Genomic DNA, 72,089 nt, shown 5'->3' on the forward strand with positions numbered 1-72,089 from the left:
TACTTTTGTGATGTTACAAGTAACATGCATTACGTAATCAGATTACTTTTTTGATGTAATGAGTAAAGCAACGCATTACAAGTAACATGCATTACATGATCGGATTACTTTTTGATGTTACAAGTAACGCATTGCATTTCGTAATAAGATTTTTTTTTTTTTTATGTAATTGCAAATTACATTCTAATAACACAAATACATTTATTTACAGCCAGAAAAGTTACAGCAGATGAAGTATTTTCAAGAACAGTCACAGTATTAGTATGAATGTAGCTGAAATATATAGTGCTGCATGATGTCCAATTTAGGAGACAGATGATTAATCCGAATTTCCTCCCAATCTAAAATCAATACGTGGAAAATTTTGCAGTGATAATGATTTCTTAGATGTATATAACAAAATTGTTTTTTTTTGTTTTGTTTGTTTTTTTACCTGCAAAAGTCTCCTAGGATAGAAGGAATGGATGCAGATTCTGGAGCAACTTGGCATTTCTGACTGACTGTCAGCCATCTAGGTTTGGAGGAAAAAAAGAAATCTGATGTCACTTGGCAATGTATAGGATGATGCACTAGTGTCCGTTGTAGTGCTTGATGTGCAGCAGTGCCATCAAAACCCATGCATACAAGAAAGGGCTTTTTGTATAGCTGTCCACTGTAGTGACTATGCGTGAAATAATTAAAAAATAAAATGCTGATATTTATTAAATCAGGATCAGTACCTGTCCAAGTAACTATCAGTAAATATCCAAATAAGTTCAAATGAAGGAAATTAAATGTTTTATTTAATGTTCAATATTTTTTATAAAATAAAAATAATTGATTGCATTTTTTCATCCATATTGATTTTTTGTCACTTTCTGTGGCATTGTCTTGGGTTGGCATTGGCAAAGCCAAAACTGACATCAGATGTGTTTATAGAGCCCTCTTCTGACAGAAAGAGTGTATTACAACATAAAGACCAATCTATGAAATTGAAACTTCCCAAAATACTACATGTCCTATTATGCGAAATTACTATCATAAAAGTATCATGTGTTGATGTCCAAATGTATTTACAAAATATTATTTTTCTTCTTTGCATTTGTTTCCTGAGCAAAGTTTATTTAAGAGGTTTACCTCTACCTCACTTCTGCAGTTTGTGAACAATAACACAGTAGACATTACAGTTTTACAGCCATTATCAATTTTATTTTTGATTTGGAGTACAGTGATTAATAATGATGATGACAATTAGTACTTCATGTCAAATGGCTGACTTCTAAAAAGACCACAAAAATATAAAAACTAATGTTTAAATGCCTCATAACTGTTTAATGTCAGCCCAAGTTTATTCAAACATATTTGTGTTTTATATATTGCATGTAAGTGTTAATTGTGACACTATGCGTCATCTTTTAACAGTTTTATTTTGTCGTGTGACACTGTGGTTAGCTGATGAGCTGAGTAAGAGATCTTGCTACAATGGGTGTGAAGTTTTACTGCGTCCATCAAAGCGATGTGAAATTGCTTTAGCTTTTTCTCTGCTCTCAAGAAAGACCAAAATCTGAAACAAACTAAAACAAATTTATCTAAAAAAAAAAAAAAAAAAATGCTTCAAATGGCTTCAGTGCAGCATATAGGAAATGTGTTAGATTTAATATGAAAAAAAAATGTATACACTGCATTCATCAATGCAGTTAGGGTCATGTGACCTATATTACATGACCCACAGCTGGCCCCGAGGCCTACACAAATATGCGTTTCCCCCAGTGAGTCTACTAGCACAGATATTGTGCAAGGTCAGGGAGGACTTGCTTTCCTTCTTGCAGCTGGGGGTTGGAGCGAAGGCTGTCTCCCTCCACCCTGAAAGTCTATGCTGCCGCCATCTCAGCCCATCACGACTTGGTGGAGTTAATGATGAACTAATCATTTACAAAACATTAATAAATGATTAGCATGCTAACATTTAATGTATGTTTTATAAATTCTGTTACAAGTCATTTACAAGTGATTAGTAAATTATTAACTAATTATTTATAAAACATGACCATGCGTTCATAAATGATTAATAAGTGATATGTTAATTATTTGATGTATGTTTTGTAGATTCAGTTATAAGTCATTTACAATTGATTAGTTAATATACTTACTTCTTGGTGATTAGTTAAAATATACTTTTTCTTCCTCACATATATCCTGAGCTTGTTTCTTAGCAGGGGGATTCAGGAGGTTTGTGGAAACACTGCAGTTGGTGTCACATCTTTTCATCACATTGATCTCTGTAATTCACCTCAGTTTCCTAATATGTATACAAAAATTTCAGATTTTCTTCCATGGATCAAAAATAAGTTTAATTGTCCTCAATGTTACAACCTTATGAAATTGCAGTAACAACATCCTGTTTAACATTACACACAAAATCCATTGGGGCGTATTAACACAGACTATAGGGTGTAGACTAAGTGTGGGGCGCCGTTTGTAAAGCGGCTCACGCTGAAAATAACAGCAACATTTTGTCACATTTAGCTTCAAACAACGTCAAAAATGTATACCAGTTTTTTAAACAGTCACTTTTTAGCACATTTACAACAATATTTGTCAACTTAGAGATATTTTAAATAGTTAAATCTAAATATTAAATGTTACACCTAAATGTTAAATGTTAAATCTAAATGCTTAATCTAAATCTAAATGTTAAATCTAAATGTTAAATCTAAATGTTAAATCTAAATCTAAATGTTAAATCTAAATCTAAATCTAAATCTAAATCTAAATCTAAATGTTAAATCTAAATGTTAAATCTAAATCTAAATCTAAATGTTAAATCTAAATGTTAAATCTAAATCTAAATCTAAATCTAAATGTTAAATCTAAATGTTAAATCTAAATCTAAATCTAAATGTTAAATCTAAATGTTGAATCTAAATCCGGTTACCGGCATTTTGAATTTGCATATTAGTTAAATATTTAGTTTCACCCGAAACATTTAGATTCAACATTTAGATTTAGATTTAGATTCAACATTTAGATTTAACATTTAGATTTAGATTTAGATTTAATATTTAGATTTAACATTTAGATTTAGATTTAGCATTTAGATTTAACATTTAGATTTAACATTTAGATTTAGGTGTAACATTTAATATTTAGATTTAACATTTAGATTTAGATTTAGATTTAACATTTAGATTTAGATTTAATATTTAGATTTAACATTTAGATTTAACATTTAGATTTAGATTTAGATTTAGATTTAACATTTAGATTTAGATTTAGCATTTAGATTTAACATTTAACATTTAGGTGTAACATTTAATATTTAGATTTAACTATTTAAAATATCTCTAAGTTGACAATATTGTTGTAAATGTGCTAAAAAAAGTGACCGTCAAAAATTCATACCAGTTTTTTTTTTTACATTTTTTGAAGCTAAATGTGACAAAATGTTGCTGTTATTTTCAGTGTGAGCCGCTTTACAAATGGCGCCCCATAGACTAGGAGCCCATGTGATCAGGGTGCCTCTGTTCAGCGGTTTATGATTTTCTACAGTACTAGTAATTACTGGTGTTACTGGACGGAGGTTTTAAAATAACAGACAATTGTGGAGTGCACAATCGCCCATGATAGACTAATCTTAAATCTCCCCTCCCTAACATTACTTCAGTTTCAGTTGTAAACTTACACCACACCGGTCACCAATAGTGGGTTTTCTAAACACGAACAGGTATGGTTAATCTGAAAATGCACAAAGGATCAGAGCCCTCACTGTAAAAAGCCGGTCAGTGCTATCGTCCATATGACTTCATTTTAAAAACTATTTTTATTCCAATAAATTAATTTATTTTTCTTTCTTTGTTTTTTGAGTTATCAATAAGTAAAAAGTGAATATTTTCGTAACTTAATATTTTCTATAATACAATTAATTTCATTGGACTTCACCATAAATTGATTTTACAAAACTAATTTTAAAAGTTTATACCAGACGTAAAAAGACACGACCCGCCCACCTGCAGCAACGGAAGAACAAGCCCGGGCAAATCGTTCACTGTCTGTTCCAGGAGTTTATTCGACCAGGGTTTTCCACGGAGCCGGATAATTTATACTTCACGTATCACGCTTGTAAGCGTAATTGTAAGCGTGAAATTGTAAGTAACTCTTTGTATTGTTAAAAGTTAGATTTTACCCTAATTAACGTGTTTGTGTTGTGCAATCTGCAAAAGCATAACGTTACGTTAGCTCTGTTTCCTACAAACTTTTTGCTGCCTGTTGGTGCTGCACGTATGATGATATCATTACAAAAATTCAGTGGGGTTTTTACATGAGGTTTCAGATTATTTTCTAAAATAAGTTCTGCGATGAACTAAAGTTAATCATTCTTGTTTTGTTCAGCAGGATAATCTTCACTTGTATTTTAAGTGTATTTTTAAAGGGCTTTCATCAGACTTGTATTCAAAAGGCTTACTAACTTTTTTTTTTCTCTCCCCATTGACAGATGGGATGGCCCTGTAAATTGTGCAGCACTGTGGTACCAGGAAAGAGTGAAATTTTAAAGCATTATAGACTGCATCATGGGACCTTTGCACACAGCCATGCCTTGCCTTGTATTCATATAGATTGCCCATGTTCTTTTAAATCCTGGAGTTCCTTCCGCTCTCACCTCTCAAGATACCACCCAGAAGCTAAATTCACCACAAGTAAGTCTTTCATTTACCTGCCCTTTGTGTCAAAACCCTGGATTTCACAATGAAAAGGATTTTTTTGAACACACATTTGTTTTTCATCAACAAATGAGATTGTTTGTCTTAAATACTTTATTTTCTATCTCAAAGGGGGCTGCAGAGACCACTGTTCATGAGGACCTGAAAAAGAAGAATATGAGCATCTATGGCCCAATCCCAATTCTATTTTATACCCCTTCGCCTACCCCTAACCCTTCGCCTACCCCTTACCCTTGCCCCTTGAAACAGAGTGGCAAGGCGTAGGGGTGAAAATATTCCCCTAAGAAATGGGACACCACTACTACACTGTTACACGTCATTATACGTCGTTGCTAGTGCCTATGTCACAGGAGATGCACCAATGTTTATCACAAACTTCCAAGATGCCGTCGTCAGCTGTAGTCTTGCGTGAGTTACAGCTATTTTTTTGCATTTTTCTTCTGAAGTTCGCGGAAAACAACGGAGATGACGATATCTTCGACGCCTAATGCTGCGTTCATACCAAACGCGAATAGAGCGTCTGGCGCGAGTGATTTCAATGTTAAGACGCGTTTACGCGCGTCTGGAGGTCTTGCGGCGCGAATGAGGCGTTTAGCGCGGCGCGGTGGACGTCATTCGCGCGTCCACTTCGCTTCAAACTTTTGCTTTTTACACGCGTCATATTGTTAACGAACTTTAGCGTTTTTTTTTTTTTTTTTTTGCACCCGTTTATTTGAATAACATGACCGTAAATATGAACACAAGATTGAATGTGACATAAAGAAAATGATTATTGGCAGTCATGTTGCCTCTGTAGCCGGTGTATGCAGGTACATTTCTCATATCCCTTCGTTTGAAGTGTGGTCCCGAAAAATCTTCGTTTCAAGGGCTATCTGGCCCTTCCCCTTCCCCCTACCCCTCCAACCAAAAGAGAATCGAGACAACCCTACCCCTTCACGGGAACGCGCAAAACGGAGGGGTAGGGCCAAGGGGTAGGGGCAAGGGGTGAATTGGGATTGAGCCTATGTCTGCCTTGAGCCAGATGCAGTAGGAATCATCATTGAGGGAATACCAGTCCTTACCAATCTTGGAAATCTGGCCAAAGCATGCTGCTTGGGTTGACATATGCACTTAATCTCGAGTTTCCATCCAAGGTTTCCAAAACATTTGAGGTGTTTCAAAGACTTTTCGTGGGACTTGACACACTGCGCCCAAAACCAAGCCCCAAGTTCATGACTCTGAAAAACAAGCTCCTTGCCGAGGCACTCAGACATGACTGTCACTCTGTTTTCTTTGTCTGTTCAACATCATTATACATTGGACATAACGTTGAATTTTTCCGGATGTTCTAATGGTTTGTCCTTGTCATGTTTTATACTATGCTGCAGGTCATACTTTCTGGTGTGAAAAAAAGGTTTTATTTTATACACACAAAATAGCCCTGCTGTGAAGCTGCACTTTAAAGGGGTCATATAATGCCATTTTTGTACAAGCTAATATGATTCTTTAGGGTCTAAATTAAAAGTTTGTAATATACTTGAATTAAACATTCTCATTAGTATTGTAAGAAAACACTCATTTTCCCTGGTCAAAAACAGCTCTGTTTTCATCACGCCGTTTCAGTGCCTGGTTCTTTAAATGATAATGAGCTTGCTCACCACGCCCTCTGTTCTGTGCTCACACCGTTTCAAAAACAATAACACCATATCCATAACGCGTTTTTTTATTATAAACATGGGATTATGAATTATATTGAGATCGTCGTACATAGAAAACATGCCGTAATGTACCCTGAGTGTAAAAATAGCCGCATTCATCGTGAAGCGTGCAGCAAGCGATTTGCAAAGATTAATATAAAGATTAATAAAATGTTACACTCACTCACTTCTTCTGGAGGGGCGTCAGGAACACGAATAGTTGGTACAGATCCTTTTTTCAGGAGCAGCTTCTTAGTAAAACCAGCTTTATAACGTACTGACCCTCGTTTATAAAGCAGCCTGGTGAAATGATTCGCGCAAACATGAAAGCATTGACGTTGATCATGATTCGTGGGGAATTCCCTTCGAAAACAAACTCAGCCACTGCGTCTTCATCGGATCGGATTTAGGAACATCAGAATGACTGCTGTGTTCGTTATTACCATAGACTCTAAAAAAATATGGACGTAGTGTCCGTGACGTCACCCGTAGGTTTCTGAAGAGCATTTTTGAAGCCTAAAGTGGGCGGAGCCGGCCGTCGCCATCTTGGCCTTGCGTCACTCCCGGATAACAGAAAATAGGCAAACAGGCGGGGCGTGAATGGAGCTGAGGAGCCTGGCCTGGCTATCTGAAATCACCTAGCTCGACGTGATCGAGTTAGCTGATGATGTAAAGCCAATTAAACGTTCCTATTTTTGCCCTTCGAAATATTATAATAGTTAAAAGACATGGCTACAAGTGAGACTGTGTATTACTTCGAGATTGTTTGTGTGTGACAGTGATTTATGTGCATACATGTCCGTCACTCTTTCATGGTCCGTCAGCGCGGCATTGCTCAAGTTCGTAGAGAGCTTATTCAGTCCATTTTAAATTCTGATTTTGGCCGTCTCTCAAATGGGTTAAACCATAGATATATTGCCTTTGAAGTGCAAGTAAATGCGCTAGAAAATCCGCGCTCATTCATGTGCATTTATTGCATGGACGGAGAAAGCGCCGACGCCTGCATGATTTCATCTGACGGTACATAAGCATATTATAATCCATCTGTTCCGTGAGAGCAGAACGAACGAGTATTTATTGACGTTTTAAATTTGAAAACCCCAAAAAGCAACGAAATTGTCAGACATCCATTAGTGCAAGTTCACGGAGGAAAACAACTGAAATACAGCGCTGGTTGTTCTCTCGAACGATAACGACGGAATCCAAAGACGTGGGCTTTGTACCCAAGTATTAAATTGTATGAAATAATCCCGAAAAAAAGCACAAACACTGCAGAGATGGCAAGTTCAGCAGCAACATTTGCTGAGGTGAAGTGACGGCTAGTAACAGCAGACAAACGGCTAGCACTGACAGCGGCAATCCATCTGTCACTCAAGTGGCCACTGGCCACACCCTTAAATTTAAATATTAATCAACTAAATGGACGAGTTATAAAATAATTCACCACCCTCACAGTTGTTATGAAGGGCAAAATTAGCTGTATAGACCAAAGCCACATAGAGATCCAGGCTGTAAACATATTTTTTTCTGCTGTAAAGTTGGTAATTTTAACATGAGGGAGATACAGATTTGACTCACTTCTGCAGCCAGGCCAAGCGGCCAGTCAATGAATTGCAGTTTAACTCACTTCCGTGTTGGTTTCAAGAGAGAGACGGGGAGGTTGCCGCTTGGTTATTACACCCAAGAAACACCACAATCGCTTAGACGCCATTCTACTCCAGCATATCAACAAAGGCGGACTACTATGACGAAGGCTGTCACAGCTCGCTCAGGGCGGGTCTTGTGTTGAAACACGGCTGTCACTCAACAATTGCGGGAGGGGCGTTGGATATTGTGACGTCATAATATCGAACGGCTTGATTTCAGAGAGGGTCAAACATACAAGGAGATTAAAACAAAACCACTGGATGGATTTTTATCATGATAGGATGGTTGTGTACAGGCACTGCCAACAGACATTTCAGTGCAATCAACTTGTAAAAGTGCATGTACCATTATATGACCCCTTTAAAAACTGGTCAGTTAGTGGGATCAGTGAGATGTTTAACTAAAGATGTTTCAAAATATTCACACACGCTGTAAAGGTATTATGCTAAGCTGTACTTTTTAAGTTGAGGTCAGATGCTCATGCTTGTGACCTGTAATGTAAGTGTTAAAATGTTTCAATATTATGTACACACTGTACTGTAAAGGTGTTTTACTAACCAGCAGTTTATAAGCTATGGTCATGCTTTCTTTAATGCATGAATACAGATGTTATTGATTGTTACACTGTCCAGCTCATTGCTACTGTTTGGATATGGCAATGATTTAATAAATGTTGGAAATTGACATAGTAGCAACTAATTATTTGAAGCCGTTTACACTTCCAAAACAAAGAAAGGGCAAATTGGTCAAAATTAATAAATCAGAAGACATTAACTAGTATTTTTTTATTTAAAGGGATACTCCACTTTTTTCGGAAATATGTTCATTTTACAACTCCCCCAGAGTTAAACAGTTGAGTTTTACCGTTTTAGAATCCATTCAGCCGAACTCCGGGTCTGACGGTACCACTTTTAGCATAGCTTAGCATAGATCATTGATTCAGACGAGTCCAGTAGCATTTCTTTCAAAATGACCAAAGAGTTTCAATATTTTTCGTGTACTAAGATCGACGGAAAATGAAAAGTTGCGATTTTCTAAGCCTATATGGCTAGGAACTACTCTCATTCCGGCGTAATAATCAAGGAACTGTGCGGCCGTACCATGGGTGCAGCAGGCGTAGTGATATGACGCAGCGCCTGAAAATAGGTCTAATAGGTTAGATAAACTTAGTCCCGGTCACGTTGGAAGAAGTTACCGAGCTGGGGACTATTTTTAGGCGCTGCGTCATATCACTACGCCTGCTGCACCCATGGTACGGCCGCACAGTTCCTTGATTATTACGCCGGAATGAGAGTAGTTCCTAGCCATATAGGCTTAGAAAATCGCAACTTTTCATTTTCCGTCGATCTTAGTACACGGTTTAACTACAGAAGAGTCAAGTTTTAAATAGGAAAAATATTGAAACTCTTTGGTCATTTTGAAAGAAATGCTACTGGACTCGCCTGAATCAATGATCTATGCTAAGCTATGCTAAAAGTGGTACCGTCAGATCCGGAGTTCGGCTGAATGGATTCTAAAACGGTAAAACTCATCTGTTTAACTCTGGGGGAGTTGTAAAATTAGCATATTTCCGAAAAAAGTGGAGTATCCCTTTAAATGGTTAATAGAGGCACTATGCATACTCTTTTCACAGCTTTTTCGTGCCTAAAGCTTTCGCCTGACACTTGCGGTTGGAGCTCATGCGCTGAATGGCAGATCTTGCCTCAATGGGTGTGAAGTTTTACTGCTGATGTTGCTTCAGCTTTTGCTCTGCATGCTTTTTCAAGAAAGGCCACCAATTTATCTAGAAAGAAAGAAATGTTTTAAATGGCTCCAGTGCAATTAAGTGCTGCTGTATATATATATATAAATACTGTATGTTTGAGATATCATGTTTTCAGGAAGGTTAACAGGCTGAAAGGTTCTGTTATTATCTTTGTTTTTACAAAACATTTACTGCTAATAATACTATTATCCATGTGGAGACATTTCCCCGCAATGTATGGAATGCCAGGACTTGACACACACACACACACACACACACACGCGCATACACAAACAGACACACACACACACACACACACACACACACACACACACACACACACACACACACACACACACACACACACACACACACTCTGGTCCACTATCTTTGTGGGGACTCTCCAAAGACGTAATGGTTTTTATACTGTACAAACGGTATATTCTGTCTCCTTACACTTACCTGACCCCTAACCCTACCCAACACACACAACTTTCTGCATTTTTACATTTTCAAAAAAAAACTCATTCTGTATGATTGCTTGTGGACCTCAATTTAGGTCCCACAGTGAAACAAGTCCCCATGAGTCTGTGTGCATTGAGGTTTAAGTCCCCACCGGGAAAGAAAAACGTATACACTCACACACTGCACAGATAGCCTACTTCATTATTTAATGATTAACTAATCATTTACAAAACATGAATATACGTTTCATAAATGTTTAATAGTTTTTTATATGTAGTTTCTATGACAGATTTTTCAATACTTTTAACAATTCAGTAAGCACTACATCCGTCTGTGTAAGCTATTTCTTGTTGCTTTAACACAAAATGCATACAATTAACACATTTAAAATGCTTGAACTTCTTTTACAAGCTCAAACAAGACCAAAACAATGGATTTTTACTGCCAAATTTACCAATGCTTTAACACTGTATGTCAGAACAGATAACACCATGTTCTAAACCTAACCTTACAGGCTAAAGTCAAGGCAAACAGCTGTTTATATTGTGAATTGAAACACAAATATATCCCTTGTATTTTATTCTATTGTTACTGAGAAACAACTGATTGAATTATGCAAATAGATAATTAGAAGATGACTTTTTTTTTTTCTGGTGCTTTTTCTGTTCGTATTTTCTGTATTTTCACATAATAAATGGCAGCTGTATTGCATATTTTTGTTATCTTGCAGTAATGTCCTTTTGCAAATAAAGTCTTTATTGCAGCAAATCTGTCTCTGTCTTTGTTTTTTCATTACATTAACCGTACATTCTAAAGCACTCTGAGATGGGTCTTTTTTTTATTGAATTTCTGCAGCAAAAGACCTAAACCCAACAAAACAAAAATGTAGAGAGGCTTCAAAAGAAACTGCAGTGCAAAACACAATCTATGATCAATACAATATACTGTCTGTTGTATAAGGGCAGACCTGACACATATAAAATAATGCAGTTTCTGTAATTCCATCTGATGTTAGTGTTTTTATGACATTGTGCTATGATCTTCCTGTTGGACGAGAACATATGTAAGTGTTTTGAAAAATTATTTGATTTTGAGACATGTTTGCAGTGTTTTGGTAGACATATTGTTGCTAGTGTATTATTGTATTTAGAAAATTAGTGTTGGAGTTTAGTTTACAATGTGTGATTTTGAGCATGAAATGATCTGTTTTGCCAATTGTGTGTTGTAGGTGTGTTGGTGCGTCAAGAGTTTAGGAAATTTGTTAAAAGTATTGAAAAAATTGTCATAACGATTGTAAAAACCTGTAAATTATGTTACATTTTTTTGTATGTATGTAGCAATTAGAGGGTGCATAAAGTGTTGTAAATGCCTTGAATACACGTAAGAAAGATCTACGAATGATGTGTAACACATTTACAAGTGATGAATAGTTTACACTAGATTATGGGATGCAGAAAGGTTTACTCATACGGTTACACATCATCTATAACAGGTGTTGAACACTGTAGTGTGTACTGCGGTGTAAGTGCTGACTGGTGAGGGTATAGACTGCTGTCTTCTCTGAAACACATGGAGTCTTTAACCACTGCACCTGATCTGAGCAAAACATACAAAAAAAATGTAACTTGTAATTTATTAAACATTTATGAAACGCATTGTCATGTTTCGTAAATGATTAGTTAATAATTTACTAATCACTTGTAAATGACTTGTAATGGAATTTACAAAACATACATAAAATGTTAGTATATCACTTGCTAATCATTTATGAATGTTTTGTAAATGATTAGTTCATCATTAACTAACCACTTATAAATGACTTACAACTTAACGTTATTATAAAGTGGTACCAAATGGGTCATTCTCACAATGTTCATTATGAGTAATTCTCATAAAAGTTTTTTTTGTCGTGTGACACTGTGGTTAGCTGAAGAGCTGAGTAAGAGATCTTGCTACAATGTGTGTGAAGTTTTACTGCGTCCATCAAAGGGATGTGAAATTGCTTTAGCTTTTTCTCTGTACTCTATTTCAAGAAAGACCAAAACCTGAAACAAACAAAAACAAATTTATCTGTAAAAAAATTATAATAATACACTGCATTCATCAATGCAGTTTGGGTCATGTGACCTATATTAGCATTGCATACGGAAAGTCTTTCACATACTTGTAACTTGTATTTGTATATATGTATTACCTAAATAGAAAATTGTTTTAGGGTTTTACAAAAGTCGGCATTGCCTTATACAGAGATTTTGGACCTCGCATTTTTCCTCACACCAATGTCAGCACTGGTGCTTGCCAGATGAGCTTACATGATGGTAACAAGAAGTTATGGTTTTAGACATTAGACCACAAGGATTAGCAAGAATTTACTCACAGTGTTACTGACATCATAAAGTGAGAAACTGAGTCTCCACCCACTGAAAAGAACAATAAATACTCTTCTTCTTCTGCAGACACTCACAGATCGTCTTCTTCATCATGACCATCATCATCATCTCTCTGCTCCTGTTGGCCTCTCTGCTGCCACACCTGACCTTCACTGGTGAGATTGATTATATAACAGTAAATTATTATGATTTTTTAAGAATGTTTAATTTGTATGTATTGAATAAGTTGACTGACAGCTCTCTCTCTCTCAGCTCATGTGAATGTGGGTATAGTGAACGGCAATGAAGCCAAACCCCACTCCAGACCTTACATGGTTTCTCTTCAGATGGATGGGCAACATATCTGTGGTGGATTCCTCATTTCTGATGAGTTTGTCTTGACTGCGGCACATTGCCGAAACAAGTAAGACAAGTAATTTTGTCTGAGCTAAATTCATGAATTTTCTATTCAATTCACATTTATTTGTATTGCGCTTTTCACAACACATTATCGTTTCAAAGCATCTTTACAGAAAAAAATACCTGTTTCTATATTACAATTTAGAGTAATCTGTTATCAGAGGTGACTGTCGTAATCTCTTCACAGGTTTTGGGTCATCTGAAATCTAACTAAACTTTAAAACTAAAACTAAACTAAATTAAATTATTAGATGGTTTCATCATACCTTAAAAAAAAATTTCTTGAAAAAATAAAGAAACCTAAAAGCTGAAGTTAAGATTAATGTTTCCATAAACAGAACAGAAGAGCTGACAGTTGTGGTTGGTGCACATAACGTACGACAAATGAATAAAGGAGGTGTCCGCATTAACGTGAAGTCCTACTACAGACATCTGGATTACAGTGAAAAACCTTTTCGTTATGACATCATGCTTTTGAGGGTAACATACTGCATTTATACCAGTTTTTGAAAATGATACCTAATCATTTAAACACTGTTAAGTATTAACGTATAATTGTGTTTTATGATTGCAGCTAGAGAAAAAAGTCGAAAAGAACAAAAATGTTGAATGGATTTCAATACCAAAGACAGAAGAAGACATCCCAGCAGATTCTGTTTGCAGTGTTGCAGGCTGGGGAAGTTTAGTAACTAATGGCACTACAAGCTCAGTCCTCATGGAAACAAATGTGAAGATCATGGATAACAGAAAATGTAAAAATAGTTGGGGATCGACGTTCTCAGCTGCACAGATGATGTGTGTATATGGCCGTGGAGGAACCTGCCAAGTATGTAAAACATAAAAAAAAAAAAAATAATATTAGTAATTAACAAATAATAAAAAAAAAAATATATATATATATAATAATAAATAACCAAATTATTATTTCAATTTATATAACAAATAGAGAGAAAGGTGATACAGTGACATGCTGATTCTTGTTTTTTTAATAGGGGGATTCAGGAGGTCCTTTGGTTTGTGGAAACGCTGCAGTTGGCATCACATCTTTTGTATATGAATTTCTTTGCAATTCACCTGAGTATCCTAATGTGTTTACCAAGATTTCGGCCTTTCTTCAATGGATCAAAAATATAATTGAACAAAAATAATTGACTTTACAGTATAATAATAAAAAAGATGTGTAGTACTAGTGCGTAATCAAAAATGTTTCCAAATGTTTAACAGATTTTCTCCCACATCTTGTTCTAATAAAACTATCATGTGTTAACAACAATAAGTCAAATGGTCCTCAATGTTACAACCTCATGAAATTGAGTAATATCCAGTCTAAATGCATTACGCAAATAAAATATACTTTTTCTTCCTTACATCTATTTCCTGAGCTTGTTTCTCAACTGGGGGATTCAGGGCATCTTTGGTTTGTGGAAACACTGCAGTTGGTGTCGCATCTTTTCTTCACAGTGATCTCTGTAATTCACCTCAGTTTCCTAATATGTAGGCTATACAAAAATTTCAGATTTTCTTCCATGGATCAAAAATAAGTTTAATCGTTCTCAATGTTACAACCTTATGAAATTGCAGTAACAACATCCTGTTTAACTGCAGAATGCTTTACAGACAAAATCCATTATGGTGTATTAAAGCAGACTATAGGCTGTAGACTAGGAGCCCATGTGATCAGGGTGCCTCTGTCCAGCAGTTCTGTCAGGACCACTACCGTAAAATATGATTGACAATTAGCATACAGTTTGGATTGGCGGAATGGTTCCGTTCTGGGCGAGAACTCCCTGCGCATCCATGCAGCCTAGCATGGATAAGAGCAGGGAGAGCAGCAATAATCCCCCTTGGGGTAAACAGAACAGAACCAACATGAAAATTTGCAAATATATTTAATTCAAGATTTAAAGTACAACATTATTCAATAATTATTCTGATTCAAGGGGAATCAGAATGTCAAATCCTGACTGGGCGAGAGGAGGAGCTGGGGATGGAGGAGGGTAATTTGCTCCTGAGAAACGCGATAGCTGCTGATAATACTGAAGGAGCTTATATATGTATACGGTGATAGGTGTCGTATTCCTATAGGTAGATGTGGATCAGCTGAGGGTCAGCTGATGCGAGCTTGACTAACGTGACCTGCCAGAACTAACGCTATGCTTGATTTATGAAAATATTTTCTGATTAATCTTTTTCTACAGTAATTACTGGTGTTACTGGACGGAGGTTTTAAAATATCAGACAATTGAGGAGCGCAAAACGCCCATGATGGACTAATCTTATATCACCCCTCCCTACAACTTACACCACACCGGTCACCAATAGTGGGTTTTCTAAACTCGTGCTTGTCATGAACATGTATGGTTAATCTGAAAACGCACAAAGGATCAGAGCCCTGCAAATAAAGCCGTTTTACCATACCAATAAATCTGAATTTGTCAATCACTGATTGATTTGCGATGCATTTTTCAAACGGGAGAGACCACAGCAAGGGCCTCAACACATTTTTAATAATGTCACATGAAAGGCATAGAGAGACAGAGTAGTTTGCACCTCAGTGACACATTTACTTCACAGGACACGTGCTTTCCACTTCATATTTATCTACTTGTGTGTTCTAACATGTAACTATGTCTTGTTTGGTCTCATCTGACAGCTGAACCTAATAGAGATAGTAACATACAATCTAGGTATTATTGTTTAACATGCATTGAGGAGAATATGTTAATGTACTTCTCCCCCTCTTCATCACCCATTTGCCTTATCTTTTGGCTTCCTGTCAGTTGAAGATAAAGATACATAGTGTGTGAAGCTTGTTTAGTGTAGACTGCAAAAACCTATGTACATGTCTTAGTTTCAGTAAGATCAAACTAAACAGAGACGTCTTTCTTTTCATCTCATGCTATGAGAGAAAAAAACTCTTCATTGAATGGCTAGATTTACATGCTCCTTCTTTACATTCAAGACTCTGTGCACTGTCAGTGTAATGGTGGCCAGCTAGTTGTGCAGGTAAACCTCACTCCCCTGATGTCAAGCGAACTAAACAATATCAAGTGGATATCCATACCAATGAAAGAAGATAATATTGAAGCAGATACTGTTTTTAGTTTGTAACTATATATATGCATATTGTAACTATTCAACTTCACAGATGATGTGTGTATATGGCGATGGATGAAGCTGTGATGTCTAAAAAAAATTCAAATAATGAGTAATCAAATCTTAATGTGTTAGAAAAGTTTAAAAATATGACAACACAAGACTTATGTGTTGATCTGTGTTTCTTGACAGGGGGATTCAGGAGGTCCGTTGGTTTGTGGAGACACTGCAGTTGGTGTCACATCCTTCAGAGACCCCAATATCTGTATCTCACCTTAACTACCTGAAGTTTATATTAAGATTTCAGCATATCTTCCATGTATAAAGAGCATTATTGGATATGTTAATTTAATGAATTGCCGGTGAAATGGGGTGATTTTGCTTTTTTAAAGTTAAGTTAATTTACCCTCAAAACTTCTTACAATAAATATAATATACATTCAGGGCTGTACGTTAACTTTTTTTGCACATAGCACTGGTGCTACAGAGGTTGAAAGTTTTGTAGCACAGGCCAGTTGTAGCACAAGTATAAAACGTCTGTTATCATCCCTGAAAACAAACACAAGTAATGGAGTTCATCATTTAAAGAGGCACTGATGTTCCATTAAAGTGCACAAAAAATACAGACCATCACAAAAATTGTTTTTAGACACACTTTTTATTTATTTGCTAAAAATGGAAGAGTGCAGATAACACCTCTTACACCTCAACATTACACATCAAAGTAGAACAGATCTGTGGGAAGACATCACTAAATAAAAACTCTTGTTTTCAAACTAGCACTAACCTATCCCATGACACTCCTCTATGAGACTAATACTGTCAATAGTTGCATCTTTTCTTTAGTTTAGTGCAAAATGCTGTTACCCATCACAAAGGGGTTGTCTATTTGAATCTTTTCTGGAGCCTCCTTGCACCAGCTACAAAACAAGAGCTGTTGGTCAGAATCGAAAGTTAACCACGGAAAATCTTTTTTCCACACGGGGTTATATCTATAAATTTTCATTTTTGTTTCTCCCATACTTTGATTTGGTAAAATTGCTTCTGTCGATTCTTCCTCGCAGGCTCGTTTGGGGTTTTCGTGGATCACTTGAAAATAGCGCTTCATTTTCTCGTCAACTAGCAGCTGCATAGAAATAATGGCCGCGTTACTTAAGAATTGTGCGAAATGGAGTTGGACAAAATGACTCAATGCAGCCGGGACACGAGTTTTAATCGCAGTTTTAATTAAAGTAAATAGCAGTGCGCCATCAATCTCACACGCAAACAAGCACAACAATCACTTCACACTATTAAGCGGCTGTGTTATGAACATGCAAAACTGTATCGCTCGCGTGCTACAAAGGTAAATTTATTCATCGCACAGACCAATTTTTCTGTAGCACGTGCGACATGTCTGCACTGGAAAGCCATGTTGCAACTCGCCCGCCATCTCCTCCTTTGGAGGCAGAAGCATCTGAGGTCGATTTGTGCTGTTCATATTCAGTGGGTGCTCAAGAATGCAGACTCCATCCCCGGTTGGTCCAGCTGATCTGGCGTCATTTCGGAGCCGCAAAGGCAGACCTCTTTGCCTCTCCAGAAACCACCCATTGCCAGTAGTTTTACTCTCTGACCGAGGGAATACTCGGTTCAGATGCGCTGGCCCACAGCTGGCCCAGAGGCCTACACAAATATGCGTTTCCCCCAGTGAGCCTACTAGCACAGACATTGTGCAAGGTTAGGGAGGACGTGCTTTCCTTCTTGCAGCGGGGGGTTGGAGCGAAGGCTGTCTCCCTCCACCCTGAAAGTCTATGCTGCCGCCATCTCAGCCCATCACAACTTGGTTGAGTGTAAGTCAGTTGGGAAGCATGACCTGGTCATCAGGTTCCTTAGGGGGGTGAGGAGATTAAATCTACCCCGCCCTCCTTCTTTACCCTCTTGGGATTTGTCTCAGAACACTCCAGAATGCCCCATTTGAGCCTTTGCAATCAGTAGACTTGAAAATCTTGTCTCTAAAAACGTTGCTCCAGGTTGCACTGGCCTCCATTAAGAGGGTAGGGGACCTACTTCAGACCCGGATATGTGCCCAATGTTCCCACCACTCCCTTCAGGGACCAGGTGGTGAACCTGAAAGCGCTGCCCTCAGAGGAGGTAGACCCAGCCCTGGTTTTGCTCTGTCCCGTCCGCTCTCTGCGACGGTACGTTGACAGAACTCAAAGCTTCAGGACCTCAGACTAGCTCTTCTTCTGTTACGGAGGCCAGCAGATGGGAAAGGCTGTGTCCAAGCAGAGGATGGGTAGTGGGTAGTGGGTAGTGGGCTCCATCGCCCTGGCTTACCAAGCACAGGGCGTGCCTTGCCCGCTCAGGTTGCGAGCTAACTCCACTAGGAGTATTGCATCTTCCTGGGCGCTGGTGCGTGCCACCTCTTTGACAGATATCTGTAGAGCTGCGGGCTGGGCGACACCTAACATGTTCGCTAGATTCTATAGCCTACGTGTAGAGCTCCTCCTGTGTTCTCGCCTCAAACAGGTAGAGGACACTGAGTGGACCCGGCTTGTGTTAGCTTGTTGCGCTAAGACATGCGCTATTGCTCCAGAGAGTTCCTAGGGGTAAACCCTGTGAGTCCTCCGTCACCATCGGCTGCTGGACATAGCGGAGCGTCCGGCACCAGGCCTATATTCAGCTGAATCCTTGAGAACCGGGTTTAGACATAATGTGTGACCCTATTGGGATCCCATGTGTAACATTTCACGGCTGCTCCTAAATGGAAGCACGTGTCTTTCCCTTGGAGCCAAGTCCCCCAGTATTCTATACGGAACAGCTCTACGAGGTTAGTCCTATGTACATCTCCACATAAATACTTCGGGAAGAATGTGGCTTCTGCAGCGTTCTACTTTCTAATGGAAAGGGCACGCTTTCCCAGTGTTATCCAATAATCTCACTGTTTGGGTTACCACGGAACAGCAGCTGTGACGCTTTGGTAGGGATTCCCTCAGTCATAAGAATGTCGAGAGTGAAGCGACCTAAAGAGAACGTCTCGGTTACTTATGTAACCCTCATTCCCTGCAAGGTTATTTTCGTAAACGAAAACTGAAACTAAGACTAAAACTATTGGTCAAAAAACATTTTCATAAACTGAAATAAAATAAAAAAATCATAATAAATGAAAAACTAAACAAAACTAACAACAGCTACTCAAAAACTAACGGAAATAAAATAATAATTATCAAAAATAAGTAATCGTTTTCGTAATTAATAAGCTCTTTACTTTGGCGGAAAATCTGACCTATGGCTCTTTAAGGAAATGCCTGATATGGCGCTTCATGCGCGTGAAGTTACTGAGGCGATTAACCGCTGTCCTGCTGTGACGCGCACAATGAAGGATCGTAACCTAGAACACATGGCTAGTGCTAAGTGGCTGTTCATAAAGGATGCATCTGTTGCAGTGGAATAGGGAATAACACAAGGTAATAAGACGCAAGTTGGACTTCTTTTTACATGAGCGCAGCATTTTTAGAATGCCGTTACATTTGCAAGACGCGGGAGCACCAGCCAAACAAGTTCGTCAAGCACAAAAAACCTTTAATGTACTACTACTGTATGTTTGAGATGGCATGTTTTAGTAGACGCCGCTCAAACAAACCTTTCAGCTGTGCTGCCATTCTGGATTAGCCTGGGTTTTCCCATGCTGCCTTGGACACCATGGACCAGATTTTCCCCTCAAAAAGGGAACCAATCACAGAACGGGGAGGGAGCAGCAAGACGATGACGACGTCTATGCGACACACCGAAACAGTTTGTTTATATCTATGGATCCAACATGGCAGCAGATGCGAAGTTACCTTTCGATGCAGCCTTAGATAGTATTCTAAGTAGTTTAGTCGCTGAACGCCATCGTGTACACATAAATCTCTGACCCATCGTCTTCTTCCTCGTCGAATTTCTGTCGCTCTACATACATCATCTGGTATAATTGAAACGATTGGCTATGAGCTACGTACAGGCGCATTTGATAGACATTCGTAGCGCCCAATAAACTGCTCTGGGCATTCGTAAACCACGCCTCAAATACGAGAAAATGAACATGTGGTTCCCAGACCACGTCTCAATGAGACGAGGTCTGACGTTAGCCAGGCTAGTTCTGGATTGCAAAAGAAAAAGAGGCAAAACACTTTTACACACAAATGTGATGTTTAACTTGATTTAATTGGAACAACAAAAGTCAGCAGCCAAGAAGTTGGGTAATAAAGTGAGATTAAGTACATAAATTACATTTATGATATTTAACATAACTGAGTTTGCTTTTCACTGTTTTTATTCATTTTGAGGAATACTGAATCTGTTTTTGTTCAAGTGAGAGGAGTAAATGCATGCTCACATTTAGTCTAGAACTACAATTACCATCATGTTAACACACAGCGCACACAAAGCCTCTAAACCTTACTCAAGATTTCTCCATGTCTCTGAGTAACAGAGAAATGCAAAAAGTGTTGCAACCATCCCCGGTGTCCCCCAATTACCATCATGTTCACACACAGCGCACACAACGCCTCTAAACCTTTAATACTCAAGATTTCTCTCAACATGGGGATAAGAGAGATGTTGGTCAATAAATGGGAAACGGAGTAGCATTACTTGTTTGGAAAAAGTAATGTGTTGCTCATTTAAAAGTATTGCATAACTTTACTAGTTACATGAAAAAAAAAAAAAAAGACTCAGATGTACTTGCAATGCATTGCCCCCAAAACTATAAAAACAAATCAAACCTTTCAAATGACCTTTGCAGCTGGTGGGGAAAAGTCACACTCACAATGTTCATTATGAGTAATTCTTGCTGATAAGGGCCCCGTTTACACGATGGGAAAACGCAGATATTTCCCTGCGTTTTGGCCTGTCATTTACACGAAAACGACGTTTTTATCCCAGAAAACTATTATTTCTAAAAACTCCGGCCAAGTGGAGATTTCTGAAAACGCCGGTTATGTGTTGCCGTGTCAACTGGGAGAAACAGGGTTTTAGGTTCTCAAACGTCACATTATGCACCAGAAAATGCTTACGTCATGTACGCGCCCTATGTTTAGAGTTTGTTTTGCTACCATTTAATCATGGATGCTGTTAAGGTGGTACTCATTTTTACTTCTGTGCAAACGCTTTTGGCCTGTTTGCATTTGCTTCGATGTCTGTCCACACAAACGAACCTCGCGCCATGTCTGTCGTTTTGAAAGGAACTGGAAGTCGCTTGTTGTTGTCAATTTTGAGGATTCTGATTGGCTTGCATGGCTTTATCCTTCTCCCTACACTGCCGCCCATAGGTTTGGCATAGTTATGATGTTGCTCGACGGCGTATTTATGCGGGTTGTGTGCACGATGTTATTTGACGGAGGGGGAGAAATATTCGTTTCTCTAAATACCCGGCTATGTATAAATGTGGCCAAGATCTGCTACCTCTTTTTGTTCCTTATTAGTTTAACATGATAGTACATTCTGATAAAAAGCTGTTTCATTTTTACTCCAAAAATTGTTTTAATGTCATCAAAATGAGTAAAAAATTTTTTTATTATTATTAATGTATTTTTTAAATGTATTATTTTAGTTGCATGCACTATAATTGTCAGGTTTTCTGAGATTTTCTGTTGGTTTTCATGGACTTTATGTTAGTTTCATCGTCACGGTCTTCATTTGAGTTCTGTCATCATCGTCATTAGTTCAGTTCATTCACCTGTGTGTTGTTAATTAGTCTATCATCTTGATTTCCATCACCTGTTATTAGTCATTATCTTCTGTGCATTTAAGTTCCTGTCTTTCACCAGTCTATTGTTGGTCAATGTTTGAGCGTCAGCTCACTGTGTCGTTCCTGTTCTTTGTATTTTGCCTTTTGAATATTAAACCTTTGGATTTATTAGCATCCACCTGTTTGCCTCCATCATCCACCCTGACTGTTACAGATTGACTGACCCATAAAGTATGGAGGAGGACGCTATGGATGCATTTCTGTTTAATCAGAATGGGAGTTCATTGGAGGAATTTGTTGGAGTTTACCTGCATCTGCATCAGGATGTTTACTGGGAGGAGGAGAATTTGAAGCAACGGTTCTGGAGAGGACTTGAAGATCCACTCGCCCAGATACTGCTGCTCAAAGACTTAAATCTACCTTTTATAGAGTTTATGGACAGAGCTCTTTGGGTTTGTGGTTCCTCCCTCACTGTAACACCAGAGGGCTCTGAGCTGGACGGGACCAGCGGCGAAAGAACCTTTGAGCTGGACGGAACCAGCGGCGAAGAGGGCTTTGAGCTGGGCGGAACCAGCGGCGACGGGAGCTCTGAGCTGGACGGGATAAAAGAAAACAGTAGTTCTGCGGGCATAATGCAATCAGTCTCAGCGGGCATGACGTTCTCAGTCTCAGGTTCGGCGGGCATGACGCATACTGCTTTAGGCTCAGCAGATCTGGTGTGAAGTGCGGGCTCTCCGTCCAGCTCAAAGCCCTCTTCGCCGCTGGTTCCGTCCAGCTCAAAGCTTCCTTCGCCGCTGGTCCCGTCCAGCTCAGAGCCCTCTTCATCGCTGGTCCCGACCAGCTCAGAGCTTCCTTCGCCGCTGGTCCCGTCCAGCTCAACGTCCTCTTCATCGCTGGTCCTGTCCAGCTCAAAGCCCTCTTCGCCGCTGGTTCCGTCCAGCTCAGACCTTCCTTCGCCGCTGGTCCCGTCCAGCTCAAAGCCCTCTTCATTGCTGGTCCTGTCCAGCTCAACGCCCTCTTCACCGCTGGTCCTGTCCAGCCCAGAGCAGCCCTCACCGCTGGACCCGTCCAGCACAGAGCCCTCACCGCTGGTCCCGTCCAGCTCAACGTCCTCTTCATCGCTGGTCCTGTCCAGCTCAAAGCCCTCTTCGCCGCTGGTTCCGTCCAGCTCAGAGCTTCCTTCGCCGCTGGTCCCGTCCAGCTCAAAGCCCTCTTCATTGCTGGTCCTGTCCAGCTCAACGCCCTCTTCACCGCTGGACCCGTCCAGCACAGAGCCCTCACCGCTGGTCCCGTCCAGCACAGAGCCCTCTCCGCTCGTCCCATCTGCCCAGCCGGAGACTGTTCGCGTCCCGTTTGCCCAGCCAGAGACTGTTCATGTCCCGGTCCCAGAGCCTGTTCCAGAGCCTGTCCCAGAGGCTTGTCTTGATGCCGTCACTCTCCCCAAGAATTTTTTTGGGGGGGGCCATATGTCCTCGCCGTGGCCACCCAAGGGCCCACGGCCACCAGAAAAGTCCTCTCCGCCGTGGCCGCCCGAAGGGTCCTCACCGCCATGGTCACCTGAAGGGTCCTCTCCGCCAAGGCCACCTCCTCAGCCTGCTCAGCCATGGCCGCCCGAAGGGTCCTCACCGCCATGGCCACCCGAAGGGTCCTCTCCGCCACGGTCACCTCCTCAGCCTGCTCCGCCATGGCCGCCCGAAGGGTTGTCTTCTCCATGGCCGCCGGAAGGGTCCGCTCCGCCATGGTCACCTCCTCAGCCTGCTCCGCCTTGGTCACCTGGGCCATCCTGGAGTCCGTGGTCCGTCATCCCGATATTCCTCCAGTTCTGGACTTCAGGATGACCACCCCCGGAGGGGGGGGTTATGTCAGGTTTTCTGAGATTTTCTGTTGGTTTTCATGGACTTTATGTTAGTTTCATCGTCACGGTCTGTTCTGTCATCGTCATTAGTTCAGTTCATTCACCTGTGTGTTGTTAATTAGTCTATCATCTTGATTTCCATCACCTGTTATTAGTCATTATCTTCTGTGTATTTAAGTTCCTGTCTTTCACCAGTCTATTGTCAGTCAATGTTTGAGCATCAGCTCACTGTGTCGTTCCTGTTCTTTGTATTTTGCCTTTTGAATATTAAACCTTTGTATTTATTAGCATCCACCTGTTTGCCTCCATCCACCCTGAGCGTTACAATACGTTTTTTTTTTTTTTTTTTTATCTACATTTTCTCTAAGAATTTCAGTAATTCATTAAAGATCTGACACAAGAGATACTGCACCAGAGAAGTAAATTAGAAGTAAGTAAATTAAGGTCTTTTCTTTTTTCTTTTTAACTAGTCAAAATGAACCAGTTATTAATTATTCACTTAGTCATGTCTACAGCTCACTTGAATTTGTTCTAGATCATTAGATATGACTTTGTGGTGCTCTGGAAACCGATCTGATAAAGAGTTCCTAGAAAATTGTTCCATTATGTGTGCAAATGTAAAAAAGAACTTCCCAAAATACTACCCGTGCTAAATAGTATGCAAACTTTGATAAGAGTATCATGTGTTAACAATTCAAATAGTCTTCAATGTTACAACCTCATGAAATTGCAGTAACATCCTGTCTAAATGCATTACACACACAAAATACAATTTTTCTTCCTCACATTTGTGTCCTGAGCTCCCGTAAAGATAATCAAGAGGTTTACTCCTACCGAACTTCTGCAGTTTGTGAACAATAACACTGTAGACATTACAGTTTTATAGTCATTATCAATTTTATTTTTGATTTGGAGTACAGTGATTAATAATGATGATGACAATTAGTACTTCATGTCAAATGGCTGACGGCCCCATGGTCTACTTCTAAAAAGACCACAAAAATATAAAACCTATGTTTAAATGCCTCATAACTGTTTAATGTCGGCCCAAGTATATTCAAACATATTTGTGTTTTATATATTGCATGTAAGTGTTAATTGTGACATTATGCATCTTTTAACAGTTTTTTTTTTTGTCGTCTGACACTGTGGTTGGAGCTGAAGAGCTGAGTAAGAGATCTTGCTACAATGGGTGTGAAGTTTTACTGCGTCCATACAAAAGATGTGAAATTGCTTTAGCTTTTTCTCTGCTCTCAAGAAAGACCAAAACCTGAAACAAACTAAAACAAATGTATCAAAAAAATAAATAAATACACGGCATTCATCAATGCAGTTTGGGTCATGTGACCTATATTAGCATTGCATACGGAAAGTCTTTCACATACTTGTAACTTGTATTTGTATATATGTATTACCTAAATAGAAAATTGTTTTAGGGTTTTACAAAAGTGGGCATTGTCTTATCCAGAGATTTTGGACCTCGCATTTTTCCTCACACCAATGTCAGCACTGGTGCTTGCCAGATGAGGTGCTTACACGATGGTAACAAGAAGTTATGGTTTTAGACATTAGACCACAAGGATTAGCAAGAATTTACTCACAGTGTTACTGACATCATAAAGTGAGAAACTGAGTCTCCACCCACTGAAAAAAAACAAAACCCGTTTTAATACTCTGCTTCTTCTGGAGACACTCACAGATCGTCTTCTTCATCATGACCATCATCATCATCTCTCTGCTCCTGCTGGCCTCTCTGCTGCCACACCTGACCTTCACTGGTGAGATTGATTATATAACAGTAAATTATTATGATTTTTTAAGAATGTTTAATTTGTATGTATTGAATAAGTTGACTGACAGCACTCTCTCTCTCAGCTCATGTGAATGTGGGTATAGTGAACGGCAATGAAGCCAAACCCCACTCCAGACCTTACATGGTTTCTATTCAGAAGAACCATCAACATATCTGTGGTGGATTCCTCATTTCTGATGAGCTTGTCTTGACTGCGGCACATTGCCGAAACAAGTAAGACAAGAAATTTTGTCTGAGCTAAATTCATGAATTTTCTATTCAATTCACATTTATTTGTATTGTGCTTTTCACAACACATTATAGTTTCAAAGCATCTTTACAGAAACAAATACCTGTTTCTATATTACAATTTAGAGTAATCTGTTATCAGAGGTGACTGTCGTAATCTCTTCACAGTTTTGGGTAATCTGAAATCTAACAAAACTTTAAAACTAAAACTAAACTAAATGAAATTGAAAATTGTTTCATCATACCTTAAAAAAAAAAAATTCTGAAAGAATAAAGAAACCTAAAAGCTGAAGTTAAGATGAATGTTTTCATAAACAGAAAAGAAGAGCTGACAGTTGTGGTTGGTGCACATGACCTACGACAAATGAATGTCCGCATTAACGTGAAGTCCTACTACAGACATCTGGATTACAGTGAAAAACCTTTTCGGAATGACATCATGCTTTTGAGGGTAACATACTGCATTTATACCAGTTGTTCAAAATGATAGCTAATCATTTAAACACTGTCTATTAACATATAATTGTGTTTTTATGATTGCAGCTAGAGAAAAAAGTCGAAAAGAACAAAAATGTTGAATGGATTTCAATACCAAAGACAGGAGGAGACATCGCTGCAGATTCTGTTTGCAGTGTTGCAGGCTGGGGACGTTTAGCAACTAATGGCCGTGTAAGCTCAGTCCTCATGGAAACAAATGTGAAGATCATGGATAACAAAAAATGTGAAGATAGTTGGGGAACGACGTTCTTAGCTGCACAGATGATGTGTGTATATGGCGATGGAGGAAGCTGTGATGTATGTAAATTTTTTTAAATAATAATAATATAAGTAATTAGCAAATAAAATAAATATATATATATACAATAATACATAAACAAATTATTATTTCAATTTATATAACACTTTACAATGCATTCTCAATGTGCTGAAGAGAGAAAGGTGATAACTGATATAGTGACGTGCTGATCCTTGTTTTTTTAACAGGGGGATTCAGGAGGTCCTTTGGTTTGTGGAAACACTGCAGTTGGTGTCACATCTTTCGGTGACCCAGATCTCTGTAATTCATCTAAACTACCTGAAGTTTATATGAAGATTTCTGCATTTCTTCAATGGATCAAAAATATAATTAAACAAAAATAATTGACTTTACAGTATAATAAAAAAAAAAAAGATGTGTAGTACTAGTGTGTAATCCAAACAGATTTTCTCCCACATCTTGTTCTAATAAAACTATCATGTGTTAACAACAATAAGTCAAATGGTCCTCAATGTTACAACCTCTAAAGTCTAAATGCATTACACAAATAAAATATACTTTTTCTTCCTCACATATATCCTGAGCTTGTTTCTTAGCTGGGGAATTCAGGAGGTTTGTGAAAACACTGCAGTTGGTGTCACATCTTTTCATCACATTAATCTCTGTAATTCACCTCAGTTTCCTAATATGTATACAAAAATTTCAGATTTTCTTCCATGGATCAAAAATAAGTTTAATCGTCCTCAATGTTACAACCTTATGAAATTGCAGTAACAACATCCTGTTTAACTGCAGAATGCATTACACACAAAATCCATTGGGGCGTATTAATGCAGACTATAGGCTGTAGACTAGGAGCCCATGTGATCAGGGTGCCTCTGTCCAGCAGTTATGAAAATATTTTCTGATTAATCTTTTTCTACAGTAATTACTGGTGTTACTGGACGAAGGTTTTAAAATAACAGACAATTGACGAGCGCACAATCGCCCATGATGGACTAATCTTATATCACCCCTCCCTACAACTTACACCACACCGGTCACCAATAGTGGGTTTTCTAAACTGGCGCTTGACACGGACAGGTACGGTTAATCTGAAAATGCACAAAGGATCAGAGCCCTGCAAATAAAGCCGTTTTACCATACCAATAAAGCTAATCTGAATTTGTCAATCGCTGATTGATTTGCGATGCATTTTTCAAACGGGAGAGACCACAGCAAGGGCCTCAACACATTTTTAATAATGTCACATGAAAGGCACAGAGAGACAGAGTAGTTTGCACCTCAATGACACATCTGTACCATTTACTTCACAGGACACATGCTTTCCACTTCATATTTATCTACTTGTGTGTTCTAACATGTAACTATGTCTTGTTTGGTCTCATCTGACAGCTGAACCTAATAGAGATAGTAACATACAATCTAGGTATTATTGTTTAACATGCATTGAGGAGAATATGTTAATGTACTTCTCCCCCTCTTCATCACCCATTTGCCTTATCTTTTGGTTTCCTGTCAGTTGAAGATAAAGATACATAGTGTGTGAAGCTTGTTTACATGTGCTCATTGCGCCCTCTAGCGGTGTAGACTGCAAAAACCTATGTACATGTCTTAGTTTCAGTAAGATCAAACTGAACAGAAACGTCTTTCTTTTCATCTCATGCTATGAGAGAAAAAAACTCTTCATTGAATGGCTAGATTTACATGCTCCTTCTTTACATTCAAGACTCTGTGCACTGTCAGTGTAATGGTGGCCAGCTAGTTGTGCAGGTAAACCTCACTCCCCTGATGTCAAGCGAACTAAACAATATCAAGTGGATATCCATACCAATGAAAGAAGATAATATTGAAGCAGATACTGTTTTTAGTTTGTAACTATATATATGCATATTGTAACTATTCAACTTCACAGATGATGTGTGTATATGGTGATGGATGAAGCTGTGATGTATAAAAAAAATTCAAATAATGAGTAATCAAATCTTAATGTGTTAGCAAAGTTTAAAAATATGACAACACAAGACTTATGTGTTGATCTGTGTTTCTTGACAGGGGGATTCAGGAGGTCCGTTGGTTTGTGGAGACACTGCAGTTGGTGTCACATCCTTCAGAGACCCCAATATCTGTATCTCACCTTAACTACCTGAAGTTTATATTAAGATTTCAGCATATCTTCCATGTATAAAGAGCATTATTGGATATGTTAATTTAATTAATTGCCAGTGAAATGGGGTGATTTTGCTTTTTTAAAGTTAAGTTAATTTACCCTCAAAACTTCTTACAATAAATATAATATACATTCAGGGCTGTACGTTAACTTTTTTTGCACATAGCACTGGTGCTACAGAGGTTGAAAGTTTTGTAGCACAGGCCAAACAGTTGTAGCACAAGTATAAAACGTCTGTTATCATCCCTGAAAACAAACACAAGTAATGGAGTTCATAATTTAAAAAGGCACTGATGTTCCATTAAAGTGCACAAAAAATACAGACCATCACAAAAATTGTTTTTAGACACACGTTTTATTTATTTGCTAAAAATGGAAGAGTGCAGATAACACCTCTTACACCTCAACATTACACATCAAAGTAGAACAGATCTGTGGGAAGACATCACTAAATAAAAACTCTTGTTTTCAAACTAGCACTAACCTATCCCATGACACTCCTCTATGAGACTAATACTGTCAATAGTTGCATCTTTTCTTTAGTTTAGTGCAAAACGCTGTTACCCATCACAAAGGGTTTGTCTATTTGAATCTTTTCTGAAGCCTCCTTGCACCAGCTACAAAACAAGAGCTGTTGGTCAGAATCGAAAGTTAACCACGGAAAATCTTTTTTCCACACGGGGTTATATCTATAAATTTTCATTTTTGTTTCTCCCTTACTTTGATTTGGTAAAATTGCTTCTGTCGATTCTTCCTCGCAGGCTCGTTTGGGGTTTTCGTGGATCACTTGAAAATAGCGCTTCATTTTCTCGTCAACTAGCAGCTGCATAGAAATAATGGCCGTGTTACTTAAAGCGATAGTTCACTTTGAAATTAATTTTTGATATGTTTTAGCTTACCTCAAGGGCATCCAAGATGTAGGTGTCTTTGTTTCCGCAGTAGTTTCAATTTTGATATTTTTAGGTCAAACCGTTCTTGTCTGTCAGTCATATAATGCAGGTCGATGGTCATTGTGTCAAAACACAAGCACAGAGTCCAAATTAAAACAATTCCCCATCGTCCAAATGAAACAATTCCCCATCATAAGTACACATTGATGGCCTAAGACACGAAACGAGCGGTTTGTGTGAGAAAACGAACAGTATTTATATCGTTGTTATCTCTTGAAAATAGCACACGTCCAAATGATCTGACGGCGCGGGCGGGTATAGTTATATACACTAGATGTCACTTGGCTACGGTTTCGTTCCAATGAACTGCAGTAGCCAAGGCGACATCTATGTTTATATCTATACCCGCCCGCGCCGTCAGATCATTTGGACGTGTGCTGTTTTCAAGAGATAACAACGATATAAATACTGTTCGTTTTCTCACACAAACCGCTCGTTTTCTTAATCCCTTTAAGAATTGTGCGAAATGGAGTTGGACAAAATGACTCAATGCAGCCGGGACACGAGTTTTAATCGCCATCAATTTCATCATTTAGTGCGCCATCAATCTCACACGCAAACAAGCACAACAATCACTTCACACTATTAAGCGGCTGTGTTATGAACATGCAAAACTGTATCTCTTGCGTGCTACAGTGGTCAATTTATTCATCGCACAGACCAATTTTTCCGTAGCACGTGCAACATGTCTGCACTGGAAAGCCATGTTGCAACTCGCCCGCCTTCTCCTCCTTTGGAGGCAGAAGCATCTGAGGTCGATTTGTGCTGTTCATATTCAGTGGGTGCTCAAGAATGCAGACTCCATCCCCGGTCGGTCCAGCTGATCTGGCGTCATTTCGGAGCCGCAAAGGCAGACCTCTTTGCCTCTCCAGAAACCACCCATTGCCAGTAGTTTTACTCTCTGACCGAGGGAATAATCGGTTCAGATTCGCTGGCCCACAGCTGGCCCGAGGCCTACACAAATATGCGTTTCCCCCCAGTGAGTCTACTAGCACAGACATTGTGCAAGGTTAGGGAGGACGTGCTTTCCTTCTTGCAGCAGGGGGTTGGAGCGAAGGCTGTCTCCCTCCACCCTGAAAGTCTATGCTGCCGCCATCTCAGCCCATCACGACTTGGTTGAGTGTAAGTCAGTTGGGAAGCATGACCTGGTCATCAGGTTCCTTAGGGGGGTGAGGAGATTAAATCTACCCCGCCCTCCTTCTTTACCCTCTTGGGATTTGTCTCTGGTGCTCAGAACACTCCAGAATGCCCCATTTGAGCCTTTGCAATCAGTAGACTTGAAAATCTTGTCTCTAAAAACGTTGCTCCAGGTTGCACTGGCCTCCATTAAGAGGGTAGGGGACCTACAGGCTTTTCCGGTCTACGAATCATGTCTAGAGCTCGGGCCGGGTGATTCCCAGGTTACACTGAGACTCAGACCCGGATATGTGCACAAGGTTCCCACCACTCCCTTCAGGGACCAGGTGGTGAACCTGAAAGCGCTGCCCTCAGAGGAGGTAGACCCAGCCCTGGCTTTGCTCTGTCCCGTCCACTCTCTGCGACGGTATGTTGACAGAACTCAAAGCTTCAGGACCTCAGACTAGCTCTTCTTCTGTTACGGAGGCCAGCAGAAGGGAAAGGCTGTGTCCAAGCAGAGGATGGGTAGTGGGTAGTGAGCTCCATCGCCCTGGCCACTCAGGTTGCGAGCTAACTCCACTAGGAGTATTGCATCTTACTGGGCGCTGGCGCGTGGCACCTCTTTGACAGATATCTGTAGAGCTGCGGGCTGGGCGACACCTAACATGTTTGCTAGATTCTATAGCCTACGTGTAGAGCCGGTCTCCTCCTGTGTTCCCGCCTCAAACTGGTAGAGGACACTGAGTGGACCCGGCTTGTTTTAGCTTGCTGTGCTATTGCTCCAGAGAGTTCCTAGGGGTAAACCCTGTGAGTCCTCCGTCACCATCGGCTGCTGGACATATAGCGGAGTGTCTGGCACCAGGCCTATATTCAGCTGAATCCTCGAGAACCGGGTTTAGACTGGGTGCCATATGTGTGACCCTATTGGGATTCTATATGTGTAACATTCCATGGCTGCTCCTAAACGGAAGCACGTGTCTTTCCCTTGGAGCCAAGTCCCCCAGTATTCTATACGGAACAGCTCTACAGGGTTAGTCCTATGTACATCTCCACATAAATACTTCGGGAAGAATGTGGCTTCTGCAGTGTTCTACTTTCTAACGGAAAGGGCACGCTTTCCCAGTGTTATCCAATAATCTCACTGTTTGGGTTACCACGGAACAGCAGTGACTGATCTCTCTGTGCAAGCCCTCTCCCATCGTCTTCCAGGTAAGAAGGGGCAGCTGGCTTGCATAGGGCACTGGAAGAGAGCAGCAGCTGTGGCGCTTTGGTAAGGATCCCCTCAGTCATTCATCGACGAATGTTGAGAGTGAAGCGACTGAAAGAGAACGTCTCGGTTACTTATGTAACCCTCGTTCCCTCACCACAGCTCCTGCACCCCGCTCGGTCATTGCTCGGCTGCTCAGCTAAAAACTAAAGTGCAATCGCACCTGTCGCACGCTGTGAGGCAGAGCAGCTGTTGCAAATGATTGCACGCCAATGTGCATTGGCTCGTTTAGTTGACACTCGAAGTAGATTGGCTCTCTAGCGAGATTCCCTCAGTTGTTCATCGACGAATGTCTCATTTTCCTCCTTCAGGGAACGAGGGTCCTTTACATAAAAATCAGTCTACATTCTCGTTTTTTAAAGTGTCTTAAACTGTTCACACATTGGCAATAACAAAGCGATTACATGGAAATGTTGGGGAAAGTTAACTTTTAAAAGTAATGCATTACAATATTGTGCACTCCCTACTTTTTATGGAAAGTAATGTGTTATGTTACTTTTTCTAAGCTGGGCTGGAAAAAAAAAGTATTATTTTTGGCAAATGTAAAGGCCCTTTCAGACCAAAGGTGAAATTAATAAGCCTCAGGCTGAAGGAAATGCAGATTCACATCTGTACAGTAGAGGGCGCCACTCAAACAAACCTTTCAGCTGTGCTGCCATTCTGGATTGCAAAAGAATAAGAGGCAAACACTTTTACTTTAGCAATAAAAAAGGGGTAAAAAAGAAACACAAATGTGATGTTTAACTTGATTGAACTGGAACAACAAAAGTCAGCAGCAAAGAAATAAATGTAACATATTTAATTATTGCATTTTTGCATAATATTCTGAGTTTGCTTTTCACTGTTTTTATTCATTTTGAGGAATACTGAATCTGTTTTTGTTCAAGTGAGAGTAAATGCATGCTCACATTTAGTCTAGAACTAGGGGGAGAGCGGGGACAGTTGCAACAGGGGATGGTTGCAGCATGTCGTTTTTCTCCAATCAGGAACAAGCTAGAGTGATGACACTCATACTGCACATGCACAGTTAGACCCTCCCCCCACCAAGAAGACAAATGACATATTCAACATCTGCTGCTGCATTTATTGAACAAAATTGTTTTGGAGGTATGAAAGTAAATATTTTCATGAGATGTATTTTTTTCATACTGTCCTGACATTTTGTATGAATTAATCAAAACTTACATAGTTTGAATTATTGTTTTGTTGACTTCTTAGTGATATGGTTAGTAGGCCCTATGTGTCAAAATCAGTGTGTCTAACAGGCATATGATGTTCTGTCATGGCTGATAGGGTTGGGGACGGTTGCAACAAGTTATAAATTGCATGTTTAATAAAAGTTTGTTGATTTGCAAATTGTTCAATTCTTCCTGTCTGACACTGAAATATGGAGAGATTGAATAGCATCTGTAACACCTGCACACTGAATCTATAGGCCTATGTTCTACACATAAACAAACCAAACTCACTGTTATTTGATAAATATGACTAGGCTACAATAATATTATTGTATAAATAAATAATACTATAATATTATAGTAGGCCTAGGCCTAAAACAGTTAATATTTTCAGAATTCTATGCTCATTGAGACAAAAAGCTAAAGTTAATTAGTGAAATTTAAGGTATTTTTAACATGTTGCAACCGTCCCTGGGTTGTGTTGCAACTGTCCCCTGGGTTGGGGTCAGTTGCAACATCTGGCTTCTTCCATTCAAATAAATACTGTGAACGATATGTCATATGTAATCATCTTTAAATGGAATGGGTAATTAGCAGACAGATGCAAGTTTAATACAAATTTGGTTGGTCTAGTCCAAATAGTCTCTGAGTAACTGAGAGAAAAGCAAAAAGTGTTGCAACCGTCCCCGGTCTCCCCCAATAACCATCATGTTCACACACAGCACACACAGCGCACATACTCGGTGACGGTGTGCAGTGCGTATGCGGTGCGTGTTGCAATGCGTATGCGGCACAGGAGCAGCACGCGCTATAGTGCTTTCACATATGCTGCGTTTGCAGTGCGTAACTGATCCGCGGCTGTACTACAAACACATTCTCACTATTTGTATTACAAATCCAGAAGTTATCAGCAACTTTTATTTAAAAAAAGGTTTGTCAGCATTGTGATTCTCTTTGTACACATATACACTCTTTAATAGACGTATTCACGTTTAAACACAATATAAACAACGTATTATTCAATGCATTACTTCCATATAATTATATATTAAGTTGCTCAAGCAAGTGGTAAAATATTTAACCACTTATATTAAAATCGCATACATTTTAAATTAAAACTTAAAATTGACAAAAACAGCAGACTCATACCCTTTTCTTTTGCATAATTTAAATCTTTATACAATAAATCTTGCATGTCACAAATAACTTGTTTTTCCACATCCACAAATGAGACGAGTGTTGTTTGTAATTGTAGTTTTCTTTGATTTACCCCGGTCTTAAAAGTAAAAAGATGACTGTGAAAAATAGTAGTATTTAATTAAATGCATTTATGGTGAGATTACTACATTTTATTTAATTAAATGCATTTATGATGAAATTACTACATTTTCATGTCAATCTGGTCAATCTGTGTTCATTTTGACCACGAAACATGCGCTGTCACTTTAATTCAGCGCGTGCAGCACAGCAAAAATGGACTCGGTGCGGAAACGATCGCTGCACTGCTGTATACGCACCGCTCCTGGAACGGATAAACGGACCGCCCGTTTCACATATACTCCGTTTGCAGTGCGTATGCGGTGCGTATTTTTTTCCGCACCCATGTTAACAGGTTAGAGCTTTCACACTGCACGCGGTTGCAGTCCGTCGATCCGTTCTAGTTGCTGTGCATAGCAGTGCAGCGACTCCGCACCGAGTCTATTTTTGCTGTGCTGCACGCGCTGAATTAAAGTGACAGCGCATGGTTCGTGGTCAAAATGAATACAGATTGACCAGATTGCATCATAAATGCATTTAACCCATAAGAACCCGCAGTGACACGGCTGTCACAAACACTGGTGATTATCTGGAAAGGTCTTTTTAAAGCATGACTTTCAACTCAGGAAGTCCCTTAGTGACATATAAGGAACACCCATAGACAGTAAAATAAATGGACACAGCGACCCCATAGACTTCAACGGAGAAAAGTGAAGCAAATTACACCTAACCTGATTTTAATACATTTCTTGAACAAATTGATAAAAAAAACAGTTGTGAAAATATTGTGGTGACATATGTCACATCGGGCTGTTAACCTTAAACCAGTAGGTAGAATTTTGATGTGACGTCACATTAAGAAAAATGGTAATGAGCTGCTCAATTAATTTATCTGATTCAATTATTTTATTGTTATTTTATATTTTCTGCTGCTTATTTCAAAGCATATTTTAACAAATGTAAACATAAAGATAATGTCAAAATTAATTACATTGTTAATGAAATGTATTTTGAAACTATTTTGCATACCTGTAACTAAAACAAGATGTTGTTATCATATGTTGGTCCTAATTTAGGTTATTTTAACTTTTTTTGTAGTAAGAATAATATGAATAGATTCAGGAAACAACTTGATGTTCAGAATGGGCTGAAAATTATCCAGGGAGATGACAGTGAGTATGAGGGATGTGACAGTGACTAGGAAGAAGACATTGATGACCCTGATTACACCCTTAGCAAGAAAGACATGGAGGATGATGAATCAAGTGGGTCTGATTCAGACATTAGCATCAAGTGATTTAGATTTAGAAGCTGCACAACCAAACATAAACTCTGTTTGTGGTACAGCCGCGGATCAGTTACGCACTGCAAACGCAGCTTATGTGAAAGCACTATAGCGCATGCTGCTCCTGCACCGCATACGCACTGCAACACACGGAGTATGTGTGAAACAGGCGTTTCTCAAGATTTCTCTCAACATGGGGACAGGAGAGATGTTGGTCAATAAATGGGAAACGAGTAGCATTACATATTTGGAATTAGTAACTTGTTTCTCATTTAAAAGTAATGTGTAACTTTACTAGTTACGTTAAAAGAAAGAAAGAAAGAATCAGATGTAGGCCTACTTGTAGTGTTGCCCCCAAAACCAATAAGAACAAATAAAAAAATTCAAATAAACATTGCAACTGGCTGGGAAAATGCTGTTTCACACTCACAGTATTCATTATAAGTAATTCTTGCAGATAAGATCTGCTACCTCTTTTTTTAAATTTTTTAATTTTTTATTAGTTTAACATGATAGTACAGTCTGATAAAAAAAAAGATGTTTCGTTTTCACTCCAAATTTTTTTTTTATGTTATCAAAATGAGTAAAAAAAAAAAGTTTTATTATTAAATTCATTATTTTAGTTGCATGCCCTATAAAACGGGTCTCAGTTTCCATCTACATCTTCTGTACGAATTTCAGTAATTCATTAAAGATGTGACAAGAGATGCAGCACCGGAGAAGTAAATAAGAAGTAAAGAAATATACTAAGGTCATTTTTTTTCTTTTTAACGAGTGAAAATGAACCAGTTATTAATTATTCACTTAGTCATGTTACAGCTCACTTGAATTTGTTCTAGATCATTAGATATGACTTTGTGGTGCACTGGAAACCGATCTGATAAATAGACCAGAAACTCTTTCCATTATGTGTGGTAATGTAAAAAAAAAAAAAAAAAAAAAAAAAAAAAAAAACCTTTAGCAGTTTGTGACCAATATCACTGTAGACATTACAATTTTATAGCCATTATGAATTTTATTTTTGATTTGGAGTACAGTGATTAATAATGATGATGACAATTAGTACTTCATGTCAAATGGCTGACGGCCCCTGGTCTACTTCTAAAAAGACCACAAACATATAAAACCTAATGTTTAAATGCCTCATAACTGTTTAATGTCGGCCCAAGTATATTCAAACATATTTGTGTTTTATATATTGCATGTAAGTGTTAATTGTGACATTATACGTCATCTTTTAACAGGTTTTTTTTTTTTGTCGTCTGATGTTACGGGAAAATTCAGTATTTCTTATTTTCATTTGTTTTCAAACTGTTAATTCCATTTAATCATATGTTTCTGTGAGGTTTTCCAGCAGCTGAGGAGGGGACAGATAGGCAGGAGGATAGTGAAATACCTGAGCACGAGAAAGAGTTTGGTTAGAAGAATACAGGGTTATTTAACTAATAAAACGGGCATCAGGCCCTCTCCTTAGGGAAGCAGGAGGTAATTAGGTCATAAATGAAGGCCTTTGGGTGTCTCAGGGACAAAGAACAGTGTGACCTGCGCCAGGGGGGAGAAACCAGTCCGAACCAGCAGAAGATAGGGGGTATCTTTCTGGAAATTTACAAGAAACTTGGAAGGAGGAGTTCTTTTGCCAAGAAACTGTATAAAAGCAGCACACACAGCGCACATACTCAGTGTGCAGTGCGTATTGCAATGCGTATGCGGCACAGGAGCAGCACGCGCTATAGTGCTTTCACATATGCTGCGTTTGCAGTGCGTAACTGATCCGCGGCTGTACTACAAACACATACTCACTATTTGTATTACAAATCCAGAAGTTATCAGCAACTTTTATTTAAAAAAAGATTTGTCAGCATTGTGATTCTCTTTGTACACATATACACTCTTTAATAGACGTATTCACGTTTAAACACAATATAAACAACGTATTATTCAATGCATTACGCCCGTTTCACACATACTCCGTTTGCAGTGCGTGTGCGGTGCGTATTTTTTTCCGTACCCATGTTAACAGGTTAGAGCTTTCACACTGCACACGAATGCAGTCCGTCCATCCGTTCCAGTTGCGGTGCGTATACAGCAGTGCAGAGATCGTTTCCGTACCGAGTCTATTTTTTGCTGTGCTGCAACGCTGAATTAAAGTGACAACGCATGGTTCGTGTTTAAAATGCACACAGATTGACATGAAAATGTAATAATTTTACCATAAATGCATTTAATTAAATAAAATGTAGGTTAGTAATCTTACCATGAATGCATTTAATTAAATAAAACCATTTTTCAGTCATCTTTTTATTTTAAGACGAGGTAAAGCAAGGAAAACTACAATTTACTTCAACAAGGCAACAAAACGACACTCGTGGAAAAACAAGTTGGTTGTGACGTGCAAGACTTTGTAATATAACGATTTAAATAGAAAAGGTATGAATCAGCTGTTTTTGTAAATTAAGTTTTAATTTAAAATGTATGCAATTTTAATATAAGTACATGGTTCAATATTTTACCACTGCGTGAGCAACTTAATATAGCCTATAATCTATATAGAAGTAATGTATTGAACGTTGTGTTACGACCTCTCATAAAAAATATCAACTCTGAGAGAAGAGACTACCTAAACAAGAACAAGTAAACGGCGGAATCAATGCAATTATTTATTTATTTACTCACCCACAACAGACGCCACAAAGACTCACAATAATAACGAACATTCCATCCAGTGAACGAAATATAAAAGCACGGACAACAACTAGCCTAACAAAGAAAACAAAAATACAATTCTAAAGACAATTGTTTAATCTGTCGACGCTTCTATTATTATTATTAGTCAGCTCCTTCAATCAAATCACGAACAGGTGCGTCGGAGAGAGCGCACGTACTACACGCTCAAAAAGATAGAGCGACGCCAAGACAGACAAGGGAGGATGTGTACAAAGAGAATATCCTAAAACTTTTTTAAATAAAAGTTGCTGATAGCTTATGGATTTGAAATAAAATGAGTAGGTCTATATGTGTTTGTTGTAGCTACAGCCGCGGATCAGTTACGCACTGCAAACGCAGCATATGTGAAAGCACTATAGGGCGTGCTGCTCCTGCACCGCATACGCACCGCAACACGGACCGCACACGCACTGCACACGGAGTATGTGTGAAACGGGCGTTACTTCCATTATATATTAAGTTGCTCAAGCAAGTGGTTAATCGCATACATTTTAAATTAAAACTTAAAATTGACAAAAACCGCAGACTCATACCCTTTTCTTTTGCATAATTTAAATCTTTATACAATAAATCTTGCATGTCACAAATAACTTGTTTTTCCACATCCACGAATGAGACGAGTGTTGTTCGTAATTGTAGTTTTCTTTGATTTACCCCGGTCTTAAAAGTAAAAAGATGACTGTGAAAAATAGTAGTATTTAATTAAATGCATTTATGATGAAATTACTACATTTTCATGTCAATCTGGTCAATCTGTGTTCATTTTGACCACGAAACATGCGCTGTCACTTTAATTCAGCGCGTGCAGCACAGCAAAAATAGACTTGTGCGGAAACGATCGCTGCACTGCTGTATACGCACCGCTCCTGGAACGGATAAACGGACCGCCCGTTTCACATACTCAGTTTGCAGTGCGTATGCGGTGCGTATTTTTTCCCGCACCCATGTTAACAGGTTACGCCCGTTTCACACATACTCCGTTTGCAGTGCGTATGCGGTGCGTATTTTTTTCCGTACCCATGTTAACAGGTTCAAGCTTGCACGCGGTTGCAGTCCGTCGATCCGTTCCAGTTGCGGTGCGTATACAGCAGTGCAGCGATCGTTTCCGCACCGAGTCTATTTTTGCTGTGCTGCACACGCTGAATTAAAGTGACAGCGCATGTTTCATGGTCAAAATGAACACAGAATGACCTAAAAATGTAGTAATTTCACCATAAATGCGATTAATTAAATAAAATGTAGTAATCTCACCATAAATGTATTTAATTAAATACTATTTTCACTTTAAGACCGGGGTAAAGCAAGGGAAACTACAATTTACCTCAACAAGGCGACATAACGACACTCGTCTCATTCGTGGAGGTGGAAAAACCAGTTCTTTGTAACATGCAAGATTTATTGTATTAATAAATGCAAAAGAAAATATATGAGAGTCGGCTGTTTTTGTCAATTTTAAGTTTTAATTTAAAATGTTTGCGATTTTTATATAAGTAGCCTACATGGTTAAATATTTGACTGCTTGAGGAACTTAGGCTAATAGAAGTAGAAGTAATGCAATGAATAATAGGCCTATGTTGTTTAAATTGTGTTTAAACGTGCATACGTCTCGTCTATTAAAGAGTGTATATGTGTACAAAGAGAATCGCAATGCTGAGACGTTAAGACCGCAGGGTAAATCAAGGGAAAATACATATTTCAACAAGGCAACATAATGAACAACACTCGTCTCATTCGTGGAGGTGGAAAAACAAGTTCTTTGTGACATGCAAGATTTATTGTATAAAGATTTAAATTATGCAAAAGAAAAAGTATGAGTCTGCTGTTTTTGTCAATTTTATCAATCTGTAATTGAAAAATGTAGGCTATGCGATTTTAATATAATTACATGGTTACATTTTTTACCACTTGCTTGAGCAACTTAATATATAATTATATAGAAGTATAATGCATTGAATAATACGTTGTTTAAATTGTATTTAAACGTGAATACGTCTATTAAAGAGTGTATATGTGTACAAAGAGAATCGCAATGCTGACAAAAAAACTTTTTTTAAATAAAAAGTTGCTAATAACTTCTGGATTTGAAATACAAATAGAGTATGTATTTTGTACAGCCGCGGATCAGTTACGCACTGCAAACGCAGCATATGTGAAAGCACTATTGCGCGTGCTGCTCCTGCACCGCATACGCACTGCAACACTCACCGCATACGCACTGCACACGGAGTATGTGTGAAACGGGCGTAGAGCTTTCACAATGCACGCGGTTGCAGTCCGTCGATCCGTTCTAGTTGCTGTGCGTAGCAGTGCAGCGACTCCGCACCGAGTCTACAGGCTTGTTTGAGATGCGCCTTGCCTTGCCTCGTCTGAAATGTAGCCGAGAGTAGGCGGCTGCAGTGAGGGGAGGAGTGAAAAAAGCGCAGGCAAGACGTACAGTTCTCTCTTCTCGCAGTGGATCAGACACCTGTGAGATCAAAGATGGATATCGCGGGATTCACGCTCGTGCACAGTGTTGCTAATAAACTGGATGTAATTTAAGTTCTGTTGCTTTTATATGAAAATAATTATAATGAACAAGACACCCATTTAATTACATACCAAATATGTGTTTATAAATCATTTCTACTTTAATTAAAGACATGTTATATAGATTTATAAATAGGCCTATGACAACAATCAAATAACCCATAGATCACACTGTCAGAGAGTTTGGGAATACTAACACAATTTATACACTTAAAAACATGATAAGAGTTTTAAAATCAAAATTTTTTAAAAGAGAACAATTCATCACGGTTGTTTAAACCAATGAGCAATAGGCTGTGTCGTCAGCAAGTCGTTTCCCATCATGCTTTTGATCAGCGCAGGCGCAGTCGGTGGAGAGCAACTGTGCTCTACTGCAGAATTCGACACGTCCGCCTTGCGATCGCGAGAGTTTTTGTACATACGTCAGCATGACATCAGAGCAAGTCGGACCGTACTCGGACACATTTCTAACCGGTGTCGCGCCGAAATTTCGACCCCTGCCGAATTATTACCCCCCTAGTCTTGGTAGGTTTAGGATTAGTTGAGGGGAGGGGTTAGGATTAGGGGTGGGGTTAGGATTAGGCAATCAGGTACTGACTTCAACGAGGGGGGTAATAGCAGGGTTCGAATAATGATTTCATCTTTGTGGGGGTCTCTAAAAAAAAAAAAAAAAGTAGCGACCCCATAGCGTAAATATAATACAAATTTAATTAAAAAAAAAAGCGTTGGTAACACAATTCAATTTAAATAGTACATTTGGTTTAATTTGTTTTTTTTGGTTTAATTTAATTTGATGAGGTCTAAGATGTTGTGAGTTGTAGAATTTTCACGTGAGTAAATTAATAGATCGTGTTTAAGTGTGTACTTAAGTGGTCCAGTGGTAGAACTTTTGCCAAGCGTGTCAGAGGAATTTTTTTTTTTTTTTATCAAATTCGATTATGTTTATCAGTGGTTGTATATCAGGCAGAGACAGACACGTTTGTGTGCATTTTGTTTTGTAATTTCACTGGAACGAATAGGGAGTCTCCACAACGGATTGAAGCGAGTGAAGACTGTGCGCGAGCCACAAACAAACACAGTATCCGCGCCACTGATCGCAGCGGCAACGAGCACTTTGATCACTTGATTTAAGCATAAGGATGTAGTGTGATGACAATCTGAGATCCCGTGAGATCCATGTGTTTGGCATCTTGTCCTATCTTTTAAGTCACGCTACAGTAGTCCGAAGGAAAAAGTGCTTTATTTGTAATTGAAAATAATGGTGCTGATGATTTTTAGAGACCCCCACAGGTGTATGATTTTACTGCTTTCATGGGAGCTCATCCTCTCTCTATGGGAGCTCAGCTCCCACTGGCTCCCACGTAATTCGAACCCTGCGTAATAGGCTTGTTTGAGATGCGCCTTGCCTCGCCTGAAATGTAGTAGAGAGTAGGCGGCTGCAGTGAGGGGAGGAGTGAAAAAAGCGCAGGCAAGACGGACAGATCTCTCTTCTCACAGTGGATCTGACACCTGTGAGATCAAAGATGGATATCGCGGGATTCACGGGATTCACGCTGGTGCCCAGTGTTGCTAATATACATGGAATTTAAGTTCTGTTGCTTTTATATGAAAATAAATATAATGAACAAGACACCCAAAGTAGCCTACTTACTTAATTCCATTCCAAGTATGTTTATCAATCTTTTTTTCTTTAATACAGAAATATGTGTTTTTTTTTTGTTTTTTTTTATTTATTTATTTATTTAATAAAAATTACATTGCATAACCCATAGAAATCGCACTGTCGGATAGTTTGGGAATATTCACACATAACGTATACACAAAAAAAAAAACATGATATCAGAGTTTTAAAATCAAACATTTTAAAAGAGAACAATACATCACGGTTGTTTAAACCAATGAGCATGAAGCTGTGTCGTCAGTAAAGCCTGTTTTATGCTTCTGCGTCGAACTGCCGCCGTAGCTACGTCGTAGGCTGTGTGTAGCGCGCGTACCCTACGGCGTACCCTGACGTGCACCTCTCCAAAAATGTAACAACGCGTCAATTCTACGCGGACACAAGCGCTGTGATTGGTCTGCCAGAACCCCTCCCTCGGGGTTTCACACGCTCCCTAGGTACGCGTCAACGCGGACAACGACACAGAAGTATAAATTAAAACCAACACGTTGCCTACGGCGTATAGGCTCCGGCGTAGGTCCGACGCAGAAGTATAATGAGGCCTTAAGTCGTTTCCCATCATGCTTTTGATCAGCGCAGTCGGTGGAGAGCAACTGCGCTCGACTGCAGAATCCGACACGTGCGCCTTGCGGTCGCGAGAGTTTTTTGACATACGTCAGCATGACATCAGAGCAAGGCGGACCGCACTCGGACACATTTCTAACCGGCATGCGTCTCGCGCTGATCACCGGTGATCGATTCTGCGCAGATTTTGCTCATCTCAAACAAGCCTTATTTTTGCTGTGCTGCACGCGCTGAATTAACCCATTTAATCCCAAATTTTTCTCAGACACAAAAATATCCAAATCATGTGTCATTAGTATCCCTTTGAAACAATCAATCATAATTTTTTTAAATTTTCATGGAAAAGTATGTGAAAAAGTGTGTTTTATGATCGGTCACAATTGTGACCGGTGGGATACTGTGTTGTATCAACCATTGGACAGACTGAATATAGGTCTATTTGACCTGTGCTGTGTGTGTGTGTGTGTGTGTGTGTGTGTGTGTGTGTGTGTGTGTGTGTGTGTGTGTGTGTGTTTGTGTGTGTGTGTGTGTGTGTGTGTGTGTGTGTGTGTGTTTTTGTGTGTGTGTGTTTTTGTGTGTGTGTGTGTGTGTGTGCGTGTGCATAAGAGTGTATAAAATCCTTATAAAATCCTTGAGGCCACGAGATACTATCTTGAGGCAACGAGAAACTATCTTGAGGCCACGGGATAGTGTCTTGAGGCCACGAGATGGTATCTTGAGGTCACGAGATGGTATCTTGAGGCCACGGGATACTATCTGGAGGCCTCGGGATAGTGTCTGGAGGCCACGGGATAGTGTCTGGAGGCCACGGGATAGTGTCTGGAGGCCTCGGGATAGTGTCTGGAGGCCACGGGATAGTGTCTGGAGGCCACGGGATAGTGTATTGAGGCCACGGGATAGTGTCTCGAGGCCACGGGATAGTGTCTGGAAGCCACGGGATAGTGTCTGGAGGCCTCGGAATTGTGTCTGGAGGCCTCGGGATAGTGTCTGGAGGCCACGGGATAGTGTCTGGAGGCCACGGGATAGTGTCTGGAGGCCACGGGATAGTGTATCGAGGACACGGGATAGTGTCTTGAGCCCACGGGATAGTGTCTGGAGGCCACGGGATAGTGTCTGGAGGCCACGGGATGGTATCTGGAGGTCACGGGATACTATCTCGAGGCCACGGGATAGTATCTGGAGGCCACAGGATACTATCTCGAGGCCACGGGATACTATCTCGAGGCCACGGGATACTATCTCGAGGCCACGGGATAGTATCTCGAGGCCAAGGGATAGTGTCTGGAGCCCACGGGATAGTGTCTGGTGTCTAGACACACAGATCCCAGATCATTGTCGTAGGCTGTGTGTAGCGCGCGTACCCTACGGCGTACCCTGACGTGCACCTCTCCAAAAATGTAACAACGCGTCAATTCTACGCGGACACAAGCGCTGTGATTGGTCTGCCAGAACCCCTCCCTCGGGGTTTCACACGCTCCCTAGGTACGCGTCAACGCGGACAACGACACAGAAGTATAAATTAAAACCAACACGTTGCCTACGGCGTATAGGCTCCGGCGTAGGTCCGACGCAGAAGTATAATGAGGCCTTAAGTCGTTTCCCATCATGCTTTTGATCAGCGCAGTCGGTGGAGAGCAACTGCGCTCGACTGCAGAATCCGACACGTGCGCCTTGCGGTCGCGAGAGTTTTTTGACATACGTCAGCATGACATCAGAGCAAGGCGGACCGCACTCGGACACATTTCTAACCGGCATGCGTCTCGCGCTGATCACCGGTGATCGATTCTGCGCAGATTTTGCTCATCTCAAACAAGCCTTATTTTTGCTGTGCTGCACGCGCTGAATTAAAGTGACAGCACATGGTTCGTGGTCAAAATGAATACAGATTGACCATCATAAATGCATTTAGGGTAGAGTGGGGGAAAACGCCCCCCTTAAGGAAAATGTGACATTACAGTGAAACAAAACATAAATGTGACTAGAATTGCCATCCCGGTTTTGAGTGACTAGGAGTTATTCACCAAATATTAAAATTGCTCAGCCTTCATAATTAATTAGTATTTTCACTGAAAATATTTTTGTACAAAGGGGCGTTTTGCCCCAGCGGTGGGGTAAAACGCCCCCCAAGGTGGGGTAAAATGCCCCCTTTCTTACCAACCAGTTTGCTTCATAGATCAACAGCAAAATTAACAGACAATAGTTTTTAATCTCTAAAGGTAAAAGTCAAGTAATGTATCAACATGTATATATATTAATATTTATTTCAGCAATGTTCAAAATAGGCAAAATTAACTACCTTCCATCAGTGAGCTAACTGTGCTAGCAAGCTAACTAGTTAATGCTCACTTGAGGTCATTTTTTCATGTTTTGTTCAAATATTTTGATTTTACCACCTAGTTATACTGCATTAAGTGTAAAACAAAGGATTTGATAGACAGAAATATTTTATTATAGTAATTATGATAGAGAAACTATGCCCCCAGGGGGGGGGGGGGGGGGGGGGGGGGGGGGGCGTTTTACCCCTCAGCGTAGGGGGCGTTTTACCCCACAAGCTATGAGTTTTTTTAAAAAATGTTTAATTTTTAAAATATAATTATATTCCTTATAAATAATATATGATCTCAAACTACAGACTTCACTATTCATCTATCATACATCACTGCGATATCCTGCAGAACAATATTCTCTTAAACACTTATTTACTAATATCTGAAAATTATAGCATTTACCCTGTAATCCTCTTCTCTTAAAATATGTCGCTGGTGTCAGCTTCTCCATAGAGATTTGTATATCCCCGTTATCAACGTAGTGCATAGCAACAGTAAAAATGTATCTTGACTACTTTTAGTGGTTATTTTGGGAAAAACAGGTGGGGGGCGTTTTACCCCAGGGGGGCGTTTTCCCCCACTCTACCCTAACACCCATAAGAACCCGCAGTGACACGGCTGTCACAAACACTGGTGATTATCTGGAAAGGTCTTTTTAAAGCATTATCCCTGACTTTCAACTCAGGAAGTCCCTTAGTGACATATAAGGAACACCCATAGACAGTAAAATAAATGGACACAGCGACCCCATAGACTTCAACGGAGAAAAGTGAAGCAAATTACACCTAACCTGATTTTAATACATTTCTTGAACAAATTGATAAAAAAACCAGTTGTGAAAATATTGTGGTGACATACGTCACATCGGGCTGTTAACCTTAAACCAGTAGGTAGAATTTTGATGTGACGTCACATTAAGAAAAATGGTAATGAGCTGCTCAATTAATTTATCTGATTCAATTATTTTATTGTTATTTTATATTTTCTGCTGCTTATTTCAAAGCATATTTTAACAAATGTAAACATAAAGATAATGTCAAAATTAATTACATTGTTAACGAAATGTATTTTGAAACTATTTTGCATACCTGTAACTAAAACAAGATGTTGTTATCATATGTTGGTCCTAATTTAGGTTATTTTAACTTTTTTTGTAGTAAGAATAATATGAATAGATTCAGGAAACAACTTGATGTTCAGAATGGGCTGAAAATTATCCAGGGAGATGACAGTGAGTATGAGGGATGTGACAGTGACTAGGAATAAGACATTGATGACCCTGATTACACCCTTAGCAAGAAAGACATGGAGGATGATGAATCAAGTGGGTCTGATTCAGACATTAGCATCAAGTGATTTAGATTTAGAAGCTGCACAACCAAACATAAACTCTGTTTGTGGTACAGCCGCGGATCAGTTACGCACTGCAAACGCAGCTTATGTGAAAGCACTATAGCGCATGCTGCTTCCTGCACCGCATACGCACTGCAACACACGGAGTATGTGTGAAACAGGCGTTTCTCAAGATTTCTCTCAACATGGGGACAGGAGAGATGTTGGTCAATAAATGGGAAACGAGTAGCATTACATATTTGGAATTAGTAACTTGTTTCTCATTTAAAAGTAATGTGTAACTTTACTAGTTACGTTAAAAGAAAGAAAGAAAGAATCAGATGTAGGCCTACTTGTAGTGTTGCCCCCAAAACCAATAAGAACAAATAAAAAAATTCAAATAAACATTGCAACTGGCTGGGAAAATGCTGTTTCACACTCACAGTATTCATTATAAGTAATTCTTGCAGATAAGATCTGCTACCTCTTTTTTTAAATTTTTAAATTTTTTATTAGTTTAACATGATAGTACAGTCTGATAAAAAAAAAGATGTTTCGTTTTCACTCCAAATTTTTTTTTTATGTTATCAAAATGAGTAAAAAAAAAAAGTTTTATTATTAAATTCATTATTTTAGTTGCATGCCCTATAAAACGGGTCTCAGTTTCCATCTACATCTTCTGTACGAATTTCAGTAATTCATTAAAGATGTGACAAGAGATGCAGCACCGGAGAAGTAAATAAGAAGTAAAGAAATATACTAAGGTCATTTTTTTTCTTTTTAACGAGTGAAAATGAACCAGTTATTAATTATTCACTTAGTCATGTTACAGCTCACTTGAATTTGTTCTAGATCATTAGATATGACTTTGTGGTGCACTGGAAACCGATCTGATAAAGAGACCAGAAACTCTTTCCATTATGTGTGGTAATGTAAAAAAAAAAAAAAAAAAAAACCTTTAGCAGTTTGTGAACAATAACACTGTAGACATAACAATTTTATAGCCATTATGAATTTTATTTTTGATTTGGAGTACAGTGATTAATAATGAAGATGACAATTAGTACTTCATGTCAAATGGCTGACGGCCCCTGGTCTACTTCTAAAAAGACCACAAAAATATAAAACCTAATGTTTAAATGCCTCATAACTATTTAATGTCGGCCCAAGTATATTCAAACATATTTGTGTTTTATATATTGCATGTAAGTGTTAATTGTGACATTATACGTCATCTTTTAACAGGTTTTTTTTGTCGTCTGACACTGTGGTTGGAGCTGAAGAGCTGAATAAGAGATCTTGCTACAATGTGTGTGAACTTTTACTGCGTTTTTTCTCTGCACTCTATTTTAAGAAAGACCAAAACCTGAAACAAACTAAAAGAAATGTATCTAGAAAAAAAAAAAGAAAAAAAAAATGCTTCGAATGGCTTCAGTGCAATGTAAGCATATAGGAAATGTGTTAGATTTAATATGAAAAAAATATGTATACACTACATCAATGCAGTTATAGGGTCATGTGACCTACATTGCATATGCAAAGTCTTTCACATACTTAACTTGCATTTGTATAGAGTGTTACCTACATAGAAAATTGTTTTAGGGTTTTACAAAAGTGGACATTGCCTTATACAGAGATTTTGGACCTTGCTTGTTTCCTCACGCCAATGTCAGCACTGGTGCTTGCCAGATGAGGTGCTTACTTGATGGTAACAAGAAGTTATGGTTTTAGACATTACTCTCCACCCACTGAAAAAAACCCCAATAAATACTCAGCTTCTTCTGCAGACACTCACAGATCGTCTTCTTCATCATGACCATCATCATCATCTCTCTGCTCCTGCTGGCCTCTCTGCTGCCACACCTGACCTTCACTGGTGAGATTGATTATGTAACAGTAAATCATGATGATTTTTAAGAATGTTTTATTTCGTGTATGTGCTGAATAAGTTGACTGACAGCACTCTCTCTCTCTCAGCTCATGTGAATGTGGGTATAGTGAACGGCAATGAAGCCAAACCCCACTCCAGACCTTACATGGTTTCTCTCCAGGTGAACCGTCAACATATCTGTGGTGGATTCCTCATTTCTGATGAGTTTGTCTTGACTGCGGCACATTGCCGAGAGAAGTAAGACTGTAATTTTGTCTGAGCTAAATTCATGAATTTTCTATTCAATTCACATTTATTTGTATTGTGCTTTTCACAACACATTATCGTTTCAAAGCATCTTTACAGAAAAAGACCTGTGTCTATATTACAATTTAGAGTAATCTGTTATCAGAGGTGACTGTCGTAATCTCTTCACAGGTTTTGGGTCATCTGAAATCTAACTAAACTTTAAAACTAAAAATAAACTAAATTAAAACTAAAATCTCAATTAGATGGTTTCATCATACCTTAAAAAAGAATTCTTGAAAGAATAAAGAAACGTAAAAAGTTGAAGTTAAGATGAATGTTTCCATAAACAGAAAAGAAGAGCTGACAGTTGTGGTTGGTGCACATGACGTACGACAAATGAATGTCCGCATTAAAGTGAAGTCCTACTACAAACATCTGGATTACAGTGAAAAACATTTTCGTTATGACATCATGCTTTTGAGGGTAACATACTGCATTTATACCAGTTGTTCAAAATGATACCTAATCATTTAAACACTGTCTATTAACATATAATTGCGTTTTTATGATTGCAGCTAGAGAAAAAAGTCGAAAAGAACAAAAATGTCGAATGGATTTCAATACCAAAGACAGGAGGAGACATCGCAGCAGATTCTGTTTGCAGTGTTGCAGGCTGGGGAAGTTTAGTAACTAATGGCACTACAAGCCCAGTCCTCATGGAAACAAATGTGAAGATCATGGATAACAAAAAATGTAAAAATAGTTGGGGATCGACGTTCTCAGCTGCACAGATGATGTGTGTATATGGCCGTGGAGGAACCTGCCAAGTATGTAAAACATAAAAAAAATATATATATATTAGTAATTAACAAATAAAATAAATAAATAAATAAATATATATATATATATATATAAATATATATATATATATAAATAACCAAATTATTATTTCAATTTATATAACAAATAGAGAGAAAGGTGATAACTGATACAGTGACATGCTGATTCTTGTTTTTATTACAGGGGGATTCAGGAGGTCCTTTGGTTTGTGGAAACACTGCAGTTGGTATCACATCTTTTGGAGGTGAATTTCTTTGCAATTCACCTGAGTATCCTAATGTGTATACCAAGATTTCGGCCTTTCTTCAATGGATCAAAAATATAATTGAACAAAAATAATTGACTTTACAGTATAATAATAAAAAAGATGTGTAGTACTAGTGCGTAATCAAAAATGTTTCCAAATGTTTAACAGATTTTCTCCCACATCTTGTTCTAATAAAACTATCATGTGTTAACAACAATAAGTCAAATGGTCCTCAATGTTACAACCTCATGAAATTGAGTAATGTCCAGTCTAAATGCATTACGCAAATAAAATATACTTTTTCTTCCTTACATCTATTTCCTGAGCTTGTTTCTTAGCTGGGGGATTCAGGGGGTCTTTGGTTTGTGGAAACACTGCAGTTGGTGTCACATATTTTCATCACATTGATCTCTGTAATTCACCTCAGTTTCCTAATATGTATACTAAATACTAGAATTTCAGATTTTCTTCCATGGATCAAAAATAAGTTTAATTGTCCTCAATGTTACAACCTTATGAAATTGCAGCAACAACATCCTGTTTAACTGCAGAATGCATTACACACAAAATCCATTGGGGCGTATTAACGCAGACTATAGGCTGTAGACTAGGAGCCCATGTGATCAGGGTGCCTCTGTTCAGCGGTTTATGAAAATATTTTCTGATTTTCTACAGTACTAGTAATTACTGGTGTTACTGGATGGAGGGTTTTAAAATAACAGACAATTGACGAGCGCACAATCGCCCATGATGGACTAATCTTATATCACCCCTCCCTACAATTTACGCACACCGGTCACCAATAGTGGGTTTTCTAAACTCGTGCTTGTGATGAACAGGTACGGTTGATCTGAAAATGCACAAAGGATCAGAGCCCTGCAAATAAAGCCGTTTTACCATACCAATAAAGCTAATCTGAATTTGAAAACTCTTCATTGAATGGCTAGATTTACATGCTCCTTCTTTACATTCAAGACTCTGTGCACTGTCAGTGTAATGGTGGCCAGCTAGTTGTGCAGGTAAACCTCACTCCCCTGATGTCAAGCGAACTAAACAATATCAAGTGGATATCCATACCAATGAAAGAAGATAATATTGAAGCAGATACTGTTTTTAGTTTGTAACTATATATATGCATATTGTAACTATTCAACTTCACAGATGATGTGTGTATATGGTGATGGATGAAGCTGTGATGTATAAAAAAAATTCAAATAATGAGTAATCAAATCTTAATGTGTTAGCAAAGTTTAAAAATATGACAACACAAGACTTATGTGTTGATCTGTGTTTCTTGACAGGGGGATTCAGGAGGTCCGTTGGTTTGTGGAGACACTGCAGTTGGTGTCACATCCTTCAGAGACCCCAATATCTGTATCTCACCTAAACTACCTGAAGTTTATATTAAGATTTCAGCATATCTTCCATGTATAAAGAGCATTATTGGATATGTTAATTTAATGAATTGCCGGTGAAATGGGGTGATTTTGCTTTTTTAAAGTTAAGTTAATTTACCCTCAAAACTTCTTACAAAAAATATAATATACATTCAGGGCTATTAACTTTTTTTGCACATAGCACTGGTGCTACAGAGGTTGAAAGTTTTGTAGCACAGACCAAACAGTTGTAGCACAAGTATAAAACGTCTGTTATCATCCCTGAAAACAAACACAAGTAATGGAGTTCATCATTTAAAGAGGCACTGATGTTCCATTAAAGTGCACAAAAAATACAGACCATCACAAAAATTGTTTTTAGACACACTTTTTATTTATTTGCTAAAAATGGAAGAGTGCAGATAACAACTCTTACACCTCAACATTACACATCAAAGTAGAAGACATCACTAAATAAAAACTCTTTTTTCCAAACTAGCACTAACCTATCCCATGACACTCCTCTATGAGACTAATACTGTCAATAGTTGCATCTTTTCTTTAGTTTAGTGCAAAATGCTGTTACCCATCACAAAGGGGTTGTCTATTTGAATCTTTTCTGGAGCCTCCTTGCACCAGCTACAAAACAAGAGCTGTTGGTCAGAATCGAAAGTTAACCACGGAAAATCTTTTTTCCACACGGGGTTATATCTATAAATTTTCATTTTTGTTTCTCCCTTACTTTGATTTGGTAAAATTGCTTCTGTCGATTCTTCCTCACAGGCTCGTTTGGAGCTTTCGTGGATCACTTGAAAATAGCGCTTCATTTTCTCGTCAACTAGCAGCTGCATAGAAATAATGGCCGCGTTACTTAAGAATTGTGCGAAATGGAGTTGGACAAAATGACTCAATGCAGCCGGGACACGAGTTTTAATCGCAGTTTTAATTAAAGTAAATAGCAGTGCGCCATCAATCTCACACGTAAACAAGCACAACAATCACTTCACACTATTAAGCGGCTGTGTTATGAACATGCAAAACTGTATCTCTTGCGTGCTACAGTGGTCAATTTATTCATCGCACAGACCAATTTTTCCGTAGCATGTGCAACATGTCTGCACTGGAAAGCCATGTTGCAACTCGCCCGCCATCTTCTCCTTTGGAGGCAGAAGCATCTGAGGTCGATTTGTGCTGTTCATATTCAGTGGGTGCTCAAGAATGCAGACTCCATCCCCGGTCGGTCCAGCTGATCTGGCGTCATTTCGGAGCCGCAAAGGCAGACCTCTTTGCCTCTCCAGAAACCACCCATTGCCAGTAGTTTTACTCTCTGACCGAGGGAATACTCGGTTCAGATGCGCTGGCCCACAGCTGGCCCCGAGGCCTACACAAATATGCGTTTCCCCCCAGTGAGTCTACTAGCACAGACATTGTGCAAGGTCAGGGAGGACGTGCTTTCCTTCTTGCAGCAGGGGGTTGGAGTGAAGGCTGTCTCCCTCCACCCTGAAAGTCTATGCTGCCGCCATCTCAGCCCATCACGACTTGGTTGAGTGTAAGTCAGTTGGGAAGCATGACCTGGTCATCAGGTTCCTTAGGGGGGTGAGGAGATTAAATCTACCCCGCCCTCCTTCTTTACCCTCTTGGGATTTGTCTCTGGTGCTCAGAACAATCCAGAATGCCCCATTTGAGCCTTTGCAATCAGTAGACTTGAAAATATTGTCTCTAAAAACGTTGCTCCAGGTTGCACTGGCCTCCATTAAGAGGGTAGGGGACCTACAGGCTTTTCCGGTCTACGAATCATGTCTAGAGCTCGGGCCGGGTGATTCCCAGGTTACACTGAGACTCAGACCCGAATATGTGCCCAAGGTTCCCACCACTCCCTTCAGGGACCAGGTGGTGAACCTGAAAGCGCTGCCCTCAGAGGAGGTAGACCCAGCCCTGGCTTTGCTCTGTCCCGTCCACTCTCTGCGACGGTATGTTGACAGAACTCAAAGCTTCAGGACCTCAGACTAGCTCTTCTTCTGTTACAGAGGCCAACAGAAGGGAAAGGCTGTGTCCAAGCAGAGGATGGGTAGTGGGTAGTGGGCTCCATCGCCCTGGCCACTCAGGTTGCGAGCTCACTCCACTAGGAGTATTGCATCTTCCTGGGCGCTGGCGTGTGGCACCTCTTTGACAGATATCTGTAGAGCTGCGGGCTGGGCGACACCTAACATGTTTGCTAGATTCTATAGCCTACGTGTAGAGCCGGTCTCCTCCTGTGTTCCCGCCTCAAACTGGTAGAGGACACTGAGTGGACCCGGCTTGTGTTAGCTTGCTGCGCTATTGCTCCAGAGAGTTCCTAGGGGTAAACCCTGTGAGTCCTCCATCACCATCGGCTGCTGGACATATAGCGGAGTGTCTGGCACCAGGCCTATATTCAGCTGAATCCTCGAGAACCGGGTTTAGACTGGGTGCCATATGTGTGACCCTATTGGGATTCTATATGTGTAACATTCCATGGCTGCTCCTAAACGGAAGCACGTGTCTTTCCCTTGGAGCCAAGTCCCCCAGTATTCTATACGGAACAGCTCTACAGGGTTAGTCCTATGTACATCTCTACATAAATACTTCAGGAAGAATGTGGCTTCTGCAGTGTTCTACTTTCTAACGGAAAGGGCACGCTTTCCCAGTGTTATCCAATAATCTCACTGTTTGGGTTACCATGGAACAGCAGTGACTGATCTCTCTGTGCAAGCCCTCTCCCATCGTCTTCCAGGTAAGAAGGGGCAGCTGGCTTGCATAGGGCACTGGAAGAGAGCAGCAGCTGTGGCGCTTTGGTAAGGATCCCCTCAGTCATTCATCGACGAATGTTGAGAGTGAAGCGACTGAAAGAGTACGTCTCGGTTACTTATGTAACCCTCGTTCCCTGAAGGAGGGAACAGAGACGTTCGTTCCCTCACCACAGCTCCTGCACCCCGCTCGGTCATTGCTCGGCTGCTCAGCTAAAAACTAAAGTGCAATCGTGTCACAGGTCGGGGTGGGCCAAGCCAGACTGCACCCACCCCTGGAAACCGGGTACCACCTCGAGGAACGTGCCAAGGACCAGACAGACCAGAGAATAGAGGAGTAACAATTTTCTTTATTAAGTTAAGAGCAGTAATTTGAAAATCCTAATTAAAATCTTCTTTCTTGTCACCAAAGGGAATTCAATGGCCCCCTGGACCATAGAGGGGAGAACGTTCGTGGCGGCCCTGCAGCTCGTTGGAGAGGAATCCGAGGGGAACTCACACCGTCTAGGTAGATCACTGGTAAGTACTCTTTACAGGACTCAAGAGGAAGTCGTGGCTATACGGACCCCATTCAAACTGGAACCAGGTACGGACTCATGGACGGGAGTGGAACAAGTCCCGGATGCTGCCCCAGAGGTAAGTACCCAGAGAGCGGTTGCCTCGGACGAGGCACAGGGACACAGGTGGCGAACGGACCGGGCCAGGAGGAGACACAGGTAAGTATATCCCGGTAGGTATCCTTTATGCCAGACCAGTTAGGACGAGGGCCTTTAGCCGGGACGTGAGGGAACCCTGAACAGCAGGAAAACACTTCGATCGAGGCACGTGCCACAGCTGTTCCCTTTCCTTCTCAACGGGGGCAACGGCTTGCAACGTAGGCATAGAAGGCCACCAGGCAGAAGAACGCTTTGAGCGAACTCTCCACTTCGACTGTGTACTGCAACAACACAACAGGATTCAATGGTTCAGTGGTATTCAAACACTCAACAGTGATACCTTCTCTCTTTCTGAACAGGGCGGAGGCCTTCAATGGGGCAGGTAGAAACCACCAGGCGGGGAGGACACTTTGAGCGAGACACTCCTCTTCGGCCGTGCGCTGTAACCAGGTAGCAGGATTTAACTATTCAACAGCATATGAAACGTTCAATTGAAATACCTTCTCGCTTTCTGGACAGGGTGGAAGCTTTCGATGGAGCGTGTAAAGATCACCAGACAGGAAGGACACTTTGAGCGAGACACTCCACTTCGGCTGTGCGCTATAATCAGGTAGCAGGATTTAACATTTCAACGGCATATGAAACATTCAGTTGAAATACCTTCTCTCTTTCTGGACAGGGTAGAAGCTTTCGATGGGGCGTGTGAAAACCACCAGACAAGAAGGACACTTTGAGCGAGACACTCCACTTCGGTTGTGCGCTGTAACCAGGTAACAGGGTTTAACCATTCAACAGCATGTAAAACATTCAGCTGCAATACCTTCTCTCGTTCTGAGCAGGGCAGCGGCTTTCAATAGGAACGTGTGGAGACCACCAGGCGGGAAGGATGCTTTAAGCGAGTCACTCCACTTTAGCTATACACTGTAACAATATAGCAGGATTCGACCATTCAACAATAGATAAAACATTCAGCTGCAATACCTTCTCTCGTTCTGAGCAGGGCAGCGGCTTTCAATAGGAACGTGTGGAGACCACCAGGCGGGAAGGATGCTTTAAGCAAGTCACTCCACTTCAGCTGTACACTGTAACAATGCAACAGGATTCGACCATTCAACAGTAGATAAAACATTCAGCTGCAATACCTTCTCTCGTTCTGAGCAGGGCAGCGGCTTTCAATAGGAACGTGTGGAGACCACCAGGCGGGAAAGATGCTTTAAGCAAGTCACTCCACTTCAGCTGTACACTGTAACAATGCAACAGGATTCGACCATTCAACAGTAGATAAAACATTCAGCTGCAATACCTTCTCTCGTTCTGAGCAGGGCAGCGGCTTTCAATAGGAACGTGTGGAGACCACCAGGCGGGAAGGATGCTTTAAGCAAGTCACTCCACTTCAGCTGTACATATATAGCTGTAATATAGCAGGATTCAACAGTTCAACAGCATATGAAACATTCAGCATTAGCAGAGCCGGGCTGTCTCAGACTGGTAAGTTGGGCGCTTGATATATCGAACCTTCCTTGGAGACAGCGAGTGAAAGACTGAAGGAAGAGAGTGCACAGCAAACTACTATTACTTCTCCACACGATGAACTTCACTCCATAACACAAACCGTGTGAATCGTCACTTCAGGCACTGCATTCCACTCGCACACCGTGCATTCGGGCCAGCACTCACCCACCGGTCTTTCCCCCACCAGATCAACTCTCGTCTCTCGCAAGGGCTCAACTTCTCTCCAGAAACAGCAGAAAACGGATGCAGCGATCGTCACATTCAGCGAAGAACAGACAAAAGTTGGAGACAGATCAACAATTCACTCGGTGTACTAGTTCACTCGTGCCACTCACTTGCCAAACTCTCAACATCACTTCAGTGTTAGTGCATATAAACAACGGATCCGATACTCATCACTTCACGTCTTCCCCACTGCTGACGATATTCCTTGAATTTTCGTTGCTAAATACTTCACTCTCTTCTTCCCGCTTCTCAGCTTCAATCTTCGCCCGCTTCACAGCCCAGCCTCAAACACAAAACAACCCGCCGACAAACACAGTATCTCACGGGAGGAGAACCACACAGCGGTCTGCTTCCTCTCTCTTTTTAAAGCCCCATCTGAATACGTTTCCCTCTCACAGCACTCTCTGTAATTACTCCACACCTGCTGTCAATCGGGCAATTAGCCTTGCTGCCATAGCAACGGATTCGCGATGCAATAGAGACGGGTGTCCACTAGAGGTCTCTGAATAACACTGCATTCACAAGGACTTTAGTCCTGTTCTAATTTGTCACACCGTGACAATCGCACCTGTCGCACGCTGTGAGGCAGAGCAGCTGTTGCAAATGATTGCACGCCAATGTGCATTGGCTCGTTTAGTTGACACTCGAAGTAGACTGGAACGAGGGTCCTTTACATAAAAATCAGTCTACATTCTCGTTTTTTAAAGTGTCTTAAACTGTTCACACATTGGCAATAACAAAGCGATTAGTACATGTTACATGACTACCCATCTAGGGTTGGGGAGTCAGTAGCAAAGTAAATAAAAGAAAATTTAACTTAAATTAAATAAAGAAAATTAACCCTTGGAGAGAGTACCAGGATAATCTAACCTCCTGTCCCAGAAATCACACAACCACAGATTCAAATAATATCTTTGTATTATCAATATTACTAAACTTTGTCTTTGTTATCCTTCTTGTGAACTTGTTATTCTTCATATTTTTCAAATACAAAGATATTATTTGAATCTGTGGTTGTGTGATTTCTGGGACAGGAGGTTAGATTATCCTGGTACTCTCTCCAAGGGTTAATTTTCTTTATTTAATTTAAGTTAAATTTTCTTTTAATGAAAATTAACCCTTGGAGAGAGTACCAGGATAATCTAACCTCCTGTCCCAGAAATCACACAACCACAGATTCAAATAATAATACAAAGATAGTAACTTTTTTGACATTTGGGTATAAAGTGTTTTAATTCTACAATATATGGTGTAAAAACGTCTGAGTGCTGCCCTCTTCAGGTTGAACGGTGGCTACTGCAGTTGAATTTTCCTATTGGATGTTGCGGTACTGCGTGACGTAAGCGGTACTGCGTGACGTATGCAGGTTCCAGCTCACCACGCCCTCCCTTGGTACGAGCTCACCATGCCCTTGGATGAGCTAGCGTAGATTTATCTGTATTTAGTACAGTGGTAGGTGTACTGTTGCTGGGTGCAACTGCACTGCTGGACTGCATAGCTTTCCAGCAGACTTGGAAATTAGGCGCCAGTGTTTGCATGCACTTGGCCTGGAAGACCGTGAGTGTAAAACCTGCATTTTACGCGGAATTGCTTTTCCAACGCAATAGAGGTGGAAATTGGCTTCTCCACACAGCTCGCGCTGAACAGCGACGCAGTGCCAAACGCTGCTCCTCGATCCTACATGGACTCCACCACCGCAGCGGCATCTTGATGTGAGTGATATATATTTTAATCACAATTTATGGTTAGGCGCGCGTTACGTTAGGCTAAAGTTAATCCTCTGGGGTCGACAAACGCGTCGGCGCATTTTGCTGGATTTTTTCACATAGCGGCAAAATATGAATATGCCTACAGAGAGCGCGTGCTATTGATATCAACTCGATAAATCTCATCAGATGCATCATGTACTTTACGTCGTCTTGCGACCCTGTGAGTCACTCTCCATTTTAGAGAGTCTGACAGCAGGTCTCAGGTGCACGCCCTTCCGCTCACAGTTCATCCCCTCTATCTCCGCTGGGGTCTGCCCACTTTTCTAGCATTTTTCAAATATTGCCAGTGGGTGGAGTCAGGCTCTGACCAGGGGTTTAGTTACCCTTTAATAAGCCTCAGGCTGAAGGAAATGCAGATTCACATCTGGACAGTAGAGGGCGCCACTCAAACAAACCTTTCAGTTGTGCTGCCATTCTGGATTGCAAAAGAATAAGAGGCAAAACACTTTTACTTTAGCAATAAAAAAGGGGTAAAAAAGGAAACACAAATGTGATGTTTAACTTGATTGAATTGGAACAACAAAAGTCAGCAGCAAAGAAATAAATGTAACATATTTAATTATTGCATTTTTGCATAATATTCTGAGTTTGCTTTTCACTGTTTTTATTCATTTTGAGGAATACTGAATCTGTTTTTGTTCAAGTGAGAGTAAATGCATGCTCACATTTAGTCTAGAACTAGGGGGAGACCGGGGACAGTTGCAACAGGGGATGGTTGCAACATGTCGTTTTTCTCCAATCAGGAACAAGCTAGAGTGATGACACTCATACTGCACATGCAGAGTTAGACAGAAATGCTTTCAAAGCCTCCCAAGCTACCCCTGCTGACGGAGCCGTTGGAAGATTGGTCTCTATATAAAGGTTAATTTGTGATCTAAGTGATGCCTTAAAGGTCTCATCTAATAACAGACTAGAATTTAATCTCCATCTTGTTGACCTAGCTGGCTTATTAAAAGACAGAATATGAAGAAATATTGGACTATGGTCTGAAATAACTATATTACCGATGTCGCTCGCTCCCATTGCTGATACCAGCGACTGAGACACCAAAAAAAAGTCTATTCTGGAAAATGAGCTATGGGGTGAAGAGAAGAATGTAAAATCTCTCGAAGATGGATTTTGTAGACGCCAAATATCTACTAGACCCGATGCTCTGGACATATCTTTGAGCACTGTGTGTGCCCTAGTAGTACGGGCTGACGGTGAACTTCGGTCTAATATAGGGTCCATTACCTCATTAAAATCCCCCCCCATGATAATTGGATAGTCCCCTAAAGCATTCAGTTTCTTCTCGAGTAGGCCAAAAAATGCAGGATCGTCACTATTTGGAGCGTATGTCACGGGGTGACAAATAAGCCCAGGACCATCCCCGTTGGAGAAATGCCCTGTTGAGATTTGGGAAGTGAAACACCGTCCTAAAGCCTGGGTGAGTGCCTGTCGCTATGGTAACCGAGTGGCGGATTGACAGCAGCTGTGGGTAATTTGCGCTGAGCGTTTGAATGGGGCCACACTAGCTCATGAGAGTATAAAAAGTCAGAGGAAGAGAAAGTGAGTGTTGTTGGCGAGTGGAGACGGCAAGAAACTCACTTTTGGGTTGAGGAGGAAGTTGTGGAGGCTCTCTAGGTTGGAACAAACACTAGCGACCTTTTTGATATTCGATCAGGATGGCGGCGACATCAGCAGGACGTGATCGAGGAAATAGTAATCGAATGAAAGCGGGAAATTCAAAAAACATTGGAAATACTGTTTTGGGAGCGGTTGAGCACGACTGCTTCGTGAATGGATCAGACGTAGGTAGGTGGGCGGAAATGGATTACAGTGAAGAGAAAGAAGGAAATGAGGGAATATTGAAGGGAGAGGTTTCAAAAAAGAGAGTCAGTCAGGTAAAAGGGAATAAAAGAATAAGGAATGAAAATGATGAGAATTCGGAAAGTGAGGAAGAAGAACATGAGCGAAATGAGAAGGAAATACATGAGAATTTTATAGTCATAATAAGATTCAATGAAAAAGATCAAGAAAACATGAAGATAATCAACCCGTTTGTATTAACAAAACATCTGGCAAGTAAGATAGGGGAGATCTTATATGCTAAGGTCCTAAATGATGGAAATTTGTTGGTCAATTGTGCAAATGAAGATCAATTTGAGAAAGCAATCAAAGTAAAAGAGATTGGAAAACTGAAAGTGATAAACACACGGAGGGTGGGAGAACAAAATGGTGGAAGATGCAAAGGAGTGATCACAGGGGTACCAATGAATGTAGGAATGGAAGAACTTAAGAGACATCTTAAAGGGGGGGAAATAGTGATTGCACAAAGATTAAAAACTACAAGAGAAGGAGTGAAAAAGGATAGTGAAACGGTATTGATTGAATTTGAGGGGGGAAATATGCCAAAAAAGGTATACCTAGGTTATATGAGCTACCCAGTGAGAATGTATGTACCAAAACCATTGAGGTGTTTTAACTGTCAGAGGTTTGGACACATAGCCAATAACTGTAAAGAGAAGAAGAGATGTGCTAGATGTGGGGGCGAGCATGACTACGGAAAGTGTGGAACAGGAGTGCAACCAAAATGTTGTAATTGTGGAGGAAGCCATAATGTGGCTTATGGAGGATGTGAGGTGATGAGACAGGAAAATAAAATCCAGAAAATAAGAGTTGAAAGAAGGATCACTTATGCAGAAGCAGCAAGAGTGTCAAGAGTACACAATAATATCACTATAGAACAAGCAGAGTTGGGGGTGGAAGAACAACAACAAAGAACAAGTGACAAGATTTATGTGGATAAAAAGGACTTGGTGACGTTTATTGCAGGAGTGATAAACAGTACAGCTGAAGTTAAATCAAAAAATGATAAAATACAGCTGGTTGTCAAAGCAGCAGTAAATCATTTAGGACTAGTGGGACTGACGTGGGAAGAAGTGAGGGAGAACCTCACCAATCAGTCAAGCCAGGAAGCACCATGTATTGGTTAATATTAATGGTTATCATCTTACAATGGAATGCAAGAAGTTTACTGGCCAATGGTCAGGAATTCAAACATTTCATTAAAGACAGGAAAATAAATCCAGATGTAGTGTGTATCCAGGAAACTTGGTTAAAGCCAAATTTAGAGTTTGTGATTCATGGATTTATAGGGATAAGAAATGACAGAGAAAATGGGGGACGGGGAGGAGGAGGATGTGCTACGTTTATTAAACAAGATGTTCCATATAGGGTACTGGAAAAGGGAGAGGATTTAGAATACATTAAGGTAGTAGTGTGGGAAAGAGGGGAGGAAGTGGTTATAATAAACTACTATAATCCTTGCAAAAGGTTGGAAGTAGATAGGTTATTAAGGATACAAGGAAATAATAGAAACAAAGTAATATGGTGTGCAGATTTTAATGCTCACAGTAAAATATGGGGGGGCTCACATACAGATGTAAATGGAAGGGTAATAGAAGATTTGATGGATGATAAGGAATTGGTGTGTATGAATGACGGAAGAGGAACAAGAATAAACATAACAACAGGAAATGAATCGGCATTGGATATTACATTAGTGTCTAATCCCTTGGCTGGAATAAGTAACTGGCATGTTTGGAGCGATACTACAGTGGGCAGCGATCACTACCCAGTATCATGCTCAGTGGGAGAGCGAGTGGAAATAAGACCAGGTGAAGGAATACCAAAATGGGGTTTTAGAAGAGCAGATTGGGTAAAATTCCAGCAATTAAGTGAGGAATCATTATCAAAGATAGACATTTCTGGCAATATAGATGAAACAAACAAACAAATAACATCAGCAATTATTATGGCAGCAGGTGGATCTATTCCAAGGAGTAAACAAAGGAGGAATAAAAAACTGGTACCATGGTGGACAGAAGAGTGTCGTCAAGCTGTTAAAAACAGGAATAGAGCATTTAAACTAGTTAAAAACACCCATAACATGCAGCATTTGATTCTGTATAAAAAGGCACAGGCTAATGTGAGAAGAACAGTGCGTCAAGCTAAAAGGGCAAGTTGGAGGAACTTTTGCAATGAAATAGGAAGAACAACGCCTGTTGGTGAGGTTTGGGGAATGATAAAAAGGAGGGGTGGAGTAAGGAGGGAAAGGGAAATTCCAGTTATAATTACTGAGGAAGGTACAGCAATCTCCAATAAGGATAAGGCAGAGGTAATGGCAAAAACATTTGTAAAAATTCACAGTTCAGATAACTTGTCAGAAGTATGCAAAATGAGAAAGGAAAACACAATGAATCAGTATCCTGGTGTGTTAGACTGGAGGGAAAAAACTGATGATACAATTGATGAACCTTTTAGTATGGCAGAGTTGATTAGAGCAATAAATAAAGCTAAACCAACATCTCCAGGAAAAGATCAGATATGCTACGTCATGCTAAAACATCTAGGGAAAGAAGCACTCTTAAAGTTGCTGAACCTTTATAACAGAGTGTGGGAGGAGGGAAGATTACCGAATGCATGGAAAGAAGCAGTAGTTATTCCAATAAGGAAACCAGGCAAGGATCCTTCTAAACCCACAAGTTATAGACCAATAGCATTAACATCAAATGTATGCAAAATTATGGAAAGGATGATAACAGAAAGGTTATCATATATACTAGAAAAAAGTGGAAAACTAGCAAACTATCAAAGTGGTTTTAGGAAAGGGAGGAGTACCATGGATTCGGTTATAAGACTAGAAAATGAAATAAGAAAGGCTCAGGCAAATAAGGAATCAGTCATTACAGTGTTTTTTGATATAGAAAAAGCGTATGACATGATGTGGAAGGAAGGATTGTTGATAAAGTTGCACTTGATGGGTGTAGGTGGAAGAGTTTTTAATTGGATAAAGAATTTTTTGTTTGGAAGAAAAATTGAAGTACGAATAGGGTCAGACATATCAAGTCAGTTCGATGTGGGCAATGGAACACCTCAAGGCAGTGTGATTAGCCCACTACTTTTTATCATCATGATTGATGATGTCTTTACTAAGGTACCAATGGATATAGGGAGGTCACTGTTTGCGGATGATGGGGCGTTGTGGAAAAGGGGAAGGAATATGGAGCATGCAATCAGGAAAGTACAAGGAGCAATTGATGAGGTGGTGGAGTGGGGATATGATTGGGGGTTTAAGTTTTCAATAGAAAAAACTCAAACAGTCTTTTTCACCAAGAAACAAATTAAGGAAGGGATGAAGTTAAATATGTATGGGAAAGAATTAGAAAGGGTTGGAACTTTCAAATTTTTGGGGATTATTTTCGATTCACGGTTAACATGGGTAGATCATATAAAGAAAATAGAAGGAAAATGCAAAAAAGTAATTAATGTAATGAGATGTTTGACAGGTAGGCAATGGGGAGCTAGTTGTTATGCATTAAAAACAGTATATGTGGCATTGATTAGATCTGTGTTGGATTATGGCAGTGTAGCTTATGGGTCAGCAGCCAAATCTCTATTAAAGAAACTAGATGGGATCCAGGCACAGGCATTAAGAGTGTGTAGTGGTGCTTTTAAAACTTCACCAGTACCTGCACTGCAGGTAGAAATGGGAGAAATGCCGTTAGCAATTAGAAGGAGGCAGCTGATGACAAATTATTGGGCTAATTTGCAGGGTCATAATGAGTTCCACCCCACAAAAATAGTGTTGCAGGAGACCTGGGAGAATGCAAGTTACAAAGGAGAGAATTTTAGTAGAATAGGCAACGAGGTAGCAAGAGAATTTGGAGTATTTTATATGAAGATGAGCCTTACTGTAGTATATCCAATGGTGGCTCCGTGGTTACTTGTTTGGCCTGATATTGACTGGTATTTGTTAGAATTAAAAAGGAAAGATGATGGAAAAGATCAAATAGATTTGGTAAATGCATTTAAGTACCTTATAAATAAAGATTATAAAGAATTTGTACATGTGTATACAGATGGTTCTAAGAAACCTGAGACAGGAGTGACAGGATATGGGGTGGCAATACCTGCTAAAGGAATAGGAATTAATAGAAGAACATCTGATTTTTTAGGAGTATATACAGTGGAAATGGTGGCAGTATTAGTTGCGTTAAGGTGGGTGGAAAAAACAAGTCAAGAAAAGGTTCTGATATGCACCGATTCATCCTCAGTCCTTGAGAGTTTAAGGTCTTTTCACTCTAGCCGTCAAGATGTATTATATGAAGTCCTTCAGTCAGTAACAAGAATAACAAATCAAGGAGGACAGGTACAATTTATGTGGGTTCCAGCACATGTAGGGGTGAAAGGGAATGAGCAGGTGGATGAATTGGCAAAGAGGGCTTTAAAGAAGGGAAATATAGAAATGCAAATTAAAATAAGTAAAGCAGAGGTCAAAAGTATCATCTGGGAAAAAACTAACCAAATTTGGCAAGAAAGGTGGGACAGAGAGGAGAAAGGAAGGCATTTATATCAAATTCAAAAGAGTGTAAAAATAAATAGGTTAGGTGGTGGGCACAGGAGAGAGGAAACTGTAGTGACAAGGTTAAGGCTGGGGCACGGTGCTTTAAACAGATCACTGAAAATGATAGGAAAACACGAGACAGGCTTGTGTGAGTGGTGTCAGGAAGAGGAGTCAGTGGAGCACATAATTATAAGATGCAGGAGGTATGAGGAACAGAGAGTAACAATGAGGAATAATTTGAGGGAAATAGGGGTGCAGGATTTAACATTAAAAGGAGTGTTGAGCATAGGTGATAGAGCACAGGTTAGGATATTGTTAACTTTCTTAAGGGAAACTGGTTTGTTCAATAGGTTATGAAGATAAAATAGGGATATGGGTAAGTGTGTTGGGTAATGAATGAAAGTGTTTGGTTTTTTTTTTTTTCTGTTTTTTTTTTTTTTTTTTTTTTTCTGTGGAAACTAGATTGTAAGCCTATTGTCTGATTCACACTCCGGAGCAGAAGGGGGCGGTAATGCACCAAAAGCTGGTTGCCAACCGCCGTTAAAAACAAAGAAGAAGAAGAAGAAGAAGTGAGTGTTGTTGTTCTTCCCCTGCTTGTGGCGTTCTTTTCCCCGCTTGGATGTGACTTGTTCCTGTTGGAAGGCGTTCTCTGAAGTGTGTCGTGGAGGGCTTGTTGTGAGGAAAAAGGAATATCGTGTGTATGAGGAAGTGAAGGCGGAAAGAGAGAGGGAAAAAGGAAAGTACATCGTCTGGATGGGAGAGTGAAGATAAGTAATCGATTATTGAATCTCCTATTGCACGCTTGATACTGAGATAGATGTGGGCTGAAGTGCTTGGAGTGCGCTGTATGAATAACACTGAGTGAAGTAAACTGATTCTCTGCCGTTCTTATCTCCTCTTTCCGTTCGGATGGTGAAGCGAATCCAGTTCATGCCTATGAAGAAGTGTTTAGAACTCCCTTTCTCACACCGCCGATCCTTCGTTCTTTAGATCGGGACCCAGGGTGAGTGCTGGTCTTAATTACACTTTAACGAGTGGACTTGTGGTGTTTGAATTGACGTTCCTGTTGGAGTGAAATTGCTGTGGGTGTGTGGAAGATTGCTTTTAACTGCCGTGCACTCGCCCAAGAGTCAGGCTGGTATATCGTACATCATCAGAGCCTGGAGAGATCGAGTATGCCCCACTGGAGAAAGGGTTTGAAAAGACAGTTGGTGTGAAGTCTCTGTTTTTCCCACGACACATGTGAGAACATTAAATTGCTGTGTGAAGTTATGATTCTACCTGCCCAGTTCAGTCTGTGACTGTGAGTTCGCTACAGCTTTGAAGCCCACCTGTACGGTGTGAAGTTCCTGTCTTCCCCACGACACCTGTGAGAACATTATATTGCTGAGTGAAGTTATGATTCTGTCTGTTCCAGAGAAAGCCCAGTTCAGTCTGTGACTGTGAGTTCGCTACAGCTTTGAAGCCCACCTGTACGGTGTGAAGTTCCTGTCTTCCCCACGACACCTGTGAGAACATTATATTGCTGTGTGAAGTTATGATTCTGTCTGTTCCAGAGAAAGCCCAGTTCAGTCTGTGACTGTGAGTCCGCTACAGCTTTGAAGCCCACCTGTACGGTGTGAAGTTCCTGTCTTCCCCACGACACCTGTGAGAATATTATACTGCTGTGTGAAGTTATGATTCTGTCCGTCCTAGAGAAAGCCCAGTTCAGTCTGTGACTGTGAGTCCGCTACAGCCTTGAAGCCCACCTGTACGGCGTGTAGTTCTTGTCCTCCTTACGACACAGGTGAGACACACTAAATTGCTGTGTGAAGTTATGATTCTGTCTGCCCTAGAGAAAGCCCAGCTTAGTCTGTGACCGTGAGTTTGCTACAGCTCTGAAGCCATCAGTACGGTGTGAAGTCCCCGTCTTTCCTGTGACACACGTGAGCCGTTCTACCTGTGACCGTGAGTTCGCTACAGCCCTGAAGTCCATCTGTAGGGTGCGAAGTACTCACCCGTCCAAGACACCCGTGAGAGTTGTACATCGCTCCTGAGCTTGCCCCCTCCTGCCCTAGGGGAAGTCTCGTACGGTGTTTACGGAGGACCTGCTGCAGTCCTACCTGTCCACTTCTTACCGTTGTAATTGCCCTTGGTGTAGAAGAAGGAGTTCGGTCAGCCTGCTTACCGTAAGATACCTACCGGTACATTATCGACCGCTGTGAGCTGTCCCCCACGTGAAAGAGGAGAGGAAGCTTTGACCATCCGCTCATTGGAGAACTCACCTGTTCACCACCCCCCATTGGGAACCTGATACCAGCTTGGAAGAAGGAGCCTGGTTGACCTGCTTACCGTAAGATACCTACCTGCACGTTATTGATTGCTGTGAACTGTCCCCCACGTGAAAGAGGAGAGGAAGCTGTGACCATCCACTCATGGGAGAACTCACCCGTCCATTACCTCCCACCGTGCACCTGATACCAGCCTGGGAGAAGGAACGTTGACAACCTACTTACCGTAAGATACCTACCTGCACGTTATTGATTGCTGTGAACTGTCCCCCACGTGAAAGAGGAGAGGAAGCTGTGACCATCCACTCATCGGAGAACTCACCCGTCCATTACCTCCCACCGTGCACCTGATACCAGCCTGGGAGAAGGAACGTTGACAACCTACTTACCGTAAGATACTTACCTGCCCATTATCGACTGCTGGGAACTGTTCCCCTCACGTGCAAGAGAAAAGGAGGCTTGGATCATTTACCCACCGGTGTGGAACCCACCTGTCCAATACTTACCTGCCCAGTACTCCTTACTGAGAATCGCCGCCCGTGGGGAAGGGTGTGTCTGCTTGCCCCGCCTGGGATCCTCCCTGGACGAGGGAGAGAAGAAGACTTTTAGATTAGGATTATAAATTATTTTACTCTCAATAAAATTGTTACTTTTATCCTCTGTCTCTGGTCTCGTCTCTGGCACGCTCCTCAAAGTGTTCTTGGTCTAGGGGTGGGTGTCGTCTGGTTCGGCCCATCCCGACCTGTGACACGTACACATTTGCTAGTATAATACTATTCCCCTGAATCTCACACAGCATCAACAGCATTCTCCCTGCCTCATCTTTACTCTCTTTTAAGCATTTAAATTGTAGTTGCTTGTTAACTAGAGTAGCTACTCCTCTGCTCTTACTACTGCCACAGGCAGCCGCCACAAAGCCCACCCAATCACCCCGAAGTTTTTGAGATTCTTGTGATAATAAATGGGTTTCTTGCATAAATACAACATCACATTTTTTAGATCTAATGAAAGTTAATACCTTCCTCTTCTTTACATTATTATGAAGGCCTCTGACGTTCCAGCTCATAAGCTTTAAACCTTTAGTACTACTAGCTGTAATAATATAAAACGAGTGCTATACAAATTGCGCTGTACCTTCCGAAATGACTCATTTATGAGAGACATCACAAAATAATAAGAGACAAAAAACACATTAAATTTAAACAAAGCGACAAAAATGCATCTGAGAAACCAGACGCTTACACTAATCTTATTTTGGACCGTGACACTCTAACTTGAAGCCGCTATGAACGTGCCCCGCCCACCCCGCACCCAATGCCCTGCCCAAGACAGGCAGTGAGGACACCCACCCTCCTAACTGCCCAACACTGGCATAAACATGAACATTATTAACAAAGAGGAAGATATTTAAAAGCTTAAACAATAGGTTACAAAAAAAAATAAAAAATAATAATAATAATAAAAAAAAAACCCGGCCTAAAAAGAGATTTTCCCCTTTTCCTCCCCTCCCTCATTAAATATAATAATACAAACCAAAAATAATTAACCATAAAACCAAATACAACCCAAATAATGGGCAAACTTTGCAAGGACAAGACCTGGGATGCCTCACCTATAAAGTCTCAGTTTACACCGAAATATAAGCAGCAGTGTTGTCTTGGACCATATTTAGGTTTTACTAACCTCCAGGGCCCCAAAGGATCCCCCCTCCTCTCCTTAGGGGACAGAAATAGAGTAAATAAATAAAATTAAGGTCAACAGAAACATCCTCTGAAAACCCCAACACAGGATCCAACGACACCCCACACGTCAATATAGTCCGCGAGGGATGGCGATATAAACACTCGGACGACATTCCACAGGTCCATATAGTCTGTAAACCTCCAGTAGCCTAGTATTATTCGCTAGTGCTTCGGCAAAAAACAATAAGAAGAGATGACGGTTAACGGTCAGAACCAGAACATTTTGTGCGTTCAACTCCACCCTCGTACACTCCGGGGCTCAACCCCTTAAAGCTGCGAAACCGTGGCGCTGAATACCATCACTTCAAAACGCAGCAGCGCCGAGTTATCAAAGGGAATTAATGTAAGCCAAAGCCTTCTTATGGTCATCAAATCGGCGGGGGCCCTGCGCTGATCTCACGGTGAGCACTGCCGGGTAATCAAGAGAAAATTTCGTGCGTTTTTCATGGAGCATCTTCTTACACTCATTGAACTTTATGCGTTTCTCATTAACCATCTTGGAATAGTCGGCGAAGACCATTATACGATGCTCCTTCCAGGTAACTTTACCCATCTTGCGTGCAGCCTCCGAGATGCGATTACGGTCCTGAAATCTGAGAAATCTGGCGATGATGGGTCTTGCTGGCGAGGGATTTTCAGGACCTGAACTCTTGCGCAATCCTCCAATCCTGTGAGCTCTATCGATTTCCAGTTTCTCGGGAAAAGCGAGGTTTAGGATCTCCGGTAAAGTTTTTATGAGGAATGATGTGGTATCCCCATCTTCGCTACCTTCCGGAAACCCGATGAACCGTAAGTTATTCCTTCGCTCGCGATTTTCAATGTCGTCTAGTTTTTGGCGGAGGGCCTCCACCTCTGTAACGGTGGCTGGAGGGTTAGCCTGCTGCCTCTCATTAGCCTCCCCGAGGAAGCCCAAACGGCTCTCAACTTGAGAAATGCGGCTTGTGATTTCAGCTAGTTTGCTGTCAGTTGCACTAGTTGTCACCCAGATAGCCTCCAGCTTCTTGTCATGAGCGTCTGATTTTTCCAGGATTAATGCAGTGAGTTTAGCAAACTCTTTGGCTACATTACCAGGGATGGAGCTAGCATCCGGTTCAACAACGTCGGGATCGTCATAAGGCTGCGGTTTCTTCAGGTTAGGTTGGCTAGCATTAGTCATTTCGTTAGCCTTCGCTCCACTGGAGCCTGCTTTCGAGGGATTTGAAGTGCTTCTGGTGTTATTTGGCATTGTTGCAAATAAAGACAACTTTCCACACAATAACTCGCATAAATATGGACTCTTTGTCAAATTTAAAAGTAAATATCATGCGGGGATGGGCACAGTCCTTCCTCAAGCAGCCATTCTCGTCGATCGCGTCACGTGACTAGTTCTGTTGCTTTTATATGAAAATAATTATAATGAACAAGACACCCATTTAATTACATACCAAATATGTGTTTATAATCATTTCTACTTTAATTAAAGACATGTTTTATATATTTATAAATAGGCCTATGACAACAATCAAATAACCCATAGATCACACTGTCAGAGAGTTTGGGAATACTAACACAATTTATACACTTAAAAACATGAGATAAGAGTTTTAAAATCAAAAATTTTAAAAGAACAATTCATCACGGTTGTTTAAACCAATGGCTGTGTCGTCAGCAAGTCGTTTCCCATCATGCTTTTGATCAGCGCAGGCGCAGTCGGTGGAGAGCAACTGCCCTCTACTGCAGAATTCGACACGTCCGCCTTGCGATCGCGAGAGTTTTTGTACATACGTCAGCATGACATCAGAGCAAGTCGGACCGTACTCGGACACATTTCTAACCGGTGTCGCGCCGAATTTCGACCCCTGCCGAATTATTACCCCCCTAGTCTTGGTAGGTTTAGGATTAGTTGAGGGGAGGGGTTAGGATTAGGGGTGGGGTTAGGATTAGGCAATCAGGTACTGACTTCAACGAGGGGGGTAATAGGCTTGTTTGAGATGCGCCTTGCCTCGCCTGAAATGTAGTAGAGAGTAGGCGGCTGCAGTGAGGGGAGGAGTGAAAAAAGCGCAGGCAAGACGGACAGATCTCTCTTCTCACAGTGGATCTGACACCTGCGAGATCAAAGATGGATATCGCGGGATTCACGCTGGTGCCCAGTGTTGCTAATAAACTGGATGGAATTTAAGTTCTGTTGCTTTTATATGAAAATAAATATAATGAACAAGACACCCAAAGTAGCCTACTTACTTAATTCCATTCCAAGTATGTTTATCAATCTTTTTTTCTTTAATACAGACATATGTGTTTTTTTTTTATTATTATTTTTTTTTAATTTTTTTTAATAAAAATTACATTGCATAACCCATATAAATAACCCATAACCCATCGGATAGTTTGTGAATATTCACACATAACGTATACACAAAAAAACATGATATCAGAGTTTTAAAATCAAACATTTTAAAAGAGAACAATACATCACGGTTGTTTAAACCAATGAGCATGAAGCTGTGTCGTCAGTAAGTCGTTTCCCATCATGCTTTTGATCAGCGCAGAATCCGACACGTGCGCCTTGCGGTCGCGAGAGTTTTTTGACATACGTCAGCATGACATCAGAGCAAGGCGGACCGCACTCGGACACATTTCTAACCGGCATGCGTCTCGCGCTGATCACCGGTGATCGATTCTGCGCAGATTTTGCTCATCTCAAACAAGCCTTATTTTTGCTGTGCTGCATGCGCTGAATTAAAGTGACAGCGCATGGTTCGTGGTCAAGATGAATACAGATTGACCAGATTGCATCATAAATGCATTTAACCCATAAGAACCCGCAGTGACACGGCTGTCACAAACACTGGTGATTATCTGGAAAGGTCTTTTTAAAGCATTATCCCTGACTTTCAACTCAGGAAGTCCCTTAGTGACATATAAGGAACACCCATAGACAGTAAAATAAATGGACACAGCGACCCCATAGACTTCAACGGAGAAAAGTGAAGCAAATTACACCTAACCTGATTTTAATACATTTCTTGAACAAATTGATAAAAAAACCAGTTGTGAAAATATTGTGGTGACATACGTCACATCGGGCTGTTAACCTTAAACCAGTAGGTAGAATTTTGATGTGACGTCACATTAAGAAAAATGGTAATGAGCTGCTCAATTAATTTATCTGATTCAATTATTTTATTGTTATTTTATATTTTCTGCTGCTTATTTCAAAGCATATTTTAACAAATGTAAACATAAAGATAATGTCAAAATTAATTACATTGTTAATGAAATGTATTTTGAAACTATTTTGCATACCTGTAACTAAAACAAGATGTTGTTATCATATGTTGGTCCTAATT

At 40.3% G+C, this 72,089-nt stretch overlaps 3 protein-coding genes across 3 annotated transcripts; all 3 read left to right on the plus strand.

Moving 5' to 3' along the window:
• Positions 1-12,697: 12,697 nt before the first annotated feature.
• On the plus strand, positions 12,698-14,383 carry LOC311295249 (granzyme B(G,H)-like). Its single transcript, XM_084416518.1, has 5 exons — positions 12,698-12,774; positions 12,872-13,022; positions 13,357-13,498; positions 13,593-13,844; positions 14,011-14,383. The coding sequence occupies exons 1-5, from the start codon at positions 12,711-12,713 to the stop codon at positions 14,164-14,166; spliced, it is 765 nt and encodes a 254-aa protein (XP_084272644.1). The 5' UTR covers positions 12,698-12,710; the 3' UTR covers positions 14,167-14,383.
• Positions 14,384-25,379: 10,996 nt separating this feature from the next.
• LOC311295250 (granzyme B-like) lies at positions 25,380-27,048 on the plus strand. Its single transcript, XM_084416519.1, has 5 exons — positions 25,380-25,457; positions 25,555-25,705; positions 26,039-26,171; positions 26,264-26,515; positions 26,705-27,048. Exons 1-5 carry the CDS (start codon positions 25,394-25,396, stop codon positions 26,858-26,860), a joined length of 756 nt encoding a protein of 251 aa, XP_084272645.1. The 5' UTR covers positions 25,380-25,393; the 3' UTR covers positions 26,861-27,048.
• Positions 27,049-48,663: 21,615 nt separating this feature from the next.
• Positions 48,664-50,283, plus strand: LOC311295251 (granzyme B-like; the record flags this gene model as incomplete). Its single annotated transcript, XM_084416520.1, has 5 exons — positions 48,664-48,727; positions 48,829-48,979; positions 49,321-49,453; positions 49,546-49,797; positions 49,994-50,283. The coding sequence occupies 5 exons, from the start codon at positions 48,664-48,666 to the stop codon at positions 50,147-50,149; spliced, it is 756 nt and encodes a 251-aa protein (XP_084272646.1). The 3' UTR covers positions 50,150-50,283.
• Positions 50,284-72,089: the final 21,806 nt, after the last annotated feature.

The sequence above is a fragment of the Rutilus rutilus genome (genome assembly GCF_951802725.1).
Source record: "Rutilus rutilus genome assembly, chromosome: 8".
In the NCBI taxonomy this organism is placed as follows: Eukaryota; Metazoa; Chordata; class Actinopteri; order Cypriniformes; family Leuciscidae; genus Rutilus; species Rutilus rutilus.

Bases quoted from the DNA above. Each gene is read 5' to 3' on its own strand.
- LOC311295249 (XM_084416518.1), top strand. From the start codon at position 12,711: ATGACCATCATCATCATCTCTCTGCTCCTGTTGGCCTCTCTGCTGCCA. The intron at 13,023-13,356 runs GTAAGACAAGTA...TTCCATAAACAG, and splicing joins GCGGCACATTGCCGAAACAA to AACAGAAGAGCTGACAGTTG. The intron at 13,499-13,592 runs GTAACATACTGC...TTATGATTGCAG, and splicing joins ATGACATCATGCTTTTGAGG to CTAGAGAAAAAAGTCGAAAA.
- LOC311295250 (XM_084416519.1), top strand. From the start codon at position 25,394: ATGACCATCATCATCATCTCTCTGCTCCTGCTGGCCTCTCTGCTGCCA. The intron at 26,172-26,263 runs GTAACATACTGC...TTATGATTGCAG, and splicing joins ATGACATCATGCTTTTGAGG to CTAGAGAAAAAAGTCGAAAA. The intron at 26,516-26,704 runs GTATGTAAATTT...TTTTTTTAACAG, and splicing joins GCGATGGAGGAAGCTGTGAT to GGGGATTCAGGAGGTCCTTT.